This window comes from Elgaria multicarinata, chromosome 7 (assembly GCF_023053635.1).
Source record: "Elgaria multicarinata webbii isolate HBS135686 ecotype San Diego chromosome 7, rElgMul1.1.pri, whole genome shotgun sequence".
NCBI lineage: Eukaryota > Metazoa > Chordata > Lepidosauria > Squamata > Anguidae > Elgaria > Elgaria multicarinata.
Genome location: NC_086177.1, coordinates 28,789,582 through 28,854,314, shown reverse-complemented (window position 1 = coordinate 28,854,314; position 64,733 = coordinate 28,789,582). Strand labels below are relative to the sequence as shown.

General features: G+C 41.8%; 3 protein-coding genes across 6 annotated transcripts; all 3 read right to left on the bottom strand.

Moving 5' to 3' along the window:
- Positions 1–8,013: 8,013 nt before the first annotated feature.
- Positions 8,014–29,213, bottom strand: LOC134401398 (leukocyte elastase inhibitor-like). 4 transcript variants are annotated; one of them, XM_063130298.1, is made up of 6 exons: positions 29,009–29,213; positions 12,274–12,411; positions 10,551–10,668; positions 10,145–10,287; positions 9,006–9,173; positions 8,014–8,516 (listed from the first exon to the last, which is right to left on the bottom strand). In XM_063130298.1, exons 1-6 carry the CDS (start codon positions 29,174–29,176, stop codon positions 8,112–8,114), a joined length of 1,140 nt encoding a protein of 379 aa, XP_062986368.1. In that variant the 5' UTR covers positions 29,177–29,213; the 3' UTR covers positions 8,014–8,111. The 4 variants fall into 4 exon arrangements, with proteins under 4 accessions (XP_062986368.1, XP_062986367.1, XP_062986369.1 ...); XM_063130297.1 differs by lacking the exon at positions 29,009–29,213 and adding an exon at positions 15,770–15,950; XM_063130301.1 differs by lacking the exons at positions 8,014–8,516; positions 9,006–9,173; positions 10,145–10,287; positions 10,551–10,668; positions 12,274–12,411 and adding exons at positions 19,591–20,096; positions 20,812–20,979; positions 21,865–22,007; positions 23,060–23,177; positions 25,009–25,146 and having other exon boundaries at positions 29,009–29,190.
- A 3,194-nt stretch (positions 29,214–32,407) lies between these two features.
- LOC134401390 (leukocyte elastase inhibitor-like) lies at positions 32,408–44,609 on the bottom strand. The gene is made up of 7 exons (XM_063130283.1): positions 44,417–44,609; positions 41,532–41,716; positions 38,094–38,231; positions 36,146–36,263; positions 34,952–35,094; positions 33,844–34,011; positions 32,408–33,106 (listed from the first exon to the last, which is right to left on the bottom strand). The coding sequence occupies exons 2-7, from the start codon at positions 41,697–41,699 to the stop codon at positions 32,699–32,701; spliced, it is 1,143 nt and encodes a 380-aa protein (XP_062986353.1). The 5' UTR covers positions 41,700–41,716; positions 44,417–44,609; the 3' UTR covers positions 32,408–32,698.
- Positions 44,610–50,126: 5,517 nt separating this feature from the next.
- Positions 50,127–63,919, bottom strand: LOC134401389 (serpin B6-like). The gene is made up of 7 exons (XM_063130281.1): positions 63,800–63,919; positions 57,493–57,670; positions 55,609–55,746; positions 54,413–54,530; positions 54,023–54,165; positions 53,454–53,621; positions 50,127–51,482 (listed from the first exon to the last, which is right to left on the bottom strand). Exons 2-7 carry the CDS (start codon positions 57,658–57,660, stop codon positions 51,078–51,080), a joined length of 1,140 nt encoding a protein of 379 aa, XP_062986351.1. The 5' UTR covers positions 57,661–57,670; positions 63,800–63,919; the 3' UTR covers positions 50,127–51,077.
- Positions 63,920–64,733: the final 814 nt, after the last annotated feature.

Here is a 64,733-nt window from a genome sequence, read left to right as displayed (position 1 = left end):
TAATTTTATCACGTTTCTGAAACTTTGTATTTGTTTTGCAGCCAAACTTCCTGGGGTGGGGAATTAATAAGATTCTGGGACTTAAGGTGTTTCAACTTTCCCTTACTCCCACCACATTGCTTGTGAATTGCACGGAGTCCTAACAGAAAAGTCTCTGAGCCTTATCTGTTGCTATTTGCCAATAACTTTGTATTATGTATGTTTTTTGGTTTTCACAGATTACGTTGCTTTTCTGAAGAAGCCAAAACATGGTAAAACAGGACTGAAATGGGTGCATGTTATACTTTGCCTATCTTGTAGAAAACCTGTGTTCAATGCACGCTCTCATGTTCTCACCGTCGCCCAGCTGTTAAACCTCCTTGCTTTTTGCACTTTATTTACGTCTTCATTTCATACTGAGTGTCTAGCATGTTTTGTGTAGACTCGTTCAATTTACTATTTTCTGTTTAATTGCAACATTCCTATGTTATGGTTTGTCACGCATTATAATATTGTTTGTAGAGTTGTGTGCTCTTTAGCATTTATTTTTAATTGCAAATTCAACTGGTGCCCCCCTTTTATTGGACTGATGATTGGTCCTGAAGCCAGGAACGGGTGGGGGAGGAGGACACTGGAAACTCTGTGCTCCCTCCTTGGCATGAGGATTGCCAAGCGAAACCCTGGAGGAGGAAAACTGTGGGCTTTAGGGACAACATGGTGTCAATGTGGTGCTGTCAAAGGAGCCCTCTTTTCTAGGAAGGAAATTTATTAGTAGCCTCTCCCAGGCAAGCTTTTTCATGTTACTGGAGCGGGGTTGGAAATGACCATGTGGGCGAAGCTCCTCTGCTCTTCTGACTTAAGGCCAGAGGAACAGTTCTTAAAAATTCAATCCTATGAGCTCTTACCTGGGAGTAAGACCTAGTAGGACTTACCTGGGAGGAACAGGCGTAGGACTGCACTGTTAAGGCCACTTCCTGGACATGGATTCTGCCGGTCAAATCATAGCAAGACCACCAAACGTTCATGGAGAAAGCTATCTACGCCCAATGCTGCCCTTTGCTATCCTCAGAAAAGTTATAAGATGCTATTTATTTGGATCTGTCAGTGTTTCTTCCTGTGTGACCTCAGGCTTAGGGATGGGAGAATGAGCTTTGCTCAAAGAATGTGCTCATGTTCACATTTGGGGGTGTGAATGGGGCACATTCTGATGTTTAGCAAACTTTACCATAGTGGAATCTAGTGGTTGTATAATGAAATGTAGTAGAAAGGCAGAGGAAGAAACTACCTGGAAAAAATCATGTGTAAAGAAGCTGATCTTAGTATCACAAAGAAACCAGAAAGCCCATTGTCTCTTGCAGTGACTCCTTTAATCACATACAAGACTTTGAACATGTAGTGGCTGGTTCATAGGCTGCTGTTCAAATTGGACTGCGATACTAGAGAAACGTTAGGGTTACAAAGCGCTGACTGATGGATGCCAGATTCAAAGCTAGGTGAAGAAGGTGGTGGGTTTTGCTCTGGATCAGAGTTGATGGAAAGTGTGGATGACTAGAAGCTTACCTTGCGGAAGAAATAGGCCACTGCTGAAGTCTCCCTCTGGTTACAAGTTTTTGCATCGAATGTGCTTGAAATAGAATTAGTACAAAAATGGTCAAATTGTGCTTTGGAAAAAGGAAAGACAAGACAAGACCAGGCACGCAGGCAGAAAGACAACAGGTGAAAGCAGAAGAATTCATATTAAAAGAAAGGGCATTGGCAATAGCAGTTAGGGGCACAAGATGAGAGTTAAAATATCTTTAGTTCAAATACCAACTCAGACATAATCTAATGAGTCACTCAGCTACTTCACTGTAATGTGCAATTTGGTGATGACAATAGTGGCCTACAAAACAAGGTTGTGGTGCGGATTGTTCTGATAATGTACACAAAGCATTTGCATTACTTCGGAAAAGGGCCACATAAATGTTAGTGTTTATTGTTTCATTGTTGCTTGCTTTTCTGATCATTAAATGCCTATATTATCCTGTATTGGTGTATGCCAGGTATCTATTCTGAGTGAGTTTTCTGCGGCCATGCATGGATCAGGAGTTACACCAATGTAAACAAGAGTAAAGTTTGGCCCTTACTTATCTTTCTCAAAGATTAAACAAAAGAAGGTCTGTTGACTTGAAAACCATTGATAAAAGCATTATACAATTCATGGAAACAACATGGAGGTAATTTATTTATTAATTGATTACATTTTTATACCGCCCAATAGCTGAAGCTCTCTGGGCGGTTCACAAAAATTAAAATCATAATAAAACAACCAACAGGTTAAAAGTACAAATACAAAATACAGTATAAAAAGTACAACCAGGATAAAACCACGCAGCAAAATTGATATAAGATATACAGAATTAGAATAGTAATATTTAAATTTAAGTTAAAATTAAGTGTTAAAATACTGAGAGAATAAAAAGGTCTTTAGTTGGCGACGAAAAGAGTACAGTTTAGGCGCCAGGCAGGCCTCTCTGGGGAGCTCATTCCACAACCGGGGTGCCACAGTGGAGAAAGCCCTCCTCCTAGTAGCCACATGCCTCACTTCCTTTGGCAGGGGCTCACGGAGAAGGGCCCCCGTAGATGATCTTAAGGTTTGGGCAGGTACATATGGGAGGAGGCGTTCCTTCAAATAACCTGGCCCCAATCCGTTTAGGTCTTCAAATGTCAATACCAGCACTTTGAATCGGGTCCGGATCTGGACTGGCAGGCAATAAAGTTGTAAAAGGACTGGCGTAATGTGATCTCGCTGGCCTAGCAATGTCTCTAGAGGGGAAATGTTTGGCTTCAATGCACAAATTGTTGATGTACATTGCCCTGAAGTTTCTACTTCTGTTGCAGCTGATAATAAAAAAGTTGTAATAAAATTCAGGGAAAAACAACAACTCGTCTCAAAATTCATCTTAAGGTTTGCACTGACAAACAGCAAGCCAATGAAATTACATAAAATCTTAACCTTAGTTATCAGTAGACATTGAACTTTCAGTGTGTAAGCTTTTGTAGACATGACAATTACACATTAATCACACAATTTAATGTGAGGGGGAAAGTAAGGGGTTCTTCAGACATTACCTCAGAGAAATTATTATTATTATTATTATTATTATTATTATTATTATTATTATTATTATTTTGAATCTGAGTTCACAATTAAATGAGTTAGAGAGGAGTAATTTTATTTTGCTGTTGATTCTAATGACACAACGCTATAAGGAAATACACAGGTCGCTGTTTGACTGTTGCAGGTAAATGCTATATTTACAAAATGTGAATGTAGTAATGTCACATTAGAGCTTTATTCTGTTGTCTAAGTTGGCGTGATTTGGAGACCTTCACAAATATTCCTCCTTAGGTAAAAACGCCTTAGGTAAAAACTACGACACCTACTCGCTGTCTCCCCACACTTATAAAGTGTCACATAGGTAAGGAGCAGGATTTCCTGACTCCTTGCTTTGGAGAGTGGCTCGCCCATAAGCCAGGCAAGTGGCCTGAGAGAAGGACTTAATTCCCGCACTTTCACATGCAGATCCAGGGAGGGATGAATCTACCTAATTATTAAGAAAGAGGTCCTGGTTTAACCCAAGCTCTTGTGTCCATGTCTTTATTCTATGCTTCCTCTTCCTCTCACAAGTAGCTCTCTTTCTTTTTCCCTGAGAACCCCACAGTGATTGATCCTGTTTCTCTACAATCCCTATAATCCATCCTTTTTCTTTCTCCATGCCCCTGTCCTGCCTCCTTAAGAAGAGCCCTGCTGGATCAGGTCAAGGGTCCATGTAGTCCATCATTCATTTTTTTAACAGTGGCCAGCCAATACCTTTGAGAAGTTCTCAAACAAGCCATAAATGGAACTGCCCTTTCCTGACTTTTTCCCCCCTCCCCTGGCCCATACTGCCTCGGAACCTAGAGGTTCTATTACATCATCGTGGCTAGCAGGCTTGGATAGAATGGCCAGGTTTGCACATAAGGGAGGACTGATGTGCAGGCCAAATAAGCCACAATGGCTGATTTCCCCTCCCTGTGTGTGTTGGTCTCATGGTGGGAGGATTAGCCTAATTACCCCTGGGCAGCGTGGCTCTGGCGTGGGCTGGTCCATGAAGTCACGAAGAGTCGGAAGCGACTGAACGAATAAACACCAAAAGCGTGGCTTGTCAGGTTGTGTGAACCTGATGGCTTGTTGCCCTTGGTAACAAGCTACCCAAAACCCTACAGCAGGCCAAACACTCATTCTAAGTTTGGTCAGGGTGGGGTGTGTGGAGGAGCAAGTACTGGGACCATGTATTTGACAGAGAAGAAGCCCATCAATGGAAACTTCCTAAGGTTTTAGCTAACATTGCTGCCAAGGGGGTTCTGAGCATCTATTGCTAATACAGAGACTTCACTCTGGGGCCTCATCTACACCAAGCAGGATATAATACTATGAAATCAGTATGAAAGTGGTATCTAAAAGGCAGGACCCACACCAAGGAGGATATAGTGGTATGAAAGCAGTATAGGGTATGTGTCAGTGGGCCCCAACAGTTGTCAGTGCACTTCAATACCGCTATAAAGCAGTAGTGTGGCTCCTGCCTTTTAGATACCACTTTCATACCACTTTCATAGTGGAATATATGCTTGGTGTAGATGAGGCCTGGATGATAAGGGAAGGCTGGGATAAAATATGGTGCAGGTTGTTGACAGCACCCAACTGGGTCCTGGAGGCTGATGGACCTCCCCCACGTCTGGCCTTACATTTGGTTCTGGAAATCCTTTGTGGAAGGGAGGGCCAACTGGTTAGCATCAATTTGGTGTTGGTGCTAAGTAGCAGTGTTCTTTCTTTCTTTGTTTGTTTCCACAAGCTGATATGAAGTTTTGAAAGAAGTTCTTGATCTACTTTTAATTGCACAAAAATGAACCAACCAACCAAACACTCCAAAAATTAAAAATAAAGTTTATATAAAATCAAAGTAAGGGAAAAACACAGAGCAAACTAAGCAAACAGACAGAAACAAGCAAACAAACACACACACAACCCAAGCTAAATCCTAATCTAATCTCCTCCAACTCCAAACACAGCAGCAGTACCTATAACTAACTCCTCTCTCCACGAACGCCAACCGACAAAGAGACACAAAGCAGAAAGCTCTCAGGGTGGCTCTGCATTAGTCCCCCCTCCAACGCTGGGATTGGAGGATGCTTCATGAGGTGATCAATTCTCATCAGGATTGGGAGTTGAATCTGCCTGTCATCGCTAAAAAAACACACACCGCTTTTACCCTCTCACACTTTTTTTACATTTTTTTAAAAAAAATTATAGCAAGTGATCCACAACACGCAGAGAGCTGAGAGTAGGCTCAAAATGACCCCCAGCCACGACTCTCTAAGCACACTGAGTTTCAAATGGATAGCTTTAAAAAAAACACAGTTATCCCCTATTCTTTTCCACAATGCAACCCTATGGGCGAAATGATCCAAAATGGCGGGCGGAGTGTTCCGCGAAAAGAGAAGTGCTCCGCCTATCGCCGCTTCTCTTCGCCATGCTTCTAAGGGTCCACAGTCCGCTTCTACTCCGCCTCTGGGCAGGGCGGAGCAGGCCAATTCGCTTCTGATTCTCCGATTCTAATCGGAGCGGAGCACATCCCTACTTCCATACTATAAGCTGCCATGTCGCACCACCCTTAGCAGGCAGTTGGTGCCTTCCCTGTACCGTTCCTGCAGGGAGTTAGTGCTGGGTCGTCTGTGCCAGGCGGAGGCACGGATGGTGCACTTCACCTCGGACATTTGGTCCAGCGAGGGCGGAGTGCACGCTTACCTGTCCCTGACGGCTCACTGGTGGGCAGCCGTGGGGCAGGAAGCATCCAGCACTAGAGGGACTGGCAAGGAGGGCTACTGCTGGGCCCTCCCCCATATGCAAGTGATGGACCAGTCCCACACGGCAGCGTAGATTACAGAGGCCATGAACCGCATGGTGGATGGGTGGCTAGCTGGGCAGAAGGTCACCCGCGGTTACATGGTCACGGACGGGGGAGCCAACATGGTGAAGGCGAAACGCCGCCCGCTGGCTCTCCACGATGATTGAGCGATGGACCCAAACTGCTCCCTTCTCCTGGCTTGATGAGCGAGAGGACCAAGGGCAAGTCGCTGTCTGGGAGGCGCAGCCGCCGCCCCAGTCGAGCCTAAGAAGGAGGCGGCTCTAGGCGTGGCTTGGAAGCGGACGGCGCTCCCTCCAGCGGCGACAGAAGGCCGCTCCTCAGGCGCCGCCCTTGGAGAGATGCAGCCGGGAGTGGGGTGGGTGGTTGGGTGGCTTCGTAGTTCACGTCTGAGAGTAGCAGGCCCCCGGCTTTCCGGAGGCACCTTGCAGCCGCACTTGCCTTCCTTCCACCACTGTGTGCTGGAAAAGGGCAACGAACTGTCTTCACCACTACCATCAGCATCTTACAGATTAGTTAGTGGAGATGCAGCTCATGCTTTGCTAGGAACTTTATGCAGTCCACTTTATGCAGTCCACAATCAGTGTCAAAAACCAAAATAAATGTGTCTATTTTTACCGTCATTGTTTCTTTCTTCTTCCCACAATGTGAGAGGTAAATGAGCCACCAATGCAACACCATTTTGGCTTTCTGGTGAAGTCACCCAGTTATTCAACGTATTAACAGAGAAAAGTTATTCCCGGTCTTTCTCCTCAGAGATATAGTCTGCAACGATGGCAGGAAACCTTGGGCGTCTTTAAAGGTGCAATTTATAGCACGTTTGTGGCTGGCCACTGACGGATGTTTGTGGGACATTTTGATGATGTGAGCCTCCTGCGCACCTCTCACTCCTATTCCCAGTTCTTCCATGAAAAAAATAAACTTCAGAAACCCCGATTCTTCTGAAATATGCTGGGATTTGCTGCAATGTGCAGTCAAAGTTGCACTATAAAATGCAGACTAGAGGGCGCTGTCCTATTAAAATGAATGGGCTGAGAGGGTCCAGGCCATGTGGGCACTGCTCTCTTCCCATGTAATTTTGCTCATTTTAAATGTGCAAGAGAAGCAGGAAGCAGAGCAATGGTAAGGAAAAACAATTCCCCCTCCCCCATCTGAAAGACCTCCTTGTCATTGGAAAGAGTATTCCACCCAGGGGCACCCATTGTACCAGCTACTGCTAAAACATCACTATCTGCAGCTTTGGATTTTGGAAAGCTAGGGAGATGGCAATTGTGGGGTGTGCGTGTTACAAAGATCTTCTGGGTATTTTGGAAAACTGTTCCTATGAATTTGGTCCTTAGAATGACCATCTACCACCCCTCTTATTGACTTTGCATACAGCAGCAGAGCTTGTTGTTCTCCTTTGACCATAGAACCAGGCTATATTTAAACCCTGCCCATGTTTGAAAATACAAATGGGAAACAAAAATGTCAGTAAAGTATTCAGGGGTTAGCAGGCTATGTGTTTGCCTTACTTCTGTCATTCCCAGAAGGTTCAACCTACCTTTAGTGGAAGGAGAACCTGGGCAGGGAGAAGAAGGGATACACAGTCAATGACTATGCAGACAGGCTTTCCACCTGGAAAGAGTTCTGCATGGTTTGATCTTTTACCAGTACTTCTAGGATGGTATGGTAGTAATATCAGAAACCACAGCCTTGCTGAAAAGCAGAGACCAGTAATCACATTCTTGTTTCAGGAATGGTTACTGTTTCCATTACTAATGAATTGCTAGAAGTTCTGCTTTTGGTTACCAATGAATTACTAAAGAAAAATGAGCAGCAGAGGAAATCATACTACACCACAGTGAATGTCAAATAATTGCCTTAAATTATTCAATGTTCTGCCTTGCAGCAGCGTTTCTTCAAATGGCAAAGTTTATTAAAACAATCAATATCTGAATGACTTTAGAAGAAAGAGTGTACAGTAGCATTTCGGTTTAAAACACTGATAGAACTAGCAAAGCAGTACAAGAGAATCCAGGAGGGAAATCAAATCAGAGATTTAGTTAAAGCATCTTCAAAGCTTTCTGTCCCAGGAACCAATTTTCTCCCCCAACAGCTTTTTCCCAAACAGGGAAAGAAACAACATTGTGCTTGATGGGAGTCGCTGTAATGGCTGGTATGTGTTCCTGAGATTCATTTTAGTTTTCACGGAGAAGCAAATCTGCCAAAGAAAAATATGCTTTGCGTAGGGTTATGACGGATTAAAAACAGGAAGGGATGGTCAGCATTGAAATCCTCTTCCCTAGGAAAACAAAAGAATGTAGCTGTTGCTGTTGCTGCTGCTGCTTCTGTGCCCTCTTCATTCACTTCTATAAATGACTTGTGAACAATTTTGGACACGTGGAGGTCTTGGGCTCCTGACATTCCAGACAAATCGGCCTTGCCACTATCAAAGACATCCATCACTCCCAGTGCAACTAAATGAGATTTAAGATCATAAGTCTCTTCAAGCTTAAATTTAGGCAGATGCACGTACACATCATTGTTTGAATACATCTTCCCTGGATGTGTCCATTCTTGAAGCTTTTCTAAGGTGAGCTGCTTCTCCAACTAGAATTACAAAAAGAGAGAGAACGAATTAGTTCTGTTATTCTAGCATAAATATTTCTAATTCATTAACAAAAGCCAGAACTCACTGATTTGTGTGACAGAGGCCCCTTTCAGACAACACACTAAACCATGCTGCTTAACCACAAAATGGTTAATGGAATGCAATGCAGTCTGTTAACCATTTTGTGATTAAGCAGCATGGTTTTGCATGTTGTCTGAACGGGGCCACTGTAGGTCTGGAAGACACGGTCTATGTCTTGGACAAGGTCTATTAAAGTAGTTAGCTTGATTTCACTGTGCTAGAGGAAGCATAGCACATGCCTTTCATGCAAGAATCACTTGTTTAGACCCTTGCATCTCCAGTTAAAATCGATTTCAGGGAGCTGAGATGGAAAAGAGATCTCCCTTCCCTAGGTCTTGGAGACTCATTGCCTCCTGGGATAGATGTGGCGTAAGGACTCAAGATGAGGGAGAAGTAAACATAATCACCTGTTCCAGGCCAGTGGAATTATCCTCAATGTCATCAGGCAGGAGGATTATCATGCTAAGTTCTTTTCCCTTGTAAGGAAGTTCCAGCACACGGCACTTACATTCATGGATGTACCGAAAAGGAAACTTCTTTTTCATGAACATCATTTTCACATTCTTCTTTTCCTTCTGAATAATTTTAAAAATATATTGCAATAAGCATGTAAATATGGAATGTAAGTTAAAGCTTCTTAAATGTTTAATTTATGCACATTAAATGTTAAGAACTTAACATTTAAGCGCTTGATTAAGTTAGATGTCTGGAATAACGTAGAAGACTGCAGTTAGCTACTGCTGAACAATAATCTCTTGCGTTCACAATACAGGTCTTCCTCACTCCCTGACTGCTATATGTGCCAATATACAAATAGTTGTCATAATAGTTGAGAAGGTAAATTCTTCACACAGTGGCTGCATCTCAAGTTCGAAGACAGTTTGAAAATCAAGTTTGAAAATAAGTGTTACATTGGCAACGTTACATACAGAGGCTGCTCTCAGAGGGAAGGTACAAATGGTTAGTAGAAGAGTGGCAATGCATGGAGAGAAACTACAGTAACAAGCCATGGCTTGTAACATTACAGAACAATCCCATTCAGATGAGAAGTCAGCTGAATTAAGTGGGACTTATTACGAGGTAAGTGCACCTATGATTCTAGCCTTATAAAGCCATTAACAAACAATCAATCAAAAATGTATAACATACTCTTTGTTGTCAAAAGGCAGAAAAATATGCAAGCTAATATTAAAACAAACATGTTCTATCCTTTTCAGCTGTTCTCCTTCAAGCAATAGAACAGAAATCTAGTCCAATAAATTCAATAAAATGTTTCAAAACTGAAAAATTATTTGAATTTGATAGGGGAAAGTTTACCTCCATATACGCACACTGAATTCAGAGGTGCCCCATCCACATTTTGGGAAATCTAGTCATGTGCACAAAACCTCTTTTTAAAGTACCACTCTACCTGGATGGTGCTCAGTTGTTTTTAGTGTTTGTCAAAAAGGAATGCTAATTTAACAATTATCCACATACCCCTAAAGTCTACCTTATACAACTTGCCAATGCAGGAACAATACTGTAGTAAAAAGGCTGCAATTACCTTGTTGAGTCTAAAAGGCAAATCCTCCGTGTCTGCCTCCTGAAATTTCTCTTCCCAACTGCCTTTAAAATAGATGGCATTGACCAGAACCAGTTTGGTTAGTTCATTAACTGAACCTTCAGGTAACAACTCATGGATTTTACCTTGAAAGAAAAGTTACAGAGTTCATTATCTATACATAAGTGAAGTCATAACATTATAAGAACAGTGAGCATTTAGTGCAAATATACTATGACCAGTTTGGTATTAGATAGTATTTTTTGTTATTCTTCCTGCAATTCATACTGGAAATGCAGCAGAAGAGACTGACTAGAAATGTAATACAGTCAAGGTGAGAAAAAAGTTTCCAGTAGTTCTTACTAAAAGATCTGAAAAATGAGATATGAGTTTGCCTGGAACATCTCACCTTCAGTCTGTTTCTCAACCCACTGGTTAATTTGTTTTCGTGCTTCATCTGAGGCATTTAGAAAATCCACTGAGGATAGCTCAGCTCCATACAGCTTCTGAGTGCTAGTCAAGAAATCCTGGAGAAATCATGGGGGAATGTTACCAACGTACAATAAAAACATCCAGTCACCCTCCCCTTGTGGATTACACACCCTATGAATCTCTCCATTCTTGGCTGTCAACAGTAATTTTGTTCGCAGTATTCTTCAATCCATGTAAAGGTAAATTCTCCAGAATATCAGTTCTCCCATAACACATGTAACAGGTAAGAAGCATTGAAAAACCACCAAAAGTTTTGGTTTTTGTTCTGTAAAGACATAGCTCTGTAGGAAATGCCCAGATAGTTTAGCCAAAGAGAAGGTATAATGCTTTTTTAAAAATAATATGAATAATAATAATAATAATAATAATAATAATTTGGTTCTGGTTACATAAGTCAAATATTACATCATACATATACATTCAATTTTGGCACAAATTCCCACCTAGATTTAATACTATTATCATTAACTTACTAAAGACATTTTGTTTCCTTACTTCCCCCCTCATAAACCCTGGATCACACTTTTGCAGACCATATTTTCTTTCATCATTATATAGAACAGGGCTTCCATTCTTTAACCCTGTGCTCTCCATAACTCTGTATGCTAATGGAGGCATTCTCCCATCTTCTCCTTTATTCACGAAATCAGTAAATTTCTTCCATACCCCTTCAAATTTGACTTCCCTTAATTGTCCTCATGCTATCCTTAATTTTTGAGTCAGTTTTTCTAAGAGAGCAATCTGCCACACTCTCTGTTGACAGTTATCAGTACAGATTCCTTTACCATATTTCCAATACTTGGCTATCAACCATCTTGTCGCTAATAACAGAAGACTTATTAATTCCTTACTTAGCAGGTTACTATCTAATCCTATATAAAAATGTAACAAGGCTAGGAGTGGAGATGGGTGAACCCATTGTCTGGTTATTGAACTAATCTCTTGGAACACTGATGTCCAGAAAATATTTACCTTAGGGCAAGACCACCACATATGTATATATGTTCCTGTGCCTGAGCATCCCCTCCAACATTCTGGGGATGTCCCTGGGCTCATAATCGATATTTTCCTAGGTGTGAGATACCGTCTGTGGGTTATTCTTAACATTAATTCCTTATTTTAATTGATATTGTTTTAAATGGACACCTGTTCCACAATGCATTCCAATTTGTCTCCTCTATATGAACTCCTAGATCTGTTTCCCACACCATTTGAAGTGAATCATTTGAGAAGGCACTCTCTATAAATACTGCTTCAACACAGATAAAAGGATCTATGTGATTTGCAGGATTGATCTGCATAATGTTTACTTATTACTGAACTTAAACTTTGGGTATAATTCTTTGCAGGGGAAAGCTTATTTTGTTAAACCTTGCTCACTCACTAACCACAGTTGGACTGTCTGCAGTAGGGTTAGCGGCTGTAGCCGTGGCTTAAAGTATTGTGTGCAACAGCATGGCTTGTGGTTAGTGCTAACCCCAGAGAACCATAGTTTTGCTAACCACAGAGCCTGAAGTGTCATATGAATAGGCGCAATGAATTGTTACATTGTGGACCAATAACCCTGCTAAGTTTTAAAAAGTGTTTTCAATAAACAGGTACGTTTACAAATTTCTTTTATATCTTCGCAATCAACTTACTTGCAAAAAGGAATAGGTATTTTCTCCATACAGCCTATTAGCAAGTTTCAGTACATAGGACGCACCACACCTTTTAATATCAGTACTGAGTGCCTGAAACTGTGAATGAAGATCTTCAACAGCATCAAAGTGAAATGTCTGCATGAAAACAGAAGAAAAAAAGAAGTGGCTTAATCAATCACCCCTATGATCAACTAGAAAAATGGATTTATTAAGTAACTCCACAATAAAAAGAACAAAACAAGAGCCATGCTGGATTAGACCCCCACCCACCCACCCACCCACCCACAAAAAAGGCTAAAAAGCATACAACTGCACAAAAGTATGGAAAAGCAATGTTGTAATAGGTGACAAAAAGAGGTGGGCAAATAAGGAAACAAATATAATTAAAAATGATATAATACAACAGGACAAATTACATCTTTTCTCGGGGAGAATTAATAAGATTTTCTGGGTTGGAGAGATTTCCTAAGTGTTCACCTTATCTGTATTTCCACAGCGTTTGCTCATTAGTGGTGCTAATGACTTTGTACACATGAAATACTGCATTTCTGAAGAAGCTGTGTGCATGGTAATGCAAGATTGAAAATGGATTCCTGTGAATCTTTATCTTTGTTTATTATCACTCCTGCTTTTTGTTAGGTTGGGGTGGTATACATATCCATTAACATATTGTCTGTGTGCCTGTGTAATTACCTTGTTTACATTTAGTCAGCTTTGCCTATTATATAATTTGTCAGTTTGTATTATATCATTTTTAGATTTCATTTTCCTTATTCCCCCCCCCCCCCCGTTTGTCACACATTACAATATTGCTTTTCTGTATTTTTGTTCAGTTCTATGCTTTTTAGCAATTTTTTTGCCCTTATTCAACTGGTGCGCTATTTTGGGTTTTTGGGATCAGACCAAGGGTCCATCTAGACCAGTATTCTGTTCACACAGTAACCAACCAGTTGTTGACTAGGGACCCACAAGCAGGACATTAGTGCAACTTCACCCTCCTGCCCATGTTCCCCAGCAACTGGTGCACATGGGCCAACTACCTCAGATACTGGAGGTAGCATACAGCCCATCAGGACTAGAAACTGTTGTCTAACCCCCTTTTAAAGCTATCCAAATTGGTGGCCATCACTACATCTTGTGGTAGCAAATTCCATAGTTTAACTATGCGCTATATGAAGAAGTAATTCCTTTCATCTGTCCTGAATCTCCAATCAGCTTCATAGGATGACCCTGCGTTCTACTGTAATGACAGAGAGAGGGGGGGGGAGGGAGGGACAGGTCTCCCTATCCACACCATGTATAATTTTGTACATCTGTAATAACACTTCAGAAATGGGAAGGCTGCAGTTCATCATATTTGCCACCTGGTAGGCCACAGTCAGAGAAGACGCTGCTGCATTCATTTCACTTGGAACATGGCCAGCGAGTGGAGAGATAAGCCTCTTTTTTTTTAACATGCACTGTGTTCAGAATGAGCATTCCCTGTTGGAATCCTGGATCAGGGTTCTGGTTATGTTTCCATGGATTTACTAATTGCTGAGGAGCTGGAGGAATCAGAAGACTCAGCAGAAAACTTAAAGGTCAACGTTGCACCTGGACATTGATGTCATGATTGAATAATTGGTGACTTGATTGTTTCAATTAAGGGATTGCAAGCAGTTGCATCATTGTACAGTTAGCCTATAAAAAGGATTGTATTCCCATGTACATGTATCACTCAGAAATGATCACTGTATCAGAGCTGTATTGACTGACCGTATGTAAGTATTTGTATTTGTGAGTGCCATAACTAAATTATATTTTTATATGCCAGTAAAGGTTTGTTTAAACTTACTGAAAGTCTCAGTCTTAATCTGTGTCTGTGCTGATTTGCTGGAAACCGCTGCAAAACTCTGTTATAAGGTTATTGGCCAGAAGCCCAGTCTGGCAATAACTAAAATAAGGTTGTAAATATTAGACCAACATATTCCAATATTCCCCTCATCCTGTGCCGCCATGCAGTGAATTTATCTAAACACTGAAACAAAAATATATGTAACGTGCAGTTGTAGCCTCAATGAATAAATAAGTAGAAAACTTGCTCTGGCTTTTGGTCCTCTTCTGGACAGTGAGCACATGGGATTTGTATGTTTAAATATATGGCGTTTCATTGCAATTCCAGCTTATTTTATTGAAAAGCTTTTATATGTTATCAAACAAGCTGATTCACATTGATTTCCAAACCAAACTGCCCAGTCATGAGAAGCCTGGCTATAAGCCTACAAGGTACAGAAGCATATGAAGCTATAGTACTGCTGTGGTTCCACTTTTTCTTTTGTGCCAGCGGGAGGGACTGCTTGTGCGACAGGGATCTTACAGTTCTAAAAGGAGCCTTGGAAATGATCGGAAGTGCTCATTTCCAGATCGGAGTAAGTCTGCCAAGTCTGTTGATCTGCCCCAATCTGGAACAATTCTCTCTCTCTCTCATTTGGGGTTGCTTGTAGAATCAGGAAATCCCCGTTGTGCAAGCAGTTCTTTGTTCTGGTTCACAGGCACAATAGGAACTGGCTTGCACTGCTAGTTTTATTTATGTATTTATTACATTTTTATACAGCCCAATAGCCAAAGACCTCTGGGCAGTTCACAGTTGCGATGATACAAATGGATAGTGATTCCGGCATATGCAGCCTGGTTGGCACCAAGATTTTTCTACGTGTGCTTATGTAAACAGATTGCATAAAAGTAGTCAGCACTGTGAATTGGCCCTAGGTAGGGTTTACTTTGTGGGTGTAGGGAATAAAGAATTCATTCACAGCATTTTTAGTGCAGAATTATTGTGTAACTGTGTCACCATCATAATTCAATAATGACAAAACCACTCCCTTGAAACTGGGACTATAAATTGTTTTAATGCATTGTTTAATCCCAATAAAAAGCTTCTCATAGCCGGTGGGATATTTTAAATATAAGAGTTTAAAAAGATTAGTAACTGAATCTCCTTAAAGGTTGCACCCCATTAGACAGACGCCTCTGAGCTCGGGGGCTTCCAAGTATCCAAACCACTGCTCGGTTTTTGCCAACAGGGCAGGAGAACGGGGGCAATTTAAATCTCTCCATCCTCCTCATTTTGATTTTGCCTCTAGATGGACTTTTGAGGCCTCTAGAAGAAGCGCACTTGGTGGTGGCGGGACTGGAGAGGCCATCTGATTTCTTATATCTGGGCCTCTCCTTTCTCCTCCTGGCCCACTGGAATGACCCCTCTCTAACTTCTCCAAGGTCTTCTGAGGCTGCTTTTGAGACCTTGGAAAGCAGGTGTCACAATTCTTTCCACGGTTGCTGAGAGGGGGTGGGGAAGGAGGGATCAGATCGTGTAGCCCCCCTCCCAAAATTGTAGCAGTGTCTATGACTTTGGGAGGGGGATCTGAAAAGTCCTACAGTCCTTGGAATCCTAGGATAGCCCTCTAACAATTTACACAGGATTCAGCACCAAAATTAAGAGAACAGACTGTCTGACCTTTGAGAGTTCGGTTGCTGTGTTCGCTCTGGCCCCTAATGAGAGCATGGCGATTGCAGAGGATATGCTAAATGGGGCAAAGAAGATATTGCCTGTTGGGTTGGCTTCATTCAATTTTTGGAAAAGGTCCAGACCAAAATGTATGTTTGCATTAGCCAGTTGTTCCATGGTGAAAATCTGAAAGACTGAAAACAATTTACAAAGTTAGGAGTTACCTTTCAACCCAGAAAGGGCTTTAAAAACATCCTCATAGCAAAGAATAAGAAACAAACAAATTAAAAACAACCACCCCAACTTTAAAAGCAGAGGGATGAAATGAATCACATTTAATTCCTTCAAAAAGGGTGTGAAACAAAAAAGATCTAACAGCCCATCTAAAACTAAACAAGAAGATCAGTCCCTTGAGAGTTCCACTATCAGGCTGCCACCACTGACTGGATTCTGACTGGATTTTGTTTGATTATGAGGACTGTCAGTATTTATTATTATTATTATTATTATTTATTTATTTATATAGCACCATCAATGTACATGGTGCTGTACAGATTAAAACAGTAAATAGCAAGACCCTGCCGCATAGGCTTACAATCTAATAAAATCCTAGTAAAACAATAAGGAGGGGAAGAGAATGCAAACAGGTACAGGGTAGGGTAAAACTAACAGTATAAAGTCTGCACAACATCAAGTTTTAAAAGCTTTAGGAAAAAGAAAAGTTTTTAGTTGAGCTTTAAAAGCTGCGATTGAACTTGTACTTGTACTAGACTATTTTTCCAACTATTCCCACTCACTAGAGATTTAGGAGCTGAATGTCTCATCAATTGGAGCATTTTATCAAACAAAAAACAAAAGAGCCATCATTAATTGCAATTATATCAATGTGATATTTACACACAAACCTGCAGCTGTGTAATATAACACCACGGGGAAGCAGTTTAGTGAGTCAATTATCCACTCCTAATTCTCTCTTTTTTTAATTTAACAGATTTTCCTAAAATCCCATCACAATAAAACCCCTGACTCATGCCACAGATGCCTTTGCTTTTTTTTTTTTTTAAAAAAAAGCTGTATTTTCACACACTTTACATATATTTACTGAAATGGATACATTCCATCATATTGACATTTCTTTTCTTTTCTTGCTTTGCTCTGTTGAAATTTACAAGAAAACAACACCACCATTCTCATCATTAACAGCTGTTGACCCTTGCCCAGGCACATTTCCTGCCTCAACTCTAAAAACTCCTTCCAGGCACGAACTTCAGTGGCAAGAATCTATTCTCCTCCGGCAAAGCTGGGAAGGAAAGGAAAAACCACGGGACAATAACATCCCTCTACCCCAAAGGCGCTGCGGGCAACCTCAGCCAGTAGGACACAACCCTTGAAGTAGCTGGTGACTTTTGCTCACCTCCCTCCACGCCCGTTTTCCAAGAATCCGTTTTGAACAGCTGTCCTCCCACCCCGTGAGAAAGTGGCAGCAGGTCTTCCACGCGAGTTCCTTCTCCCATGGCGGAGAGGAGAAACGTCGAGAGAGCAGCCCAGGCGCGGCGCCATCAAATACCTTCTCTAGGCGGCCCTTCTGAACAGCTGGCCCAAGGCGTTCGAAGCGGGCAGGGCGCACGCGAGGCAATTTGCCGCTCGCAGACGAAAACGCCGCCCGCTGGCTCTCCGCGATGATTGAGCGACGGACCCAAACTGCTCCCTTCTCCTGGCTTGGTGAGCGAGAGGACCAAGGGCAAGTCGCTGTCTGGGAGGCGCAGCCGCCGCCCCAGTCGAGCCTAAGAAGGAGGCGGCTCTAGGCGTGGCTTGGAAGCGGACGGCGCTCTCTCCAGCGGCGACAGAACGCAGAGCCGCTCCTCAGGCGCCGCCCTTGGAGAGATGCAGTCTGGAGAGGAGGGGGGATGGCTTCGTAGTTCACGTCTGAGAGTCGCAGGCCCCCGGCTTTCCGGAGGCGCTTTGGCGCCGGGAGGCGCCTTGCAGCCGCACTTGCCTTCCTTCCACCACTGTGTGCTGGAAAAGGGCAACGAACTGTCTTCACCACTACCATCAGCATCTTACAGATTAGTTAGTGGAGATGCAGCTCATGCTTTGCTAGGAACTTTATGCAGTCCACAATCAGTGTCAAAAACCAAAATAAATGTATCTATTTTTACCGTCATTGTTTCTTTCTTCTTCCCATAATGTGAGAGGTAAATGAGCCACCAATGCAACAGCATTTTGGCTTTCTAGAGAAGTCATCCAGTAATTCAACGTATTAACGGAGAAAAGTTATTCCCGGTCTTTCTCCTCGGAGATATATTCTGCAACGATGGGAGGAAACCTTGGGCGTCTTTATAGGTGCAATTTATGGCCACTCACGGATGTTTGTGGGTCATTTTGATGACGATGTGAGCCTCCTGTGCACCTCTCACTCCTATTCCATGAAAAAAATAAACTTCAGAAACGCCGATTCTTCTGAAATATGCTGGGATTTGCTGCAATGTGCAGTCAAAGTTGCACTATAAAATGCAGACTAGAGGGCACTGTCCTATTAAAATGAATGGGCTGAGAGGTTCCAGGCCATGTGGGCACTGCTCTCTTCCCATGTAATTTTGCTCATTTTAAATGTGCAAGAGAAGCAGGAAGCAGAGCAATGGTAAGGAAAAACAATTCCCCCTCCCCCATCTGAAAGACCTCCTTGTCATTGGAAAGAGTATTCCACCCAGGGGCACCCATTGTACCAGCTACTGCTAAAACATCACTATCTGCACCTTTGGATTTTGGAAAGCTAGGGAGATGGCAATTGTGGGGTGTGCGGGTTACAAAGATCTTCTGGGTATTTTGGAAAACTGTTCCTATGAATTTGGTCCTTAGAATGACCATCTACCACCCCTCTTATCGACTTTGCATACAGCAGCAGAGCTGGAAAATACTTGCTGAGAACCAGGCTATATTTAAACCCTGCCTACGTTTGAAAATACAAATGGGAAACAAAAATGTCAGTAAAGACTTCAGGCGGTAGCAGGCTATGTGTTTGCCTTACTTCTGTCATTGCCATAGACATTCCAGGACAAGCAGTCTAGCTGGGAGGTTGTGGTTGGAGAGCTTCACACCACCACATAAGGTGTTTTTGTTGTTGTTCAAAGCAAGAAAACACTCACACAATAGCCACCTTGTAAAGTTAAGGCAAGCATCAAATCCCCAGCCCCCCAAATGCCATTGAAACTTCTGTCATTTCACCCCTTTCCCAATGAATGGTTAAAACCAACCAACCAACTGGCCCAGAAGGTTCAACCTACCTTTAGTGGAAGGAGAACCTGGGCAGGGAGAAGAAGGGATACACAGTCAATGACTACGCAGACAGGCTTTCCACCTGGAAAGAGTTCTGCATGGTTTGATCTTTTACCAGTACTTGTAGGATGGTATGGTAGTAATATCAGAAACCACAGCCTTGCTGAAAAGCAGAGACCGGTAATCACATTCTTGTTTCAGGAATGGTTACTGTTTCCATTACTAATGAATTGCTAGAAGTTCTGGTTTTGGTTACCAATGAATTACTGAAGAAAAATGAGCAGCAGAGGAAATCATACTACACCACAGTGAATGTCAAATAATTGCCTTAAATTATTCAATGTTCTGCCTTGCAGCAGCGTTTCTTCAAATGGCAAAGTTTATTAAAACAATCAATATCTGAATGATTTTAGAAGAAAGAGTGTACAGTAGCATTTCGGTTTAAAACACTGATAGAACTAGCAAAGCAGTACAAGAGAATCCAGGAGGGAAATCAAATCAGAGATTTAGTTAAAGCATCTTCGAAGCTTTCTGTCCCAGGAACCAGTTTTCTCCCCCAACAGCTTTTTCCCAAACAGGGAAAGAAAGAACATTGTGCTTGATGGGAGTCGCTGTAATGGCTGGCATGTGTTCCTGTGATTCATTTTAATTTTCATGGAGAAGCAACTCTGCCGAAGAAAAATATGCTTTGTGTAGGGTTATGACGGATTAAAAACAGGAAGGGATGGTCAGCATTGAAATCCTCTTCCCTAGGAACTCTACAGAACTTCCCTACCATTACTGCTGCTACTGCTGCTTCTGTGCCCTCTTCATTCACTTCTATAAATGACTTGTGAACAATTTTGGACACGTGGAGGTCTTGGGCTCCTGACATTCCAGACAAATCAGCCTTGCCACTATCAAAGACATCCATCACTCCCAGTGCAACTAAATGAGATTTAAGATCATAAGTCTCTTCAAGCTTAAATTTAGGCAGATGCACGTTCACATCATTGTTTGAATACATCTTCCCTGGATGTGTCCATTCTTGAAGCTTTTCTAAGGTGAGCTGCTTCTCCAACTAGAATTACAAAAAGAGAGAATGAATTAGTTCTGTTATTCTAGCATAAATATTTCTAATTCATTAACAAAAGGCAGAACTCACTGATTTGTGTGACAGAGGCCATGATGCTTAACCACAAAATGGTTAATGGAATGCATTAATGCAGTCTGTTGACCATTTTGTGGTTAAGCAGCATGGTTTTGCATGTTGTCTGAACGGGGCCACTGTAGGTCTGGAAGACACGGTCTATGTCTTGGACAAGGTCTATTAAAGTAGTAAGCTTGATTTCACTGTACTAGAGGAAGCATAGCACATGCCTTTCATGCAAGAATCACTTGTTTAGACCCTTGCATCTCCAGTTAAAATCGATTTCAGGGAGCTGAGATGGAAAAGAGATCTCCCTTCCCTAGGTCTTGGAGACTCATTGCCTCCTGGGATAGATGAGGCGTAAGGACTCAACTAGGGCTCTCTCTAAAGAGCTTGCTCTGGGAGGAGAGCCTGTATTCTGCCTCCACCTCTAGACAATGCAGCCCCTGCTTCAGAAGAGCAACGTTGTTGTACAGAACAGGTCACAGCACATGTTACCTAGAAGTGCTCCTATGATTCTCAGTATCAACCATGCACACACAGTGATCCTATGAGCTGCACTATTGCAAATACAGTGTGTCATATCAGTTTAGTATGTGGAAATATAGAAGTATTTATAAGATGAGGGAGAAGTAAACATAATCACCTGTTCCAGGCCAGTGGAATTATCCTCAATGTCATCAGGCAGGAGGATTATCATGCTAAGTTCTTTTCCCTTGTAAGGAAGTTCCAGCACACGGCACTTACATTCAGGGATGTACCGAAAAGGAAAATTCTTTTTCATGAACATCATTTTCACATTCTTCTTTTCCTTCTGAATAGTTTTAAAAATATATAGCAATAAGCATGTAAATATGGAATGTAAGTTAAAGCTTCTTAAGTTAGATGTCTGGAATAACGTAGAAGACTGTGAAGTTAGCTACTGCTGAACAATAATCTCTTGCGTTCACAATAAAGGTCTTCCTCACTCCCTGACTGCTATATGTGCCAATATACAAATAGCTGTCGTAATAGTTGAGAAGGTAAATTCTTCACACAGTGGCTGCATCTCAAGTTCGAAGACCATTTGGCAACATTACATACAGAGTCTGCTCTCAGGGGGAAGGTACAAATGGTTAGTAGAAGAGAGGCAATGCATGGAGAGAAACTACAGTAACAAGCCATGGCTTGTAACATTACAAAACAATCCCATTCCGATGAGAAGTCAGCTGAATTAAGTGGGACTTATTACCAGGTAAGTGCACGTATGATTCTAGCCTTAATAAGCCATTAACAAACAATCAATAAAAATGTATAACATACTCTTTGTTGTCTAAAGGCAGAAAAATATGCAAGCGAATATTAAAACAAACATGTTCTATCCTTTTCAGCTGTTCTCCTTCAAGCAATAGAACAGAAATCTAGTCCAATAAATTCAATGAAATGTTTCAAAACTGAAAAATTATTTGAATTTGATAGGGGAAAGTTTACCTTCATATACACACACTGAATTCAGAGGTGCCCCATCCACATTTTGGGAAATCTAGTCATGTGCACAAAACCTCTTTTTAAAGTACCACTCTACCTGGATGGTGCTCAGTTGTTTTTAGTATTTGTCAAAATGGAATGCTAATTTAACAATTATCCACATACCCCTAAAGTCGACCTTGTACAACTTGCCAATGCAGGAACAATACTGTAGTAAAAAGGCTGCAATTACCTTGTTGAGTCTAAAAGGCAAATCCTTCGTGTCTGCCTCCTGAAATTTCTCTTCCCAACTGCCTTTAAAATAGATGGCGTTGACCAGAACCAGTTTGGTTAGTTCATTAACTGAACCTTCAGATAACAACTCAGGGATTTTACCTTGAAAGAAAAGTTACAGAGTTCATTATCTATACATGAGTCAAGTCATGTATAACATTATAAGAACAGTGAGCATTTAGTGCAAATGTACTATGACCAGTTTGTTCTTCTACAAGAATTTTATAAAATGGGATTTATGCATTTATTGCCAAATCATATGTTTAAAACAACCATTAGCTGTTTTATACCACCAACAATTACCCTAATTAGACAAACTCTTATTAAAGTGACACTGCAGGGTCCGATAGACATGAAACAAAAGCTTTTGCTGAGTCAGATGCAATCTAAGGTGGTCACCAACATGATGTTGCTCTGATTGGTCATTTTTGGTGATGCCCACAGCAGTTTCTCAACTTCCGAAATGTGCACCCAGTTATAAAAAGGTTGGGGGGCATTCCCTGCTATGCAGTATATATGAGGATGCATATTTCCAGCGACATTGCACTGTTGATAGGGAATATACAACCTCAGCCATTATCTTGAACTGCATAAATGTTTTGCATGACTATCTGTTTAACTCCCGTGTTAGATATCTTTCAGTGCAAAGGAGTTATATGATCTTTCTAATTTGCTAAATTTTTGGTGGCTAGAGTTAAATAAGAGTGTAATAAGAACTGCCTTACTAGATCGAATTTAGTTCAACATTTAGTTTCCCACATTAGCCAGCCTGACACTGCTTTTTCACTTTATGGTATTTGCAGGGCAGTCCTATCCATCTTTAAACACAACATGGTTGCATTGTGTTCAATATGGTTCAGCTTCATGTATTTGGGCATAAGATGGAGCCTAAATTATATTCATCAAGATGTTACCACCACTGAACTTTTACGACATAGCTAAATGTACTCTTACTTAAAATAAAATTACCACACGAGAGAAGAAAAAAATGTTATTATATAGTATTTTTTGTTATTCTTCCTGCAATTCATACTGGAAATGCAGCAGAAGAGACTGACTAGAAATGTAATACAGTCAAGGTGAGAAAAAAGTTTCCAGTAGTTCTTACTAAAAGATCTGAAAAATGAGATATGAGTTTGCCTGGAACATCTCACCTTCAGTCTGTTTCTCAACCCACTGGTTAATTTGTTTTCGTGCTTCATCTGAGGCATTTAGAAAATCCACTGAGGATAGCTCAGCTCCATACAGCTTCTGAGTGCTAGTCAAGAAATCCTGGAGAAATCATGGGGGAATGTTACCAACGTACAATAAAAACATCCAGTCACCCTCCCCTTGTGGATTACACACCCTATGAATCCCCCATTCTTGGCTGTCAACAGTAATTTTGTTCACAGTATTCTTCAATCCATGTAAAGGTAAATTCTCCAGAATATCAGTTCTCCCATAACACATGTAACAGGTAAGAAGCATTGAAAAACCACCAAAAGTTTTGGTTTTTTTTCTGTAAAAACATAGCCCTGTAGGAAATGCCCAGATAGTTTAGCCAAAGAGAAGGCATAATGCTTTTTTTAATAATAATAATAATAATAATAATAATAATAATAATAATAATGATTTGGTTCTGGTTACATAAGTCCAATATTACATCATACATATACATTCAATTTTGGCACAAATTCCCACCTAGATTTAATACTATTAATAATTAACTTACTTAAGACATTTTGTTTCCTTACTTCCCCCCTCATAAACTCTGGATCACACTTTTGCAGACCATATTTTCTTTCATCTTTATATAGAACAGGGCTTCCATTCTTTAACCCTGTGCTCTCCATAACTCTGTATGCTAATGGAGGCATTCTCCCATCTTCTCCTTTATTCACGAAATCAGTAAATTTCCTCCATACCCCTTCAAATTTGACTTCCCTTAATTGTCCTCATGCTATCCTTAATTTTTGAGTCAGTTTTTCTAAGAGAGCAATCTGCCATACTCTCTGTTGATAGTTATCGATACAGATTCCTTTACCATATTACCAATACTTGGCTATCAACCATCTTGTCACTAAAAACAGAAGACTTATTAATTCCTTACTTAGCAGGTTACTATCTAATCCTATATATAAATTTAAGAAGGCTAGGAGTGTAGATCAGTGAACCCATTGTCTGGTTATTGAACTAATCTCTTGGAACACTGATGTCCAGAAAATATTTACCTTAGGGCAAGACCACCACTTATGTATGTATGTTCCTGTGCCTGAGCATCCCCTCCAACATTCTGGGGATGTCCCTGGGCTCATAATCGATATTTTCCTAGGTGTGATATACTGTCTGTGGGTTATACTTAACATTAATTCCTTATTTTTAATTGATATTGTTTTAAATGGACACCTGTTCCACAATGCATTCCAATTTGTCTCCTCTATATGAACTCCTAGATCTGTTTCCCACACCATTTGAAGTGAATCATTTGAGAAGGCACTCTCTATAAATACTGCTTCAACATAGATAAAGCAAATATGTGATTTGCAGGATTGATCTGCATAACGTTTACTTATTACTGAACTTAAACTTTGGGTATAATTCTTTGCAAGGGAAAACGTATTGTAAGTATTATCAGATAGTTTAGATTTATGCAAGAATGTCTGCCAAACACAATAAAGCTTGCACCAAAATAACGACATCCTACAAGATGCACCAATGTGTATGTGTGTATATGAATGTATATGTGTGAATATTCAATGGGAATGTTCAGAAGACAACTTAAACGCTGCTGGTTAAGGATTTTGGTTAAGCAGCAGGGTTTAAGGTGATTTGGGCAATGTGTTTTGTTAAATCCTGCTCACTCACTAACCACAGTTGGACTGTCTGCAGTAGGGTTAGCGGCTGTAGCCGTGGCTTAAAGTGTTGTGTGCAACAGCATGGCTTGTGGTTAGTGCTAACCCCAGGGAACCATAGTTTTGCTAACCACAGAGCCTGAAGTGTCATCTGAATAGGCACAATGTATTGTTACATTGTGGACCAATAACCCTGCTAAGTTTTAAAAAGTGTTTTTAATAAACAGGTAAGTTTTCAAATTTCTTTTATATCTTCGTAATCAACTTACTTGCAAAAAGGAATAGGTATTTTCTCCATACAGCCTATTAGCAAGTTTCAGTACATAGGACGCATCACACCTTTTAACATCAGTACTGAGTGCCTGAAATCGTGAATGAAGATCTTCAACAGCATCAAAGTGAAATATCTGCATGAAAACAGAAGAAAAAAAGAAGTGGCTTAATCAATCACCCCTATGATCAACTAGAAAAATGGATTTATTAAGTAACTCCACAATAAAAAGAACAAAACAAGAGCCATGCTGGATCAGACCCCCACCCACCCACACAAAAGGCTAAAAAGCATACAACTGCACAAAAGTATGGAAAAACAATGTTGTAATAGGTGACAAAAGAGTATTGCGTCCAGTTCTGGGCTCCACAATTCAAGAAGGACGCAGACAAGCTGGAGCGTGTTCAGAGGAGGGCAACCAGGATGATCAGGGGTCTGGAAACAAAGCCCTATGAAGAGGGACTGAAGGAACTGGGCATGTTTAGCCTGGAGAAGAGAAGATTGAGGGGAGACATGATAGCACTCTTCAAATACTTAAAAAGTTGTCACACAGAAGAGGGCCAGGATCTCTTCTCGATCCTCCCAGAGTGCAGGACACAGAATAATGGGCTCAAGTTAAAGGAAGCCAGATTCCAGCTGGACATCAGGAAAAACTTCCTGACTGTTAGAGCAGTACGACAATGGAATCAGTTGCCTGGTGAGGTTGTGGTTTCTCCCACACTAGAGGCCTTCAAGGGGCAGCTGGACAACTATCTGTCAGAGATGCTTTAGGGTGGATTCCTGCATTGAGCAGGGGGCTGGACTCTATGGCCTTGAAGGCCCCTTCCAACTCTGCTGTTCTATGATTCTATGATTCTATGAAAAAGAGGTGGGCAAATAATTTATTATTTATTTATTACATTTCTATACCGCCCAATAGCCGAAGCTCTCTAGGAAACAAATACAATTAAAATGATATAATACAACCTGACAAATTACATCTTCCCTCAGGGAGAATTAATAAGATTTTCTGGGTTGGAGAGATTTCCTAAGTGTTCACTTTATCTTTATTTCCACAACGTTTGCTCATTAGTGGTGCTAATGACTTTGTACACATGAAATACTGCCTTTCTGAAGAACCTGTGTGCATGGTAATACAAGATTGAAAATGGATTCCTGTGAATCTTTTCTTTGTTTACTATCACCCGTGCTTTTTGTTAGGTTGGGGTGGTATACATATCCATTAACATATTGTCTGTGTGCCTTGTTTACACTTAGTCAGCTTTGCCTATTAAATAATTTGTCAGTTTGTATTATACCATTTTTAGATTTCATTTTCCTTATTCCTCCCCGTTTGTCACTTTACAATATTGCTTTTCTGTATTTTTGTTCAGTTCTATGCTTTTTAGCAATTTTTTGCCCTTATTCAACTGGTGCGCTGTTTCGGGTTTTTGGGATCAGACCAAGGGTCCATCTAGACCAGCATTCTGTTCACACAGTAGCCAACCAGTTGTTGACAAGGGACCCACAAGCAGGACATTAGCGCAACTTCACCCTCCTGCCGATGTTCCCCATTAACTGGTGCACATGGGCCAACTACCTCAGATACTGGAGGTAGCATACTGCCCATCAGGACTAGAAACTGTTGCCTAACCCCCTTTTAAAGCTATCCAAATTGGTGCCTATCACTACATCTTGTGGTAGCAAATTCCATAGTTTAACTATGCGCTATATGAAGAAGTAATTCCTTTCATCTGTCCTGAATCTCCAATCAGCTTCATAGGATGACCCTGCGTTCTACTGTAATGACAGAGAGAGGGGGGGGGGAGGGAGGGACAGGTCTCCCTATCCACACCATGTATAATTTTGTACATCTGTAATAACACTTCAGAAATGGGAAGGCTGCAGTTCATCATGTTTGCCGCCTGGTAGGCCACAGTCAGAGAAGACGCTGCTGCATTCATTTCACTTAGAACATGGCCAGCGAGTGGAGACATAAGCCTCTCTTTTTTTTAACATGCACTGTGTTCAGAATGAGCATTCCCCTCATCCTCTGCCGCCATGCAGTGAATTTATCAAAACACTGAAACAAAAATATATGTAACGTGCAGTTGTAGCCTCAATGAATAAATAAGTAGAAAACTTGCTCTGGCTTTTGGTCCTCTTCTGGACAGTGAGCACATGGGATTTGTATGTTTAAATATATGGCGTTTCATTGCAATTCCAGCTTATTTTATTAAAAAGCTTTTATATGTTATCAAACAAGCTGATTCACATTGATTTCCAAACCAAACTGCCCAGTCATGAGAAGCCTGGCTATAAGCCTACAAGGTACAGAAGCATATGAAGCTATAGTACTGCTGTGGTTCCACTTTTTCTTTTGTGCCAGCGGGAGGGACTGCTTGTGCGACAGGGATCTTACAGTTCTAAAAGGAGCCTTGGAAATGATCGGAAGTGCTCATTTCCAGATCAGAGTAAGTCTGCCAAGTCTGTTGATCTGCCCCAATCTGGAACAATTCTGTCTCTCTCTCATTTGGGGTTGCTTGTAGAATCAGGAAATCCCCGTTGTGCAAGCAGTTCTTTGTTCTGGTTCACAGGCACAATAGGAACTGGCTTGCACTGCTAGTTTTATTTATGTATTTATTACATTTTTATACAGCCCAATAGCCAAAGACCTCTGGGCAGTTCACAGTTGCGATGATACAAATGGATAGAGAGTCCGGCATATGCAGCCTGGTTGGCACCAAGATTTTTCTACGTGTGCTTATGTAAAAAGATTGCATAAAAGTAGTCAGCACTGTGAATTGGCCCTAGGTAGGGTTGACTTTGAGGGTGTAGGGAATAAAGAATTCATTCACAGCATTTTTATTGCAGAATTATATATTTTTCTCTCCCTTTATATCCTTGCTGTTTCTGCCATCAGTGGATTCCACATGGGTTGGGCAGTTTGATGTGATGGTATGCAAACCATGGAAGGAAGGTAAATTAGCTTTATTGTGTAACTGCGTCGCCATCATAATTCAATAATGACAAAACCACTCCCTTGAAACTGGGACTATAAATTGCAATAATCTTAACAGCATTTAATGCATTGTTTAATCCCAATAAAAAGCTTCTCATAGCCGGTGGGATATTTTAAATATAAGAGTTTAAAAAGTTTAGTAACTGAATCTCCTTAAAGGTTGCACCCCATTAGACAGAAGCCTCTGAGCTCGGGGGCTTCCAAGTATCCAAACCACTGCTCGTTTTTTGCCAACAGGGCAGGAGAACGGGGGCAATTTAAATCTCTCCATCCTCCTCATTTTGCTTTTGCCTCTTAGATGGACTTTTGAGTAGGGTGACCATATGAAAAGGAGGACAGGGCTCCTGTATCTTTAACAGTTGCATAGAAAAGGGAATGTCAGCAGGTGTCATTTGTATATATGGGGAACCTGGTGACATTCCCTCTTCATCACAACACTTCAAGATGCAGGAGCTATACTAGAGTGACCAGATTTAAAAGAGGGTAGGGCTCCTGCAGCTTTAACTGTTGTGAAGAAGAGGAAATTTCACCAGGTTCTCCATATATACAAATGACACCTGCAGAAATTCCCTTTTCAATACAACTGTTAAAGATACAGGAGCCCTGTCCTCCTTTTCAGATGGTCAGCCTACTTTTGAGGCCTCTAGGAGAAGCGCACTTGGTGGTGGCGGGACTGGAGAGGCCATCTGATTTCTTATATCTGGGCCTCTCCTTTCTCCTCCTGGCCCACTGGAATGACCCCTCTCTAACTTCTCCAAGGTCTTCTGAGGCTGCTTTTGAGACCTTGGAAAGCAGGTGTCACAATTCTTTCCACGGTTGCTGAGAGGGAGTGGGGAAGGAGGGATCAGATCGTGTAGCCCCCCTCCCAAAATTGTAGCAGTGTCTATGCCTTTGGGAGGGGGATCTGAAAAGTCCTACAGTCCTTGGAATCCTAGGATAGCCCTCTAACAATTTACACAGAATTCAGCACCAAAATTAAGAGAACAGACTGTCTGACCTTTGAGAGTTCGGTTGCTGTGTTCGCTCTGGCCCCTAATGAGAGCATGGCGATTGCAGAGGATATGCTAAATGGGGAAAAGAAGATATTGCCTGTTGGGTTGGCTTCATTCAATTTTTGGAAGAGGTCCAGACCAAAATGTATGTTTGCATTAGCCAGTTGTTCCATGGTGAAAATCTGAAAGACTGAAAACAATTTACAAAGTTAGGAGTTACCTTTCAACCCAGAAAGGGCTTTAAAAACATCCTCATAGCAAAGAATAAGAAACAAACAAATAAAACAACCACCCCAACTTTAAAAGCAGAGGGATGAAATGAATCACATTTAATTCCTTCAAAAAGGGTGTGAAACAAAAAAGATCTAACAGCCCATCTAAAACTAAACAAGAAGATCAGTCCCTTGAGAGTTCCACTATCAGGCTGCCACCACTGACTGGATTCTGACTGGATTTTGTTTGATTATGAGGACTGTCAGTATTTACTTGTACTAATCTATTTTTCTAACTATTCCCACTCACTAGAGATTTAGGAGCTGAATGTCTCATCAATTTGCGCATTTTATCAAACAAAAAACAAAAGAGCCATCATTAATTGCAATTATATCATTGTGATATTTACACACAAACCTGCAGCTGTGTAATATAACACCACGGGGAAGCAGTTTAGTGAGTCAATTATCCACTCCTAATTCTCTTTTTTTTTAATTTAACAGATTTTCCTAAAATCCCATCACAATAAAACCCCTGACTCATGCCACAGATGCCTTTGCTTTTTTTTTTTTTTTAAAAAAAAAGCTGTATTTTCACACACTTCACATATATTTACTGAAATGGATACATTCCATCATATTGACATTTCTTTTCTTGCTTTGCTCTGTTGAAATTTACAAGAAAACAACAACACCATTCTCATCATTAACAGCTGTTGACCCTTGCCCAGGCACATTTCCTGCCTCAACTCTAAAAACTCCTTCCAGGCACGAACTTCAGTGGCAAGAATCTATTCTCCTCCGGCAAAGCTGGGAAGGAAAGGAAAAACCACGGGACAATAACATCCCTCTACCCCAAAGGCGCTGCGGGCAACCTCAGCCAGTAGGACACAACCCTTGAAGTAGCTGGTGACTTTTGCTCACCTCCCTCCACGCCCGTTTTCCAAGAATCCGTTTTGAACAGCTGTCCTCCCACCCCGCGAGAAAGTGGCAGCAGGTCTTCCACGCGAGTTCCTTCTCCCACGGCGGAGAGGAGAAACGTCGAGAGAGCAGCCCAGGCGCGGCGCCATCAAATACCTTCTCTAGGCGGCCCTTCTGAACAGCTGGCCCAAGGCGTTCGAAGCGGGCAGGGCGCACGCGAGGCAATTTGCCGCTCGCAGACGAAAACGCCGCCCGCTGGCTCTCCGCGATGATTGAGCGACGGACCCAAACTGCTCCCTTCTCCTGGCTTGGTGAGCGAGAGGACCAAGGGCAAGTCGCTGTCTGGGAGGCGCAGCCGCCGCCCCAGTCGAGCCTAAGAAGGAGGCGGCTCTAGGCGTGGCTTGGAAGCGGACGGCGCTCCCTCCAGCGGCGACAGAAGGCCGCTCCTCAGGCGCCGCCCTTGGAGAGATGCAGCCCGGAGAGTGGGGTGGGTGGTTGGGTAGCTTCGTAGTTCACGTCTGAGAGTAGCAGGCCCCGGGCTTTCCGGAGGCGCTTTTGCGCCGGGAGGCGCCTTGCAGCCGCACTTGCCTTCCCTTCACCACTGTGTGCTGGAAAAGGGCAACGAACTGTCTTCACCACTACCATCAGCATCTTACAGATTAGTTAGTGGAGATGCAGCTCATGCTTTGCTAGGAACTTTATGCAGTCCACTTTATGCAGTCCACAATCAGTGTCAAAAACCAAAATAAATGTATCTGTTTTTACCGTGATTGTTTCTTTCTTCTTCCCACAATGTGAGAGGTAAATGAGCCACCAATGCAACACCATTTTGGCTTTCTGGAGAAGTCACCCAGTTATTGAACGTATTAACAGAGAAAAGTTATTCCCGGTCTTTCTCCTCGGAGATATAGTCTGCAACGATGGCAGGAAACCTTGGGCGTCTTTAAAGGTGCAATTTATAGCACGTTTGTGGCTGGCCACTCACGGATGTTTGTGTGACATTTTGATGACGATGTGAGCCTCCTGCGCACCTCTCACTCCTATTCCCAGTTCTTCCATAAAAAAATAAACTTCAGAAACCCCGATTCTTCTGAAATATGCTGGGATTTGCTGCAATGTGCAGTCAAAGTTGCACTATAAAATGCAGACTAGAGGGCATTGTCCTATTAAAATGTATGGGCTGAGAGGTTCCAGGCCATGTGGGCACTGCTCTCTTCCCATGTAATTTTGCTCATTTTAAATGTGCAAGAGAAGCAGGAAGCAGAGCAATGGTAAGGAAAAACAATTCCCCCTCCCCCATCTGAAAGACCTCCTTGTCATTGGAAAGAGTATTCCACCCAGGGGTACCCATTGTACCAGCTACTGCTAAAACATCACTATCTGCAGCTTTGGATTTTGGAAAGCTAGGGAGATGGCAATTGTGGGGTGTGCGGGTTACAAAGATCTTCTGGGTATTTTGGAAAACTGTTCCTATGAATTTGGTCCTTAGAATGACCATCTACCACCCCTCTTATCGACTTTGCATACAGCAGCAGAGCTGGAAAATACTTGCTGAGAACCAGGCTATATTAAAACCCTGCCCACGTTTGAAAATACAAATGGGAAACAAAAATGTCAGTAAAGACTTCAGGGGGTAGCAGGCTATGTGTTTGCCTTACTTCTGTCATTGCTATAGACATTCCAGGACAAGCAGTCTAGCTGGGAGGTTGTGGTTGGAGAGCTTCACACCACCACATAAGGTGTTTTTGTTGTTGTTCAAAGCAAGAAAACACTCACACAATAGCCACCTTGTAAAGTTAAGGCAAGCATCAAATCCCCAGCCCCCCAAATGCCATTGAAACTTCTGTCATTTCACCCCTTTCCCAATGAATGGTTAAAACCAACCAACCAACCAACTGGCCCAGAAGGTTCAACCTACCTTTAGTGGAAGGAGAACCTGGGCAGGGAGAAGAAGGGATACACAGTCAATGACTACGCAGACAGGCTTTCCACCTGGATAGAGTTCTGCATGGTTTGATCTTTTACCAGTACTTCAAGGATGGTATGGTAGTAATATCAGAAACCACAGCCTTGCTGAAAAGCAGAGACCAGTAATCACATTCTTGTTTCAGGAATGGTTACTGTTTCCATTACTAATGAATTGCTAGAAGTTCTGGTTTTGGTTACCAATGAATTACTAAAGAAAAATGAGCAGCAGAAGAAATCATACTACACCACAGTGAATGTCAAATAATTGCCTTAAATTATTCAATGTTCTGCCTTGCAGAAGCATTTCTTCAAATAGCAAAGTTTATTAAAACAATCAATATCTGAATGATTTTAGAAGAAAGAGTGTACAGTAGCATTTCGGTTTAAAACACTGATAGAACTAGCAAAGCAGTACAAGAGAATCCAGGAGGGAAATCAAATCAGAGATTTAGTTAAAGCATCTTCAAAGCTTTCTGTCCCAGGAACCAGTTTTCTCCCACAACAGCTTTTTCCCAAACAGGGAAAGAAACAACATTGTGCTTGATGGGAGTCGCTGTAATGGCTGGTATGTGTTCCTGAGATTCATTTTAGTTTTCACGGAGAAGCAAATCTGCCAAAGAAAAATATGCTTTGCGTAGGGTTATGACGGATTAAAAACAGGAAGGGATGGTCAGCATTGAAATCCTCTTCCCTAGGAATACTACAGAGCATAGCTATCATTGCTGTTGCTGCTGCTGCTTCTGTGCCCTCTTCATTCACTTCTATAAATGACTTGTGAACAATTTTGGACACGTGGAGGTCTTGGGCACCTGACATTCCAGACAAATCGGCCTTGCCACTATCAAAGACATCCATCACTCCCAGTGCAACTAAATGAGATTTAAGATCATAAGTCTCTTCAAGCTTAAATTTAGGCAGATGCACGTACACATCATTGTTTGAATACATCTTCCCTGGATGTGTCCATTCTTGAAGCTTTTCTAAGGTGAGCTGCTTCTCCAACTAGAATTACAAAAAGAGAGAGAATGAATTAGTTCTGTTATTCTAGCATAAATATTTCTAATTCATTAACAAAAGCGAGAACTCACTGATTTGTGTGACAGAGGCCCCTTTCAGACGACACACTAAACCATGCTGCTTAACCACAAAATGGTTAATGGAATGCAATGCAGTCTGTTAACCATTTTGTGATTAAGCAGCATGGTTTTGCATGTTGTCTGAACGGGGCCACTGTAGGACTGGAAGACACGGTCTATGTCTTGGACAAGGTCTATTAAAGTAGTTAGCTTGATTTCACTGTGCTAGAGGAAGCATAGCACATGCCTTTCATGCAAGAATCACTTGTTTAGACCCTTGCATCTCCAGTTAAAATCGATTTCAGGTAGCTGAGATGGAAAAGAGATCTCCCTTCCCTAGGTCTTGGAGACTCATTGCCTCCTGGGATAGATGTGGCATAAGGACTCAACTAGGGCTCTCTCTAAAGAGCTTGTTCTGGAAGGAGAGCCTGTATTCTGCCTCCACCTCTAGACAATGCAGCCCCTGCTTCAGAAGAGCAACATTGTTGTACAGAACATGTCACAGCACATGTTACCTAGAAGTGCTCCTATGATTCTCAGTATCAACCATGCACACACAGTGATCCTATGAGCTGCACTATTGCAAATACAGTGTGTCATATCAGTTTAGTATGTGAGAATATAGAAGTATTTATAAGATGAGGGAGAAGTAAACATAATCACCTGTTCCAGGCCAGTGGAATTATCCTCAATGTCATCAGGCAGGAGGATTATCATGCTAAGTTCTTTTCCCTTGTAAGGAAGTTCCAGCACACGGCACTTACATTCATGGATGTACCGAAAAGGAAACTTCTTTTTCATGAACATCATTTTCACATTCTTCTTTTCCTTCTGAATAGTTTTAAAAATATATAGCAATAAGCATGTAAATATGGAATGTAATTTAAAGCTTCTTAAATGTTTAATTTATGCACATTAAATGTTAAGGACTTAACATTTAAGCGCTTGATTAAGTTAGATGTCTGGAATAACGTAGAAGACTGTGCAGCTAGCTACTGCTGAACAATAATCTCTTGCGTTCACAATAAAGGTTTTCCTCACTCCCTGACTGCTATATGTGCCAATATACAAATAGCTGTCATAATAGTTGAGAAGGTAAATTCTTCACACAGTGGCTGCATCTCAAGTTCGAAGACCATTTGGCAACATTACATACAGAGGCTGCTCTCAGGGGGAAGGTACAAATGGTTAGTAGAAGAGAGGCAATGCATGGAGAGAAACTACAGTAACAAGCCATGGCTTGTAACATTATAAAACAATCCCATTCAGATGAGAAGTCAGCTGAATTAAGTGGGACTTATTACGAGGTAAGTGCACCTATGATTCTAGCCTTATAAAGCCATTAACAAACAATCAATTAAAATGTATAACATACTCTTTGTTGTCTAAAGGCAGAAAATATGCAAGCGAATATTAAAACAAACGTGTTCTATCCTTTTCAGCTGTTCTCCTTCAAGCAATAGAACAGAAAACCAGTCCAATAAATTCAATAAAATGTTTCAAAACTGAAAAATTATTTGAATTTGATAGGGGAAAGTTTACCTCCATATACGCACATTGAATTCAGAGGTGCCCCATCCACATTTTGGGAAATCTAGTCATGTGCACAAAACCTCTTTTTAAAGTACCACTATACCTGGATGGTGCTCAGTTGTTTTTAGTGTTTGTCAAAACGGAATGCTAATTTAACAATTATCCACATACCCCTAAAGTCGACCTTGTACAACCTGCCAATGCAGGAACAATACTGTAGTAAAAAGGCTGCAATTACCTTGTTGAGTCTAAAAGGCAAATCCTCCGTGTCTGCCTCCTGAAATTTCTCTTCCCAACTGCCTTTAAAATAGATGGCGTTGACCAGAACCAGTTTGGTTAGTTCATTAACTGAACCTTCAGATAACAACTCAGGGATTTTACCTTGAAAGAAAAGTTACAGAGTTCATTATCTATACATGAGTCAAGTCATGTATAACATTATAAGAACAGTGAGCATTTAGTGCAAATGTACTATGACCAGTTTGTTCTTTTACAATAATTTTGTAAAATGGGATTTATGCATTTATTGCCAAATCATATGTTTAAAACAACCATTAGCTGTTTTATACCACCAACAATTACCCTAATTAGACAAACTCTTATTAAAGTGACACTGCAGGGTCCGATAGACATGAAACAAAAGCTTTTGCTGAGTCAGATGCAATCTAAGGTGGTCACCAACATGATGTTGCTCTGATTAGTCATTTTTGGTGATGCCCACAGCAGTTTCTCAACTTTCCAAATGTGCACCCAGTTATAAAAAGGTTGGGGGGTATTCTCTGCTATGCAGTATATATGAGGATGCATATTTCCAGCTACATTGCACTGTTGATAGGGAATATACAACCTCAACCATTATCTTGAACTGCATAAATGTTTTGCATGACTATCTGTTTAACTCCCGTGTTAGATATCTTTCAGTGCAAAGGAGTTATATGATCTTTCTAATTTTCTAGATTTTTGGTGGCTAGAGTTAAATAAGAGTGTAATAAGAACTGCCTTACTAGATCGAATTTAGTTCAACATTTAGTTTCCCACATTAGCCAGCCTGACACTGCTTTTTCACTTTATGGTATTTGCAGGGCAGTCCTATCCATCTTTAAACACAACATGGTTGCATTGTGTTCAATATGGTTCAGCTTCATGTATTTGGGCATAAGATGGAGCCTAAATTATATTCATCAAGATGTTACCACCACTGAACTTTTATGACATAGCTAAATGTACTCTTACTTAAAATAAAATTACCACATGAGAGAATGAAAAATGTTATTAGATAGTATTTTTTGTTATTCTTCCTGCAATTCATACTGGAAATGCAGCAGAAGAGACTGACTAGAAATGTAATACAGTCAAGGTGAGAAAAAAGTTTCCAGTAGTTCTTACTAAAAGATCTGAAAAATGAGATATTAGTTTGCCTGGAACATCTCACCTTCAGTCTGTTTCTCAACCCACTGGTTAATTTGTTTTCGTGCTTCATCTGAGGCATTTAGAAAATCCACTGAGGATAGCTCAGCTCCATACAGCTTCTGAGTGCTAGTCAAGAAATCCTGGAGAAATCATGGGGGAATGTTACCAACGTACAATAAAAACATCCAGTCACCCTCCCCTTGTAGATTACACACCCTATGAATCTCCCCATTCTTGGCTGTCAGCAGTAATTTTGTTTGCAGTATTCTTCAATCCATGTAAAGGTAAATTCTCCAGAATATCAGTTCTCCCATAACACATGTAACAGGTAAGAAGCACTGAAAAACCACCAAAAGGTTTGGTTTTTGTTCTGTAAAAACATAGCCCTGTAGGAAATGCCCAGATAGTTTAGCCAAAGAGAAGGCATAATGCTTTTTTAATAATAATAATAATAATAATAATAATAATAATAATAATAATTTGGTTCTGCTTACATAAGTCAAGTATTACATCATACATATTCATTCAATTTTGGCACAAGTTCCCACCTAGATTTAATACTATTAATCATTAACTTACTAAAGACATTTTGTTTCCTTACTTCCCCCCTCATAAACCCTGGATCACACTTTTGCAGACCATATTTTCTTTCATCTTTATATAGAACAGGGCTTCCATTCTTTAACCCTGTGCTCTCCATAACTCTGTATGCTGATGGAGGCATTCTCCCATCTTCTCCTTTATTCACGAAATTGGTAAATTTCCTCCATACCCCTTCAAATTTGACTTCCCTTAATTGTCCTCATTCTATCCTTAATTTTTGAGTCAGTTTTTCTAAGAGAGCAATCTGCCATACTCTCTGTTGACAGTTATTGATATAGATTCCTTTACCATATTTCCAATACTTGGCTATCAACCATCTTGTCGCTAATAACAGAAGACTTATTAATTCCTTACTTAGCAGGTTACTATCTAATCCTATATATAAATTTAAGAAGGCTAGGAGTGTAGATCAGTGAACCCATTGTCTGGTTATTGAACTAATCTCTTGGAACACTGATGTCCAGAAAATATTTACCTTAGGGCAAGACCACCACATATGTATATATGTTCCTGTGCCTGAGCATCCCCTCCAACATTCTGGGGATGTCTCTGGGCTCATAATTGATATTTTCCTAGGTGTGAGATACCATTTGTGGGTTATTCTTAACAATAATTCCTTATTTTTAATTGATATTGTTTTAAATGGACACCTGTTCCACAATGCATTCCAATTTGTCTCCTCTATATGAACTCCTAGATCTGTTTCCCACACCATCTGAAGTGAATCATTTGAGAAAGCGCTCTCTATAAATACTGCTTCAACACAGATAAAAGGATCTATGTGATTTGAAGGATTGATCTGCATAATGTTTACTTATTACTGAACTTAAACTTTGGGTATAATTCTTTGCAGGGGAAAGTTTATTGTAAGTATTATCAGATAGTTTAGATTTATGCAAGAATGTCTGCCAAACACAATAAAGCTTGCACCAAAATAACGACATCCTACAAGATGCACCAATGTGTATGTGTGTATATGAATGTATATGTGTGAATATTCAATGGGAATGTTCAGAAGACAACTTAAATGCTGCTGGTTAAGGATTTTGGTTAAGCAGCAGGGTTTAAGGTGATTTGGGCAATGCGTTTTGTTAAACCCTGCTCATTCACTAACCACAGTCGGACTGTCTGCAGTAGGGTTAGCGGCTGTAGCCCGGGCTTAAAGTGTTGTGTGAAGCAGCAATGGCTTGCGGTTAGTGCTAACCCCAGAGAACCACAGTTTTGCTAACCGCAGAGCCTGAAGTGTCATCTGAATAGGCGCAATGCATTGTTACATTGTGGACCAATAACCCTGCTAAGTTTTAAAAAGTGTTTTCAATAAACAGGTAAGTTTTCAAATTTCTTTTATATCTTCGCAATCAACTTACTTGCAAAAAGGAATAGGTATTTTCTCCATACAGCCTATTAGCAAGTTTCAGTACATAGGACGCATCACACCTTTTAACATCAGTACTGAGTGCCTGAAATCGTGAATGAAGATCTTCAACAGCATCAAAGTGAAATGTCTGCATGAAAACAGAAGAAAAAAAGAAGTGGCTTAATCAATCACCCCTATGATCAACTAGAAAAATTGATTTATTAAGTAACTCCACAATAAAAAGAACAAAACAAGAGCCATGCTGGATCAGACCCCCACCCACCCTCCCACAAAAAAGGCTAAAAAGCATACAACTGCACAAAAGTAAGGAAAAGCAATGTTGTAATAGGTGACAAAAGAGTATTGCATCCAGTTCTGGGCTCCACAATTCAAGAAGGACGCAGACAAGCTGGAGCGCGTTCAGAGGAGGGTAACCAGGATGATCAGGGGTCTGGAAACAAAGCCCTATGAAGAGAGACTGAAAGAACTGGGCATGTTTAGCCTGGAGAAGAGAAGATTGAGGGGAGACATGATAGCACTCTTCAAATACTTTATACTTTGAAAGTTTTTAATTCTTGTGAACTGCCCAGAGAGCTCCGGCTCTTGGGCGGTATAGAAGTGGTCTCTCCCACACTAGAGGCTTTCAAGAGGCAGCTGGACAACCATCTGTCAGGGATGTTTTAGGGTGGATTCCTGCATTGAGCAGGGGGCTGGACTCGATGGCCTTGTAGGCCCCTTCCAACTCTGCTATTCTATGATTCTATGAAAAAGTGGTGGGCAAATAAGGAAACAAATACAATTAAAAATGATATAATACAACCTGACAAATTACATCTTCCCTCAGGGAGAATTAATAAGATTTTCTGGGTTGAAGAGATTTCCTAAGTGTTCACCTTATCTTTGTTTCCACAGCGTTTGCTCATTAGTGGTGTTAATGACTTTGTACACATGAAATACTGCCTTTCTGAAGAAGCTGTGTGCATGGTAATACAAGATTGAAAATGGATTCCTGTGAATCTTTATCTTTGTATACTATCACTCGTGCTTTTTGTTAGGTTGGGGTGGTATACACATCCATTAACATATTGTCTGTGTGCCTGTGTAATTACCTTGTGTACACTTAGTCAGCTTTGCCTATTATATAACTTAGTTTGTATTATATCATTTTTAGATTGCATTTTCTTTATTCCCCCCCTTTGTCACACAATACAATATTACAATATTCACACAGTAGCCAACCAGTTGTTGACTAGGGACCCACAAGCAGAACATTAGTGCAACTTCACCCTCCTGCCCATGTTCCCCATTAACTGGTGTACATGGGCCAACTACCTCAGATACTGGAGGTAGCATACTGCCCATCAGGACTAGAAACTATTGCCTAACCCCCTTTTAAAGCTATCCAAATTGGTGGCCATCACTACATCTTGTGGTAGCAAATTCCATAGTTTAACTATGCGCTATATGAAGAAGTAATTCCTTTCATCTGTCCTGAATCGCCAATCAGCTTCATAGGATGACCCTGCGTTCTACTGTAATGACAGAGAGAGAGTGGGGGAGGGAGGGACAGGTCTCCCTATCCACACCATGTATAATTTTGTACATCTGTAATAACACTTCAGAAATGGGAAGGCTGCAGTTCATCATGTTTGCCGCCTGGTAGGCCACAGTCAGAGAAGACGCTGCTGCATTCATTTCACTTGGAACATGGCCAGCGAGTGGAGACATAAGCCTCTCTTTTTTTTAACGTGCACTGTGTTCAGAATGAGCATTCCCCTCATCCTGTGCCGCCATGCAGTGAATTTATCAAAACACTGAAACAAAAATATATGTAACGTGCAGTTGTAGCCTCAATGAATAAATTAGTAGAAAACTTGCTCCGGCTTTTGGTCCTCTTCTGGACAGTGAGCACATGGGATTTGTATGTTTAAATATATGGCGTTTCATTGCAATTCCAGCTTATTTTATTAAAAAGCTTTTATATGTTATCAAACAAGCTGATTCACATTGATTTCCAAACCAAACTGCCCAGTCATGAGAAGCCTGGCTATAAGCCTACAAGGTACAGAAGCATATGAAGCTATAGTACTGCTGTGGTTCCACTTTTTCTTTTGTGCCAGCGGGAGGGACTGCTTGTGCGACAGGGATCTTACAGTTCTAAAAGGAGCCTTGGAAATGATCGGAAGTGCTCATTTCCAGATCAGAGTAAGTCTGCCAAATCTGTTGATCTGCCCCAATCTGGAACAATTCTCTCTCTCTCTCATTTGGGGTTGCTTGTAGAATCAGGAAATCCCCGTTGTGCAAGCAGTTCTTTGTTCTGGTTCACAGGCACAATAGGAACTGGCTTGCACTGCTAGTTTTATTTATGTATTTATTACATTTTTATACAGCCCAATAGCCAAAGACCTCTGGGCAGTTCACAGTTGCGATGATACAAATGGATAGAGAGTCCGTCATATGCAGCCTGGTTGGCACCAAGATTTTTCTACGTGTGCTTATGTAAACAGATTGCATAAAAGTAGTCAGCACTGTGAATTGGCCCTAGGTAGGGTTGACTTTGTGGGTGTAGGGAATAAAGAATTCATTCACAGCATTTTTAGTGCAGAATTATATATTTTTCTCTCCCTTTATATCCTTGCCTTTTCTGCCATCAGTGGATTCCACATGGGTTGGCAGTTTGATGTGATGGTATGCAAACCTAATAAACTTTCGTGCAAAGTCTAAGCCATGGAAGGAAGGTCAATTTGCTTTATTGTGTAACTGCGTCACCATCATAATTCAATAATGACAAAACCACTCCCTTGAAACTGGGACTATACATTGCAATAATCTTAACAGCATTTAATGCATTGTTTAATCCCAATAAAAAGCTTCTCATAGCCAGTGAGATATTTTAAATATAAGAGTTTAAAAAGATTGGCAACTGAATCTCCTTAAAGGTTGCACCCCATTAAACAGAAGCCTCTGAGCTCGGGGGCTTCCAAGTATCCAAACCACTGCTTGGTTTTTGCCAACAGGGCAGGAGAACGGGGGCAATTTAAACCTCTCCATCCTCCTCATTTTCCTTTTGCCTCTAGATGGACTTTTGAGGCCTCTAGGAGAAGCGCACTTGGTGGTGGCAGGACTGGGGAGGCCATCAGATTTCTAATATCTGGGCCTCTCCTTTCTCCTCCTGGCCCACTGGAATGACCCCTCTCTAACTTCTCCAAGGTCTTCTGAGGCTGTTTTTGAGACCTTGGAAAGCAGGTGTCACAATTCTTTCCACGGTTGCTGAGAGGGGGTGGGGAAGGAGGGATCAGATCGTGTAGCCCCCCTCCCAAAATTGTAGCAGTGTCTATGCCTTTGGGAGGGGGATCTGAAAAGTCCTACAGTCCTTGGAATCCTAGGATAGCCCTCTAACAATTTACACAGAATTCAGCACCAAAATTAAGAGAACAGACTGTCTGACCTTTGAGAGTTCGGTTGCTGTGTTCGCTCTGGCCCCTAATGAGAGCATGGCGAATGCAGAGGATATGCTAAATGGGGAAAAGAAGATATTGCCTGTTGGGTTGGCTTCATTCAATTTTTGGAAGAGGTCCAGACCAAAATGTATGTTTGCCTTAGCCAGTTGTTCCATGGTGAAAATCTGAAAGACTGAAAACAATTTACAAAGTTAGGAGTTACCTTTCAACCCAGAAAGGGCTTTAAAAACATCCTCATAGCAAAGAATAAGAAACAAACAAATAATACAACAACTTTAAAAGCAGTGGGATAAAATAAATCACATTAAAATCCTTCAAAAAGGGTGTGAAACAAAAAAGATCTAACAGCCCATCTAAAACTAAACAAGAAGATCAATCCCTTGAGAGTTCCACTATCAGGCTGCCACCATTGACTGGATTCTTTGTCTTGTATTCCCAGCAGCCAAAACTCTTTTCTTGATGAGATATACAACAGGGACTCTGAAGCAGATACTAAACTATGGGCCGGTTCCTTTGAGAGGAGGCAGTTTCTCAAGTACCCTGGCCTCAAGACATTTGGGGCTTTACTGGTAAGAAGCATCACTTTGAACTGAGCTTGGAAACAAACTGAAAGCCAGTGCCGTTGGTATAAGACTGGTGCAACATGGTCAGAAAGCCCATTCCAGAAAGCAATTTGGCACCAGCTGCAGTTTCCAAACACTCTTCAGGGATACTCCCATGAACAATGCATTGCAGTTGCCTAAAATGGAGATGATTACAGCATGGGTTGCTGTGGTGAGATCTGCCTTCTCCAGGAAGGGGTGCAGATGGCACACCAGCTGAAGCTGGGCTAAGGTGCTCCCAGCCATCTAATCACCAGGAGCAATGTTGGGTCTGGAAGCACCTCCAAGCTGCGAATCTGACCAGAGGGCGTACAACTCTATCAGGGACTGTGCAGATCGATAGCACCACCGTAATGTCTTCCACAACCATCTAGGCTTCAGTTGAAAAAGAGAGCTGGAGCTGGGTATCATTAGCATAGTGATGGGACCCAATCTCAAAAGTCCACATGGCTTTCCTTGGCAGCTTCATGTAGATGCCATAAAACCTGGGGGAAACCCATAGATCAGTGTCCAAGGAGTCAAGCTATAAGACCTCAGCACCACTTTCTGGGAATATTCAGCTAGGTAAGACCAGGGGGTTGCCTAAAAAGTCTGTGGTAGGTGCACAGTGGTGCTGTGTTGGTTATACAATGCAGCAACCATCTTGCAGCCATTGCAGAGCATTCCTGTGAAGCTGTGAATTAAAAAAAGTCAGAGACTTACCCAGACATCCCCCCCCGAAGTGATGGCGGAGGCGTTCCTGGACAGATGGCACCCCCTGATTTGTCATCATCCACCCGGGCAGAGAGCAGGCCCAGTAGGCCAATGGCTGTTGGAAACCCCATGTCCTCCCTCTGTGTTGGGACTAGCCACCACTGCAGTGAAGGCTCAAGTTTTTCTTAAGACAGTGGCAACCCAACATCATATGGGCAGCCCCCAGAACTACTGAAAATCAGTGCCCCCAGTCCTACACTGGCCAAACTCCCCAGAAGGCCACCATGGTCAATGCTATCAATTGCTATTGAGGGATCCAGCAGAACCAACAGGGACTCTCCGTTGTCTACTTGATGGCATAGGTCATTCACCAAGGCGACCAAGGCTATTTCTGACCTGAACCCAGAAGCCTGAATTTCATTTTTTTCCCACTTATCCTAGGATTTTGCTAAGAAACAAAAAACTGGAGACTGGCCAATAGTGATCTGGAGTGGTGGAAACCAATGACTAGAAGTGGTCTGAACACATTTTCTTTTAAAGGAATTGGGACACACAGCCCTTCTTAAAAAAGCATTTGCAACCTCTACCATCCAACTGGCCATATCTGAAAAGGGGGCATATTTGCAATTTGGAAGCCAATAATTCAACTTCGGCAGAAGGAGTGCTACATAATAAACTCATAAACATATAAGTAGGTGCTCTCTCACACTCCGTGTTGAGAGTGGTTTAACTATGGCAATGATATATGTAAATGTCACAATCACTAGAGCAGATCATATGCTCCCCCCCCCCCCCAAATACAGCACACTGCCAGGAAGGAGGATAGGCTGGAGGGTGGGGTGGGGAGATCCATTATTAACTGCAACTATGCCACTGTGCGAAACACAAAACATCAGTTGCCAACTTCATTCCTGACAGAAATTTCTGTGCCTTTGATACCTGTGTATGACAAGGAAAAAGTGCACCCAACAGGTACGCATCCCTCTCCCTAAAGCACACTGGCAGAAATCATTTTTCTATGGACGGGGCCACTGATCATGATTTGCATGCAGAAGGTCCCAGATTCAATCCCTCTTGCATTATTCTCTCCAGGCAGGTCTGGGAAAGTTGGGAACCCTGAGGGAAAAACAGCAGCACTGCTGCCAGGCAGCATAAGCAAAACTCAGCGAGATCGTCTAACGGTCTGGCTCCATGCTTCTTATTAAAGGAATAGCAGCCCTCTGCCCCAAAGACGCTGCCGGCAACCTTAGCCAGAAGAACGCGACCGGGTGGCCACAGGAAGCTGCCTTAAACCGAGTCAGACCATTGGTCCGCCTAGCCCAGTATTGTCGATACTGACTGGCAGCGGCCCTCCGGAGTTTCAGGCAGGGTTCTTTCCTCGTCCTACCAGGGACCTTCTTTATGTCAAGAATGCTCTGTCCCTCCCCCATGATTGTTAATCTCCCACCACTCCCGTTTCCAAACAATCAAGCTTTTAACAGCTGGCCATCCGCCACCCCGCGAGAAAGGAGATTTTTCTCCAACGCGGAGAGGAAGAAACGCCGAGCGAGCAGCCCAGGCGCCGCGCCGTCAAATACCTTCCTAGCAGCTGCGCTTCTGACCAGATGAGCGGCTCCCTTAAGTTGCCAGAAGCGCACCGGAGGCAGCACTGCGAGACGCTCTTCCGCCGCCCTTTGGTTCGCAGCGAAGTCTCCCAACCGGTTCCTCTCCTGGCCTGGTGGAGGGCAGGACCAATAGCGACTCGCTTGTCAGGCCCGAGCAGCCACCGCCCTAGCCGTGGACAAGGAAGTTGGCTCCAGGCGGGCAGGGCTCGCCCGGGCTGCGAGCTACGGAAGAGCGAGCAGCTCGCAGGCGCCGCCCTTCCACCGCTATAGGGCGAGGCGCAAAATAGCGTCTGCGGGACGGCTCCATATTCCAGGGCTGAACTGCGGGACTAACGGTCAACGCCCTAAGCTGAGGAGCATGCCGTTGTAGCGGCGGGGAAGTGGGGAGAATAATGCCATGGAGTGAACCTGGGACCTTCTGCAGGAAAGTGGAGGAGGAGATAGTGGAGGGGTACCACAGGCCTCACTCCTGGGCCCAGAACTCTTCAACGTTTTGGGGAGATGCTTATGAAATTTGCAGATGACACAAAATTGGGTGGGATAGCTAATACCTTGGGAGACAGGGACAGAATTCGAGGTGATCTTGATAGCCTGGAGCACTGGTGGAAAACAACAGAATGAAATTGAATAGGGATGAATGCCAGGTTCTACACCTAGGAAAAAGAAAGCAAATGCATGGCGGATACTTGTGAAATACTTGGCTCAGTAATGCTACAAAGGAGAGGGGTCTTGGAATGACACAGAAAGGACACAGCCCTGAATTAGCCAGTCATCTTTATTAATCTCTCCCCATCCTTGCTTCAGAAATCAAGTCATAGGAATCAGCTTTGAACAGTTGCCTCGTCTCCATTCTGAGCAGTAGAGGCTGGTGGCTCCGATGTCAATGGGGCTGTGAATCTGCTCAGGGTCTCAGTCAAAACTCTAATGGAGCTATCCAAGGCCTTGAACCTATTTTAGGGCTCAGGTTCAGCACCTTGGATAAATAGCTCATCAGGTTCAGCACCTTGGATAGTTCTGCTGGGGCTCTGACTGAAACCCCCAGTGGATTCATAGCCCCACTGACATTGGAGCCACCAGCCTCTACTGATCTCATGGCTTCCACCATCACACTAGGAAGCTCTTCTTCAAGAGAATTCAGTGCATGATTTCTCTTTTCTCCAACGCAGAGATGGAGAAAGGAGAAATGAAGACCAGCCCAGGCTCTGCACCATCTAACCCCACCCCCCATCTCTATCAGAATCTGCATCCGTTCCGAAGGATGGATGCCTCAAGTTGGACTAAGCTCTTTCTGTATGAGCTGAATCCTTCTGCCCTTCTTCTCACAGCAGCAACAGCAGCAGCAATGATGAAGCGAAGGGTCCAAAGTTGTGTCATTTTTTAAATCTGGGCCTGGGCGTGAGGCCTGAAAGCATTGCTTCCTGGAGGTGGCAGGTACAGCCCTTGTCAGGCACAGGCCCAAAAGTCATGCAGGTGGAGGTGTCTCCAAGGTAGGGCAGGCAACACTTCCTCCAGCGGTGACAGGCACCAGCTTTCCATTGGATGCAAGCAGGAATGGTAGCTGATTGTACAGGATGCCTTCCTATATTCAGGCATGACAGGCCAAAGTACTGGAACTGAAGAGAGTGGAAGGAAACTGGGAAGACTTCAAGCCTTAAAGTACTTTTTTTCCGGGGGTGGGTGGGGTGGAGATATCAGAATATAATTCCTTGAGGATGAGTTAGCCAGCATGCACTGAGGAGGATTTGAGCACATGAATTACATTGGCCATTACTTGCGTGAGATATAATTATTGCTCCCACCACACCAAAAGGGACAAGCAGCAATTGGGCCAATGTGGATAGGAGTAACTATATTCAGGAGCCAGATAAATTATTTTAATCAACGGCCACTATTAGGACAAAACTAGATGACAGCCAAATTCACCAAATTGCTGAATACTAATATATATACACACACTTATATTAGAAAAGAGATCTTCTCATCTTTTCCTAGACCTCTTCGTTCACCATACAGAAGATAAAAATGATAGAGGCAGGAAGAGATTTCATCTTGCCTAAGAATGTAATGTGCCAAGGGTTGAAGTTGGCTTCTCTGCCAAAGGGTGGCTACAGGTGGCTACATGTCAGATTTGCATTCCTTAATGGTGGACATCATGTGCTAGCAGACAAAGGGGAAAACTTTCAACCAATGGAGCATCAAATGTAAACTATGACTCATTGAGATTGTGCACCTTAACTTGCAAAATGAATGTAACATAACTTGCTAACCCAGAACTGACTAATAGAAGGATTAGAAAGAGACTAAGGCCATAGCTAGACCTAAGGTTTATCCCTGGATCATCCAGGGGTCAAACCTGTTCATCTAGGTGACACACAGGGAATCCATTGCTCAGGCAGGGGCGAACCCTGGATGATCCCAGGATAAACCTTAGGTCTAGCTGTGGCCTAACTCTGTCTTGTAGTCAGGGCCTATAAGTAGACTGAGATTCCTTTGTTCGGGGTGCCTCCATTTTGTAGAACTGGAGAGCACCCCCCATACTGCAATATTGGAAGTAAATGGATTAAGAGCATTCTCCAGCCTCGTGTGTTTGATTGGCTACTAATGCGCTGGGGTAGCAAGCCTTTAACTCCTGGTTGAGGGACAACAAAAACATGCCAGCCAGAGAATACTACTGTAGCATTCTCCCCTAGAACATGCTGCTGGAGGTTCATTTTCTCCTTTTATGCATTTCTTTGGCAATAGCCTGTTTTGTACTGGCTTCCAAAGTAGGTGTAGCAGATGGTCTGTTTATCTTGGCTCATCTGAAGTGGAATGTTTCTCAATGCTGTCGTTTTAGATGTACATTTTATGAGTGTTTTATATTTTACTATGTTTCTATGACCTGATGTATATTAATTTAGTTATATCGTAAGCGCCTTTGTAGAGCCTATTTGTCTAGAAAGTGGGAAATAAATAGGGATGTTGCTGGCACCCAATTGGGTTTGGGACTTCCCTGTGTTCGCACCCTGGACTCAGCTTGCCAGGCCGTGGCACATTCTTGGGTCCACACATCGAGTGTCTGTGTTAGCAAAAGTGACTCCATTTTAGAAAATCATTGCTATCCATGATGGGTATGCCCTATTTGTAACCTTCTGCTGTTTAATAACATGTTTTTCTCTTAGCTGCATCTTCAGAGTAGTTAAAACCAGTTTGAACAAAATGTACTAGTCAAAGATCTCACCGGCATTGTTTGAGACAGAGTTGGCATTGTCTAAAATAAGGGAGGGGCTGCTAGCTAGAGAAGTATAAAAAGGCCTTGTACACTATGACAAGGGTCCGCTCTGCTACATGCTCCCCGCACCATGCTTGCAAGCAGTTTAATAAATCAATGTTTTGCCTCCACTCTTGTATGCTGGCTGATTCCTTGGGACTTCAATCTGTCTTGCCCACAGGAGAAAGAACATGTTTTCTAACACCTGCATAGCCTGACGAGCAGCCAGCAGCCCTCATCTGGAGCCTCTTATTGCTGAGCACAATGGAGGCACCAGAAATTACTTATTTATTTAGCCGAAACTCTCTGGGCAGTTTACAAACATTGTGAAAATGGCATCCGTAAAGGCCCCATTTAGGCAAGATCAAAGGTGTGAATGGAGTTTAATCTTGCGTGAATGGGGCCTTTACAGTTGCTATTTACATAAAATGGGAACAATGTAATTTTCAGAGCCTCCATTGTACACAGCAATGGAAACTCTGGACAAAGGCAGATGGGCTTGCAACTTTGTAGGATGCTCTTTGTAGGATGTTCGCTGAGCCTCAAAGAACCTAATGCGGTACCACGACTGGGAACCTCACACGGTACCATGACTGATGGCTTGGCGAGCATCCGACATGCCGAATGCAGGTGAGTCTATCCATCCCTAGAAATAAATACTTTAAATATTTAGAGAGAGAGAGAGAGAGAGGGGTGAGGAGAGCATTAATTGGTTCCTGGCAACCGTTGCTTAAGGAGACTGGAATGTTGGTTAGAGGGGCAGTTAAGCCATAGAAACTGGGCAGTTGGTGAGAGGCAAAAGCTGACAAGAGGTAAAAAGAAAGTATTGTTGGGATCCTGTGGATTGGATCTAGTGAATTCGGTGTGATCAGATGCTGGAAGTGACAGCAGAGTCTGGCAAAGGGATAGTACAACCTAGGCGATGAGTAACAGAATGACTGAGAAGCAGAGGATTTGGGCAACACCACAAGATGGTACAGGACTTTGTCAATGAAGAGGATTGAAATGTCAGGACATGAATAAGAAATATAGCATTGTAAATATATATCTTGAAGGGAAGCTCTTTTTTTTTGCTTCCTCATTATAAGAAGTTGTTTAAACTTGAGTGTTTGTGTTGGCTTCAAATACTCTTCCCAGATGACAATTGAATTGTGATCTTGCAGTTGCCATTTAAAGTAAACTAGTAGACAGGTTACTTATGAAAAATAATTGACTTTTAATACTGAGATTAAAGCCTTCTTCAAGGGTTATATGCGGAGGACGATTCCGTGTAGGGGAGAATCTCCTCTATCTTGAGAATGCTCTTCCTGCAATTCAGAACCCAGATTTTCCATGGTTCTCAATCATACAGCTTCCATGGATACAGGAGGTTCTCCCCTGCACAAAGCTGCCCTCCATGAGTACAGGATGACGAAAATGACAATGGAGGGAGATGCAAGTTAGCATGCTTTTGCCACTCTTTGCACATTGATGCGACTGGTTTTTAGAATGCCTCAACTCAATTCTATTCAGAAACACTATCTGGATATGTAGTTACGGGGGAAAGATTATCTTTAGTGCACTGACCTTTAGTGTATATATGGGCATTTACATCAGCTTTGTAAATAAGCTCACAAAAATTTGGCCTGCAATTTTTTTTACTTGCCTGTTAAGAGATGGATGCCTCCCTGCCAGCATGGAAATGCAGACTACTACCCTCTTTGTGATCTTAGCAAGCTGCTCTTGTTTTAGAACTTCTAGAAACCCAGGAAAAGGGCTAGAAACTTGAAGAATGGCAACACTAGAAATTCAAACTAACAATTTTAAAAGAAAAAGCACCCCCCCCCCAAATAACTCCAGAGTCAAAATTAGGACAATTTGCCATTAACAGGAACCAGGAATAGGCATTGTCGCTGGTAATTAGACTGTGAGTGTATATACAGCATCTTTCATATCCTGTTTCTCTGTGAGAGTGTGGCCTGGTTCGCACTATTACTGTAGCCCACCATGGCAAGCTGTGGGGCCCACAGGCACCAGGTCGACAATCCAGGCCTCCCATCCTCCTGCCACAACTTCTCCTTATGTGTGAACCTGGTGAAGTGGGGTTTCTGGCATGACTGACAAGCCACCCAGAAACCATGAGCTGTTATAGGGTTGTGGGTGGCTTGTTAACCACCCCAACAACCCACCTTCACAAGGTTTCCACATAACAGCAAGTTATAGGGCTCCCCCAACAAGCCCCAAATATTCAAACACCCTTGTTAGGACTTTTTCTGAACTCATGCCTTAATTAGCACACCAATAGTTTAAATATGCTGTTGGAAACCAAATGTATTAAGTGTGGAATTGATCACTAGTTTCAGTGACATAGGAACTCTGTGATGATATGGACTTTTGTCATGAACCTGGTAGTTAATGAATCTAGCATCCACACACAATTAGAAAACATCACAATTTGTATAGGATTTTTTTTTAATTTTATGTTTTAATTCATGAATAGCTGCATCAAAATCCAATCACAGAGTTAAGCAAGGTAAATCCTCATTTGTAGAATTTTGAATATCTAGTTGTAGACTGCTATGAGTTAAACTGCTTGGTTACATATTTTGTCAAGTAAATAAATACATTAGAATCTACAACCTTCGATTCATACATACGGTTATCAAACACATTCTTCTCTGCAAGGCCAAAATCTGTGTAGAAGCGTAAAGCAACTATGTAATTCTTCCTAGTGCTAACAAGGCTTTTCTTTAAAATATATTCATTACTGTAATCACAAACAGGTTTTGCAGAATTTTTTAAAGTGCCAGCTTGAACACCAGAAACTAGTATCAAACAACCGTTTTTCTTATCAAATGCATATAAAAGTATATTACATTAGCTCCTTTGGTAGCAGCTCTTTTTGGGATTGGTTGCAACGTGTTAAATAAGAATATCCATAAAGTATCCTGGAAAGAGGAAGGCCACGAATGAAAGGCTCTCACAACCGTCTTATCATTTAAAGCCAAGCCCCCTGAAAAATGAGCCCTGTCCTCAAATAGAGTGCATGCAAAAGATGAAATACATTCATTAAGTCCTGCTTTATTTTCCCCTATTTTGCTTATACTCCATGAGACAGTCTCTTGAACTGAATAAGGCACACAAAACATACATTTGCATCAATGTGCATTTAGGATATTAAAGAGGCCATCGTTGCCTAAATGGGCCACCTTGCAGTGATCCGCCTATGCAGAGCCACTAGTCAAATATTAATAGAGCTGTAAAAGGCTGCTGCAAAGAGAAGAATGGCAATGAAAGGCTACCCAATGTGACATGTGTAAGAATCTGATGAAGTAAATGCTTGATATATTTCCAGCAGGCTACAGTGAGGTGTGTTCATACTGTATCCATACAAACACACAACGCCTAGGGAGAACAAAATCTACCATAGAAGAGGATACCTCCCATTATTCTGTGGCGAATAAAAAAGAGGAAGGGATGGTCAGCTATGATTGGGCGAGGAATCCTAGCGCACCGCAACATCATAACAGCCGCTGTAGCAGCAGCTGCCTCAGTACCCTCTTCATTGACCTCTACAAAGGATTTGTGAACAACTTCAGACAGGACTAAGTCGTTGTTGGGTGACATTCCTGAGAAGTCCGCCTTGCCTTCATCAAACGCATCAGTCATTCCCAAGCTCTTCAGAACAGGCTTCAGATCATATTTTTCCTCCAATTTAAATTTCGGTAGAGACAGTTCAACTTCAGTTGAATCCATCATCTCTGGGTTGATCCATTCAATGAGTTTCTCATAAGTCATTTCTCTCTCCAACTAAAATAAGATAAATATGAAACATTAAGAAAGAAAGAAAAATCCTGGCTGTAGTTGTAAATCTTGTAATTGTGGTTTGTAAGCCCAAGGGATTCACTGTGCCACACATATACCCCATGAAGCTCATAAATCGATTTGGAATTGCCAAATCCTGGGGAGAAATAATAAAGGGACGTTCAAAGGGATACTGGCCCTGAATATGGGGGCTCTATTTTTTAAATACTGTAGCTGAGAAGGTACACCAATGTTTTGACATTATGCTTTATCCCATGGGATTCATTGTAAAGAAGTGAAATGTTGCACAAAGGGAAATTTCATGTACCTGGGAGGTAAAACACACATATGAAGCCCCTTTGACATCTACTCTCCAGGTGAAAAAGCAAAGGGAGCCCCTCTCATTCCCAGCTTATTTATTTATTTATTGCATTTATATCCCACCTTTTTTCCTCCAAGGAACTCAAGTTAGCAGACATAATCCTCCTCCTCCTCTCCTTTTCATCCTCACAACAACAGGTTGGTCTGAGAATCAGTGACTGGACCAAAGGCATCTAGTAGGTTTCCACGGCTGAGTGGTGAACTAGAATCTGGATCTCCCCAGTTCAACACTCTACCCACTACACCATACTGGCCTACTTTCAGGTTCTCTAATCTCACAGCTACCCATTAACCTGCTCCCTAAAACACTTTTTTCCTGACTGAACTTCCCATTCCAAGAGGAAGAGGATTCTAATGATATCAATGTGTCATGCTTTGTCCACTTCCCCAGGGTTCTAGTCCTAGTTTCAAAGGTGAGTGGTTTGTCTCAAGTCACTCTCATCTTTAACATTCAATTGCAAGAATTTATTAAACTCATTTCCAAATATTCATAGCATTGAGATTTGCCTTTCTAGATCAGACTAGAAGATCCATAAGTTCTAGCAGTCTATCTCCAACAGCAATCACACGCAAATCCCCAGGAAACTCATAAATATGAAAGGAAATGCCAGATGCTGGGGAGAAATGACAACAGGAAAGTTCAGAGATATATATCCCAAATTTGGAGGCTCTATTTTTTGATACTATAACTGGGATGGTAGCTCAGCAGCTATGGATTATTCTAATGTTCTGAGATAAGCAAAGAGAAGCCTATCCAGGCCCCTTAAAATCAAGGCAGTGAAGTGAGGGAAAGGGGCTGATTGTATCACTATCCATACTCACATGTACTGCAGAGGTTAAGTGAGATATAAAAACTTTTTAATATACTGATAAGTTACACTAGTTCCCAAAGTTCATGTGTACTTCCACTGTAAAACTGTATATTATATCATTAAAAAAGCACAGTCAAGTACTCAAAGATCATTTAGAAAACACTCAAAGAACAAAATACTTCAAGACCATATGCGTTTCGACCCAAAAGAGGTCTTCTTCAGTGGTCACATGAACTATATATGTTCTTCCAACCTAATGTTCTATAATGTTTTTCCAACCTAAGAAAACTAGTGGCTATCCCCATAACGGGTTCTTAGAGTGATATACCCATATCTCTCAGACACATATTGACTACCATTAATATATTTGAAGCAGGCAATGTATCTGTAATTCAGAGATTGGGAAACTGAAACATGGATCTGTTCAAAGGATCGCACTAAAGATCTGAAACTGGGCCTTGATCTCTTCCATCTCTGTCCTGTCCTTACATGCACATGAGTTGATGGCAAAATACACCAAGAGCTAGGATTATTATTGGGATCCTTATCACCAACTATACAAATAATGGGACTTTCATGTATTGGGAGAAGGGGAGAGAATAACTGGATTTCCTGGAGTTCTGTGGATTTACACCCTTTTCTGAAGTGCTGGTGGGGCTAACAAATATACTTACAGAAATGTAAGCAGCCACACTGAACACAGTGGGAGCTCAATGCTATAGCAATGTACAACTAGGGACAATTCCTTCTGGACAAGAATTTAGATTTAGTAACAACGCCTTACCTTTTCCAAGCCAGTAGAATCATCTCTGATTTCATCGGGAAGCAGAATGATCATGCTCAGCTCATTATCAACATACGGCATCTCAAGAACATGGGTATGATAATCTGCTATGTAGGTCACATTGAATTTAGCTTTCTGGAACATCATCTGCACCATTTTGGTTTCATTCTGAACATGGGTTGGGGGGGGAGGAAAAAGGGAGGCTGGATTATTTTTATTTATTTATTTAGAGTAATTTGTATCCTGCACCTCAGCCAAAAAGGCTTCCAGAACGGCTAACTATTGATAAGATTACTCAGGACTGCTCTTGTAAAACTATTAGAAGAGCATCCCAATATGATGCTAGCATGAAAAGAAGTTGACAACGCACCCATGCAAACATGTCCCATCTTTGTTTTTGCCCTACTTCAATTTTTTTTGGAGTTTCTGATGTCCGCTCTGCCTTTCAGTTACTGTTAATCTGTAAATCATCTTGAGCAGTCATTGAGTGAGGGGGTAATTCAGAAATAGATTAAGTAATCAAACTAGGAAAGTGTGAGTTGATTTGTAGAACATTTTTCACCTCTTACCTTGGAAACTTTGAATGGTTTTTCTGTTGTGAGATCTTTGCGGAACCGTTTTGCCCAATTTCCCTTAAAATATATAGCATTCACCAAGACCAGCCTTGTAAGACCATTAACAATTCCTGGGGCAAGCAGATTTTGGATTTTACCTTTAAGAGGGATTAAAAGCTGTGTTAATAGGTAGATGTTGTTCTCTCTCTCTCTCTCTCTCTCTCTCTCTCTCTCTCTCTCTCTCTCTCTCTCTCTCTCTCACACTCACACACACACACACACACACACACACACACACACACACACACACATTATCGTAAAATTAAACATTCATAGGATTCCACTTTCCTTTTTAAAGTAAGCAAAAATGACGAGAGATAGCAGAGAAGTTCAAGATATACTCACCTGCTGTTTGTTCTTCTACCCAGGCATTAATATGTTTTCTGGAATCTTCTGATGCTTTACTGAAGTTAAGTTTCTCTAGACCTGCATGATAGAATTTCTGACTGGAATCTATAAATGGCTTAAGAAAATGGTGACTTTTTAGTAGACGAAGTCATACCAGATTCTGTATAATATCAAAACTATGCTTTCATCTAAATTTTAACTCAGAAAGGGGGTATTTATTTCATTATTCAGACATCTACATGCAATTCAGGAAACTGACTTATTACATTAATAAATCAGATAAAACGCAAAACCCTATGTCTAAATTTGGGTAAGTATTAAGCCAGCAGGCAATTATTTTTGCACAGAACATAATCTCTCAAATGTATAAGATTTATCTTGCTAGATCAGAAGAGTCATCTGCAAAGCTATCCAATCTGCAGCTCCTCACAATTAAGTTTCTTCCAGTTTTGGAAGCCTCTATTGTACTTATATCTCATTCACTGTTTTTGAAAACCAACACATATTCTGGCATAAGCTGCTCTTCAGCTTTACAAACGTTACTTGGCAGACAATAAAACTTACAGTGACCCTGTTCAGAAGGCATGCTAAGCCACAGCAGTTAAGCATTTTGAGCTAAACATTATGGCTTAACATGTCATGGGTTCCATTCTTAACCATGGTGGCTATATAACCACGGTTTAAACATGCTCACTAACTGTTTAGTGCAAAAGGGTTAGCAGGTTCACCATGGATTAGTGTGTTGTCTGAACAGGCCCAATGAGTGTGCAATGCAAGTGTCAGCAGGTTCCGTGTGTGATGCTTTTGCTGACATCCACATGGGAGGAAATTGGCATAGTTCACTGGCAGACAGCAGATTAATTTGTCATGGCCCAGACTATGTAGCAAATGTCTGACAAATCATCATCATCACCATGTTTTTCATCCAGAATATAGAAAAACGGCATGTGGCTGCTACTTATACCAATATAGTTTGATACCAGTATAGTTTTGATTATATTTAATTTGAAGCAAGTGGAAACTGTGAAATATTATGAACTGCAATGGAGGGGTAAGATTAATGAAAGTACAGAAGGATTACTGTAATTGCTGAGCTGTCACTCTCATCGGGGAAAGAACATAACCCCACTATTTATTTATTTGAGACTATTTGCATGTAATTCTCCAACATCTATGTAAACAGTAAAACTTACTGCAAGAAAATCATACGATGTTTCTCCAAAGAGCCTGTTGGCTAGCTTAAGCAAGTACTTGGTTCCTGGTTTGTTGATTTCAGAAATAAGTTTCTCATATCCCTGGTGAATCTCTTCACAGGTAGTCAAAGATAGTGCCTACAGGGTGATATATGATTAATATCAGTTACAGTTTAGACTCAGTTCAAATGTGAATACTAATGTTTATCGAAGGACTGTAGGATGAAAAATACTGAATGCCAGCAAGCAAGGCAGTGAAATATATAAATAGCCATTGCAGTGTCAGGGAAGCCTTTTCTGCTTTAATTAAATTTGGAGCTTGTTGTTCCAATAATAAAATAATATAACTTCCCAATAACTGTTGTTAGGTAGAAGAGGTAAATCACATCCCTTGGTTCCTATTCTGGATGTCACAAGACAGAAAGATCTGGTTAGAAAGAAAACTCCTTCTTGAAATTGATTATTTACAAAAACATCCCAAATGAAACAAATGCCTGTTTGCTTCTGCTATTTTCAAGTTTTAAAAGATTCTTGGCAAGTGCAGAACACAGGGAGGAAATTATTACAGTATAGTCTTCTCTCTAAATTAGCTTGAGGAGCATCCCAAAGTCTTGGGAAAGGTATATATCCAGTGAATATGAAGAGCTGCATAATAAGGTGTGCAGTACATCAAACAGAGGTGATATCCCTCTGCTTGATACAGACATTAAATAGAGGTGTAGTACCAAATGCAGATAGTCATTTTTTAAGGGAGTTGAATATCTTTCTTTCCCTTTGTGGCAGACAAGACAAGAAGAGTGGCAATTATGTTTCACATTAATATATTCTGGAGAGAGTGAGTGAGTGCTTGTAGATGTTTTCCCTTTCAGCAGGCCCTTCCCACAAAGCTTCCAACCACCATTATGAAAATATGATTTCAATTAAATTTCTGTGTTTTTGTTGGTCTGTGGAAATGCCACTCAATGCAATGTTAAGCAGTGTAGACTTTTTTAAAAAAATCTTTCTTCATAAAAATAGTAATGTACAATACACAAAAAATGCAAGTGATTCCTAATCGTGTATTTTCCATGTCAGGCCTGGCTTGACTTTATGCTAACCTGCTGTCCCAAATGTTGCCTAGCTGTCCTCAAGTGCTTTACTACAAATTCAATGGGACATACTTCTTCGGGTCAATCTAGATGAGGCACCACTTGCACAGCTATCAATTGGGCAATGGCTTTTCAAAAGTAAATAGCAGGAGGCCTGATCTGGATCGGTTACCAGCACCTCCAATCACCTTGGGAAAAAAAAGTTCTGTTTGACATAAATGTAGGGTGACCATATGAAAAAGAGGACAAGGCTCCGGTATCTTTAACAGTTGTATAGAAAAGGGAATTTCAGCAGGTGTCATTTGTATGCATGCAGCACCTGGTGAAATTCCCTCGTCATCACAACAGCTAAAGCTGCAGGAACTATACTAGTCACTTCCGTTTCCGGCAGGGAAGCACATTTCCCGCCAGAGCAACAACGAGGAAGGTAAGGGAAGTCCTTCCTAGAAGGACCAGATACAAAAGAGGGCAGGGGTGCTGCAGCTTTAACTGTTGTGATGAAGAGGGAATTTCACCAGGTGCTACATGCATACAAATGACTCTTCAATTAGGCCGCCTGTGCCCGCTATTTACTCTTGAAAAGTAAACCATTCATATAATTACTAATTGCATTGAATGAGGTCTCATCTAGTTTGGCCCTTAGGAAGCGTGCTAAGGCTTGTGGCCTTAAGTGCATGCTAAGTCCTATAATTGCAACATGTTCTGTTATAAAGAAAAGCAAGCTCCTTTATGCAAGATCCCCAATTCAGAGCCAAAGTCAATTTTTTTTTCTGAATAGCATTTATCTAGATAATACCTTTGACATCTGGTCTGCTGTGCTACCTTTTGCACCCAAAAGGACCATCGCCAGAGAAGAAGTAATACTCAAAGGAGAAAAAAATGTGTTCGCTGTACGATCATTTTCAGTTATCCCCTTGAAAAGGTTGATGGCAAAGGCAGTGTTTGCTATATTGAGGCCGTCCATGTTTCAGAACCTATGGAATAAGCACAAGTCATACAGTAATCAGGGAGGTCAACCCTTAAGTAACTTTTGCAAAGACCCTTAAACAATTCTTTCAAATCCCACATGTGTGTCATAATAGCAGATCAACCTACATTTCCCATGTTCAAATGATAATGTTTTCATACTTTAAAGACAATGGCTATGCCTGTATGTCACAATAATCCAGAATTCTAAAGAATTCTGGCATATTGTGAATGAGCCAGTGTGCTAGCATACACTACTAAAGTCTATGGTTGAGGGCAGCTGAATCATGGAATGATGAAGGTGTCAGTTGAGGGTAGGGAGTGAAAAAGAAAATGGTGTGCTTAGACTCCTAAAAGCTTATGGTGCCCTACAGAAGGGGATTAGAGCTGGGTAAGCAGGAGAGAGGAGAAAGAAATGGATGCTACATTTTTTAAAAAGCTGTATAGGGAAACATATGAGGTGGTAGAAGGGCATCTTTTTCCTTTCCCACTCTCTAGAAACCTGACCCCAGCTCCATAAACACAAAAGTCCTGTTCTGGGTTGGCCAGAACCCTATACAGGAGCATTCCTAGTTAGGGCTGCCAACACATTGCAATGTTTTGTTGTAAGTCTAGGAAAGCTCATCTACAGTATAAGAGAAAGCTAGGCACCTGCTAATCTTAGATTTACACAAGGAAGCAATTAAACAAATCAGAAATTAATTATTGCAATGAAGAATCAGCTATAGACATGTTCTGACGAGTTTAACAGACTACAGTTAAACATTTCTCAACTCTTACACCTAGGCTGTTACTAGCTGACACAGGCTACAGCTAGATCTAAGGTTATCCTGGGATCATCCAGGATTCGCCCTTGCCTGAGCACTGGATCCCCTGTGTGGCACCTAGATGAACAGGTTTGACCCCTGGACGATCCAGGGATAAACCTTAAGTCTAGCTATGGCCACATATGTTAAATACAAATGACTTCATCATTCAATTCAACACCATAACTCACTCAAATCCTTAGCTTACATTAATTGTCTCCTCACTCAATGTGTGTCCCATCCTAGCAGAACTATAAAGTTTACTGATGGAAGTGCCTTTAAACCTGTAGAAGCAGTTTTGCAATTTTCCCCTTCTGGACTTTCCTCCTTTCCTGATCTTTCCTTGCATTGGCTTTTTATGGGAAATCCATGTGGGATTCTTTTTAGACTCTTTCTTACTGCATACCCACAGCTGCACAGCTGTGAAGGTGCACATGCAGTTACTTTAAAAAAAAAAAACAGCACTCTGAAACAACAGTATGAATTACCACTTCTGCCACATTACAACACTTTATTATGTTTGGGGGGTATGCTTGCACTATAAACACAGATGATGAACACACACAAAACTTTTTAAGTGTCCCCTACTTCTCCCACAATTACTACATTATGCACTGTTGTATGGCACTTGATCACATTGTGATAAAGCACTCTGTTCATTCATGGGTGGGGCAGGAGAGCATCATGTTCTGATCCTAATCTATATTCATTAAAATATTTGTAGCAAGTCCCCACATTCAGAGCTGTATGCATTGGGCTAAAAGCATTATAATTAGGGCTGTGCTCTGTTCCACTCCCCCAACTCAGCAACATTCATCCAATTCCACTAACACTAGTTAATTATTGTTTGTACAATACAACTTGTTTTTCACAGACAGGCAAACAAATATAGCGGCTATGTTATAGTGGGTATTTTAGCCTTGGCCGGCACCTAGAGTCATACATACTTGGTCTCTGGTGCTGAAATCACTTGTTGACAAGACCCTGAGGAAGTAGTCAACAGATCTGGGAAGGTCCATATTGGAATAACAACCACAGCCATGTCATACACACAGGAAGGAAGATATACAATTAATAACAATTCATAGGGTTGCCACATTTTACAACTCTCGCCATTGTCTCATCCGATAGCGGTCACATGAGTGGGGTTGATGCCCATCTCTGCCATCCTGGCACTATTTGTTCTGGCAGCACCTGTGTGAATGTATACAATCGATTATTCCCAGCAGCTTAATTTCCCCACATCCAGGCCAACAGAATAGTATTGATTAATCAAACACCTTGACTGGCACTTGGCTCCTTGGTGACACATTTTCTCCAGTTTGATTTGGGTTGGGTTGAATAAACAATCCACAGTTTTTGGCCTGGGATCAGATCCTTTGTCTGATCTAGCCCTGCCACTTCCTGATAGTCACAGTAAATTTCTCACAGATCAATTGTACAATCAAATTTAAAAAATGACCTCCCTTTAACTAGTACTTCTTCTAGATAGTCTAAATCTACCATCAGTCCAGAATGCCTTTCAGAGCTAAACCAGAACACAGGGCAATCCATTCATAAGTCCCTCAAGGGGCTGCAATTCCAGTTCCCAATGGCATAATCATCTGCCCCCTTACATCTTTGGGGTGCGACAAGCTTGCTGTAGCACTGTCTCGTGCAGTTTTCATTAGTCTATACCATAAAGTTGGATTTTCCATACCCTCAGATATTCCCTCTCTGGGTTATCACCATCCCACTATGCATTATAGGGGTGTTTGACCCTCACTTGGGGATGGCTGTTGAGTTTGCTCAGCCTGGTCTAAAATTCACCCACTTTCTGCTTTAACAGCCTTAGGGGTTAACACTGCTTAGGGATGATGGGGAATATGGCCCACTCTTGCACTTCTGTGCTTGTAAGGTGACTTCCATTGTCAAACTGGAATGGTATTTCATACTTTCTAATCAAACAACTAAACACTTAATGGTACTTTGTTAAGCACATGGATACACCAACAGGTAACCAGAATAGGTATTTACCATTGCCAATCAGATACTGCCACCTTTTGGATGGGAAATGGGGTTCACATAATCCATCTGGTATATCTGTCCAGGACTTTGTCTCCTACTCATTTGGTCCAGTGGAGGAGAGGGCATTTGTTTCACTTTTTGGCACGGTTCACATGCTGCATTAACTATTGCCATTGCATCCACATAATAAGGGACGCCCCCCTGCAAAGCCCATTCCCGGGCAGCCTTAGCTCTCATGTGGCCTGATTACTCTCATGAACGCAGCAACCAAAAGTTATCATTTCTTCCCCCTCATCTTGCATGGGCAGTGCTGCTTAAACTCAGCCAGTTAGTTACGCTGTGTACAGGCCTCTGTCATTTTTGGAGCATGCCCTTTCTTCATGTCCAGTACATATGGCTGTATATTTCTTCTGTTGGCCTGGATGTGGGAAAATTAAGCTGCTGGGAAAAAATGATTTTATATGTTCACACAGGTACTGCCAGAACAAATGGTGCCAGGTTGGCAGAGATGGGCATCAACCCCACTCATGTGACCAATGTCAGATGAGATACAATGGTGAGAGTCGTAAAATGCAGCAACCCTATGAATTGTTATTAATTGTTTATCTTTCTTCCTGTGGGTATTACATGGCTTGGGATCACAATACCAGACAGAACGCCTCTCCCGACATGAACCTACCCGTACACTACACTCAACATCTAAGGTCCTCCTCTGAGTGCCTACTCTGAGGGAAGCTCGGAGGATGGCAACAAGGGAGAGGGTCTTTTCAGTGGTGGCCCCCCAATTATGGAATGATCTCCTCAATGAGGTTCGCCTGGCACCAACATTGTTATCTTTTCGGTGCCAGGTCAAGACTTTTCTCTTCTTTCAGGCAGTTAACATATGCGAGTTTTTTTAACTGACCCCAGAATAGTTGTTTTAAATGGGTACTGTTGTTTTTATGCTTTTGTTGGTTTTACATTTTTGTATATTTGTTTTTAACGCTCAGTTTTTAACCTCTGTAAACTGCCCAGAGAGCTTCGGCTATGGGGTGGTATATAAATGTAATAAATAAATAAATACAGCTTTTTTTGCTGGGTCAACTTATCCACCTGCATTCATACTTCTTGCTCCCATGGTAGTGTGTGTGTATTATATAGAAAACTCATCCTGTTTTCACCTGGCAAATCATATTGTCAATCCTTGATATACTAGTCACAAATCTATACATATGTATACTGTATCTGATTATTTCTATTGGCAAATTTAGTGCTATATGTTCAGCATACTAACCATCCCCCAGAAAGTGTAATTTGCTTTCTGGGGTCAGCAGTGGCCCTCTGCTATCCCCTTCCATTTCCATCAACAGAAAGGGGTGGTAGCTGTAATTCCGCTACTGTTTTTCACAATTCCATTACAAACATAGTCATTTCCATATGAGTTGGAAATGGGAAAGCACAAGCTGAGAAAGTACATAAGACAGCAATTCATTCATAACACCCTTTCCACACTATACAGCCATTTAGGGTGCAATCCTATGCCTCTTTAGACCCCCCCCCCAAGTTCTACAACACCCAGCATTCCCCAGCCAATCATATAAATTAAAAAAAATGAATTGGAGTTACTATCTCTTCCCTGTGCCTAATGTCTAAGGAGTTCCTGCCAAAGGAAGTGAGGCAGGTGGCTACCAAGAAGAGAGGTTCACCTGGTGCTTACATTGTACTCCTTTCAGCACCAGGTACAGACCTTTTTAGTTTTCCAGCATTTTAGCATTCTAGTCTTTTAGCTTGTCTGTTTAAAATCTGTATTTTAAAGCTCTGCATGGCTGCTGGTGTTATTCTGGTTGTACTTTTATATTGTAATTTAAGCATTCATATTTATATTGTTTTATGCTATACCTAATGGTTTTAATTTATAGAAATGACTAATGGGCTGTATAGAAATGTAATAAAGAAATAAAAAGTTATTTTGTCATAGTAGTTCTCTCTTCTTAATTATACCAGGCTACATATTCAAAAGTTTCTGAAGCTTCTCTGGAAAGGCACCTACGGAACAACTACCTACATAAGACTAGTGAATGTGTCAACCTAGGCTTTACAAGACCACCCCTGCCCCATTCTTACTTATTCTAGGAAGGAAGCACTTCTTCTACTTGCCATATTAGGACCACAGTCCAACCTTGCTAGAGTGTAGCAATTCACAGCATAGCATTCTGCATCTGGTACCACACCCTTTTCTACCTGCCAGGAGGCACAGCTCCTAACTGACACTTTACAACCTAGTGTAAAGTACAAACAGCACTTCAGCCAAGATCTTTCTTGGAGAGAACAAAATAAGAAGCAGGTAGGAGTTGTAGTGCATCATAATAAAACAGCACAGGGAGAGAGAGAAATATATTTAGGCATGAGCTGCACCTTTAAACTTGAACTATTAAAATCCACCCCTTCAGTGCAACTAAAAAACACATGAAATATGAACACCAACAGCATGAGCATGGGGTAGAGGGGTGCTCTTTTCTTTTAGCGTTATCTGTGCTTTAACAATTGCACAGCAGGCAGAAACCATACGGGTAAAGCCTTTCCCAGGATGGAGTCGCAGTGAGGGGGAAAGACACATTTACTAGTATTCTGCCTCTGCCACGCTGCTATTCAAAGCACAGCAGCCCCACCCCAGCTCACAATTGCCAATCATATTAGTCACCACCACAGTTACACCCAGACACTTGGCTCCACGAAGGCAGCCCTAGCCCTCCACCCAAGCTTTCTTTCCGGTTTAGAGTCTTCAATCCTGCAAGCAACTGCTGCATCATACAAAATAAGCCTTCAATACTTATCGCTGAAACTACTTGTAGTATAAGCATAAACTTTCATGGATTAGAATGCATATAAGTAGGTGGGCCCCAAGCCAACAGAAGCTTACGCCACAATAGAGCCTCCCGTCTGCACGCTATGTTAAATGCGGGATCAAGACCCACACTTACATGGAAGTAAAAGGTTATGATTGCCTATGAACGCTACGCTTTTAATGTAGCATGCAACTTAGGCCATAGCTAGACCTAAGTTTTATCCCTGGATTGTCCAGGGGTCAAACCTGTTCATCTAGGTGACACACAGGGGATCCAGTGCTCAGGCAGGGGCAAACCCTGGATGATCCCAGGATAAACCTTAGGTCTAGCTGTGGCCTTAGTCCTACTAAAAAAACACGCGCATCCCCCCAGCAAGTAGAAGAGGTCCAAGAGGAGCAAAAGTGTGAACACGCATACCCTCCCCAACATCACAACCGCCGCCCCCCCCCCCCTTTCCTTCAAAGGCAACATCCGGAGCAAAGCACAAGCAAGGCTATACCAGGAGGAAGAGATGAGAGAAATGGCTGCTACGCAGAAGTCGCTCGCTGTTAAAGCTCTGGCCGTCGGGCGGAGAGGGGCACTGGAAAGGTGGCAACGAAGGCAGGCAGGAAAGCAAGCGATCCTTTTCAAGAGGCGCTCCACCCACCCAGCTGGCTTCCGGGATTTCCTCCCTCGCTCGCTCAGCTGCCCCGCAGGGACCTAATAGGAGACATGAATCATGTGCGTAGGAAGCGGATTGACAGCCTCAAGCCGCGCAAATTTGCTAACCACTTTCCTCGCCATTGAGCCTGCGCACAAAAGGGCGCCCATACCCAGGAAAAGAAAACGAAGCCGCTGCTGCCCTTTCCGCCAGCAGCAAGGCAGGCAGCGGTGTTTCCTTAGGCGAAAATGGGAGATTCCAAATTTTTCAGGAAGGGAAGATTTCCTTTCGAGGAAGCGTTAAGAACCTTCCTCGAAAGGTTCTCAAAGCCCTTGAGCCGGAAGGTGGGCTTTAAGAATACGCTTACGCCGTTGCCCTATTAATTCTTATTCATCAGAAGTAAGCCCCGCTAAGGTCAAGGAGACTTACTCTTAAGTAACCATGCGAAGTCAGCCAAGTCCTCACGGATGAGTAAAGGAATCTAAAGAAAGCGGTAATTCAACTATTCTTCATCGGACCAGACCAAACATGACAGTGGCAGCTTTGAATCCATTCTGTGTTTCAGTCAGAACCTGTCAGAGCCATCCAAGGTGCTGAAACTAATTTGGGGATAGGGTTCAGCGCCTTTGATAGCTTCTTTAGCGTTCTGACTGAAACCTAGAATGCATAGGTGTGCACAGCACACGTCATTAGGGTGTGCACCCAGGGATTTTTTTTTTTTGAAAAAGGCAAGCATTTATTGAATACTCAGTAAAAAGGACATTATTTTTATTCAGTCATTTATTAACTGAAT

What these genes read in the sequence shown, in the direction of transcription:
- LOC134401398 (XM_063130301.1), bottom strand. Translation starts at nt 29,176, where the DNA reads ATGGAACAACTGGCTAATGCAAACATACATTTTGGTCTGGACCTCTTC. An exon ending in TGCCTTTTAGACTCAACAAG is followed by an intron (nt 20,980 to 21,864) that starts GTAATTGCAGCC and finishes AAAACTATTCAG; the next exon opens with AAGGAAAAGAAGAATGTGAA. An exon ending in ATTCCACTGGCCTGGAACAG is followed by an intron (nt 20,097 to 20,811) that starts GTGATTATGTTT and finishes TTGTAATTCTAG; the next exon opens with TTGGAGAAGCAGCTCACCTT.
- LOC134401389 (XM_063130281.1), bottom strand. Translation starts at nt 57,660, where the DNA reads ATGGACGGCCTCAATATAGCAAACACTGCCTTTGCCATCAACCTTTTC. An exon ending in CAGCAGACCAGATGTCAAAG is followed by an intron (nt 55,747 to 57,492) that starts GTATTATCTAGA and finishes ATCACCCTGTAG; the next exon opens with GCACTATCTTTGACTACCTG. An exon ending in CATCGTATGATTTTCTTGCA is followed by an intron (nt 54,531 to 55,608) that starts GTAAGTTTTACT and finishes CATTTTCTTAAG; the next exon opens with CCATTTATAGATTCCAGTCA.
- LOC134401390 (XM_063130283.1), bottom strand. Translation starts at nt 41,699, where the DNA reads ATGGAACAACTGGCTAAGGCAAACATACATTTTGGTCTGGACCTCTTC. An exon ending in CAGCAACCGAACTCTCAAAG is followed by an intron (nt 38,232 to 41,531) that starts GTCAGACAGTCT and finishes GTTTTCATGCAG; the next exon opens with ACATTTCACTTTGATGCTGT. An exon ending in TGCCTTTTAGACTCAACAAG is followed by an intron (nt 34,012 to 34,951) that starts GTAATTGCAGCC and finishes AAAACTATTCAG; the next exon opens with AAGGAAAAGAAGAATGTGAA.